The sequence below is a fragment of the Gymnodraco acuticeps genome, unplaced genomic scaffold (assembly GCF_902827175.1).
Source record: "Gymnodraco acuticeps unplaced genomic scaffold, fGymAcu1.1, whole genome shotgun sequence".
Classification (NCBI taxonomy): domain Eukaryota; kingdom Metazoa; phylum Chordata; class Actinopteri; order Perciformes; family Bathydraconidae; genus Gymnodraco; species Gymnodraco acuticeps.
Window position 1 is genome coordinate 11863 of NW_022992306.1, and position 71589 is coordinate 83451.

The 71589-nt window shown below is 40.4% G+C and overlaps 4 protein-coding genes across 5 annotated transcripts; 2 read left to right on the forward strand and 2 right to left on the reverse strand.

The window, feature by feature from the left end:
* The first annotated feature begins 1090 nt into the window (after positions 1-1090).
* Positions 1091-12708, forward strand: LOC117541043 (cytochrome P450 2G1-like). The gene is made up of 9 exons (XM_034208089.1): positions 1091-1261; positions 1412-1574; positions 1710-1859; positions 8695-8855; positions 10301-10477; positions 11672-11813; positions 11911-12095; positions 12178-12319; positions 12482-12708. The coding sequence occupies exons 1-9, from the start codon at positions 1091-1093 to the stop codon at positions 12661-12663; spliced, it is 1473 nt and encodes a 490-aa protein (XP_034063980.1). The 3' UTR covers positions 12664-12708.
* A 7330-nt stretch (positions 12709-20038) lies between these two features.
* Positions 20039-26040, reverse strand: LOC117541042 (cytochrome P450 2G1-like). The gene is made up of 9 exons (XM_034208088.1): positions 25684-26040; positions 25371-25533; positions 25086-25235; positions 23620-23780; positions 23096-23272; positions 21785-21926; positions 21503-21687; positions 21279-21420; positions 20039-21116 (listed from the first exon to the last, which is right to left on the reverse strand). The coding sequence occupies exons 1-9, from the start codon at positions 25852-25854 to the stop codon at positions 20935-20937; spliced, it is 1473 nt and encodes a 490-aa protein (XP_034063979.1). The 5' UTR covers positions 25855-26040; the 3' UTR covers positions 20039-20934.
* An 864-nt stretch (positions 26041-26904) lies between these two features.
* LOC117541041 (ADP-ribosylation factor-binding protein GGA1-like) lies at positions 26905-46344 on the reverse strand. The gene is made up of 17 exons (XM_034208087.1): positions 46272-46344; positions 44866-44951; positions 42233-42309; positions 41920-42018; positions 41677-41800; positions 40157-40257; positions 39910-39990; positions 38945-39082; positions 38539-38620; positions 37081-37194; positions 36639-36782; positions 36221-36294; positions 35902-36110; positions 32429-32658; positions 30812-30981; positions 30610-30720; positions 26905-27862 (listed from the first exon to the last, which is right to left on the reverse strand). Exons 2-17 carry the CDS (start codon positions 44900-44902, stop codon positions 27749-27751), a joined length of 1905 nt encoding a protein of 634 aa, XP_034063978.1. The 5' UTR covers positions 44903-44951; positions 46272-46344; the 3' UTR covers positions 26905-27748.
* Positions 46345-46504: 160 nt separating this feature from the next.
* LOC117541040 (MICAL-like protein 1) lies at positions 46505-57559 on the forward strand. 2 transcript variants are annotated; one of them, XM_034208085.1, is made up of 16 exons: positions 46505-47115; positions 47494-47678; positions 48095-48143; positions 48600-48741; positions 49205-49293; positions 49384-49526; positions 51573-52159; positions 52252-52276; positions 53527-54034; positions 54320-54442; positions 55163-55289; positions 55394-55484; positions 55586-55659; positions 56413-56527; positions 56996-57042; positions 57180-57559. In XM_034208085.1, exons 2-16 carry the CDS (start codon positions 47518-47520, stop codon positions 57302-57304), a joined length of 2406 nt encoding a protein of 801 aa, XP_034063976.1. In that variant the 5' UTR covers positions 46505-47115; positions 47494-47517; the 3' UTR covers positions 57305-57559. The 2 variants fall into 2 exon arrangements, with proteins under 2 accessions (XP_034063976.1, XP_034063977.1); XM_034208086.1 differs by having other exon boundaries at positions 47509-47678.
* The last annotated feature ends 14030 nt before the right edge of the window (positions 57560-71589 follow it).

Genomic DNA, 71589 nt, shown 5'->3' on the forward strand with positions numbered 1-71589 from the left:
TTTTGTGTGGTAGAGGGTCGCTTTCATTGATGCGTTTTGCACCCCGGGCCGTTGTTTTGATATTCCGCTGAAGTATACGCTGTGACGTAATAACTCGACGGAAGGGGGGAGGGGGGGGGGTCAGAGGGCCTAGGTATAAAACTCACGGCTCGCCACTGAGTTCTGGGAGTGAAAAAAACATTTTTGACCGTTGGTGCTCATCCTAATTTTCGGCCTTGATGTAACAACGTTCATAATTAAGTAAATGTAACACCCTTTTCACCCCGGTTACACGTTTCATTTGCCCTGTACGATGAAATGGGGGATGTTGGCTTATCTGGCGCCCGCAGCTCACAGCCAAAGTGCGAGTGAGCGAGGGAGAGAGGGAGGGTGCACCGGTACCGGCGCTGTTGTTATTAGAATCTGGTGCTAGCTGCGGATATAAGAAGAAGATGTTTCTACAATAATGTGGAGGGAGAGTCCTCTCCAGTCAGACTGAGAGACTGATAACTACAGCTCAGTGAGGTAAAGGACTCTGAGTGTTTAGATAGTTCACTTTAGTCTAAGTTCAAACGGTTTGGTCACAATTTATGTAAACACATATTTTCAAGGCACTCCTTTATAATTATTGGGATAAACAGGTTTGAAATCATTCCAACATACTATAGGACAGTAACCAAACATATCCTTTTAAAACTGGACTTTCGACCCAAAACCAGTTGTTGACTTGTGGATGCAAGCAGCTAATCGCAGACTCAACCAGAGAGAAAGTAGTAGGCCTACATCATCAGCTACCATGTCTGACAGAGAGGAAGACAGTGAGGAGAACAGTCAGGAGGGTAGTGATGACAGCTTGTAGGATTACTGGTCGTGCTAATGTTGTCTTGTGTTCGCCTCTGCATGTATGTTCTGTGTTCACCTCTGTGTGTTCTGTGCCGTGTGTCTGACAAATAAAGACCGGTTTATTTATTTCATTTTAAGGATGAGCACCAAGCAACATCTCCAGGTGCTCCTTTGAGAACCAGGGCAAAAAAGTTATGTGCACCCTCTGCTTATTAAACTTTTTTTTCACGGAATATTACTGCCAAAAGTCACGTGACTTAAGAGCATTATGGACTTTTCAACAACAGTGATCTTGGCAGGGCTGATCGTAGCTCTGTTGTGGCTGTTCAGTGTCAAAAACAGAAGAAAGTATCGCCTGCCTCCAGGACCCTTTGCGCTTCCTCTAGTAGGAAACCTGCCACAGCTTGACAAAAATGCACCTTTTAAAAGCTTTCTCAAGGTAAGACTAAATGTAATCGGACAAGAATAATGAGAGACGACGTCTCTGCATAACCTCAGTCAAACAGATTTGTTTTATCACAAGGAAACATTTGCTCTAAAGAAACAATAGGTAATTTGCAGCCTTTAATTGCCCTAATGTGTTTTCTAGTTCAGTGAAACCTACGGTCCTGTGATAACAGTGTACCTGGGTTGGCAGCGGACGGTTGTTCTGGTAGGATACGATGCAGTGAAAGAGGCTCTGGTGGACCATGCAGATGACTTCATTGGCAGAACTCCACTGCCGTTTCTGATGAGAGCGACCAATGGCTACGGTAACAAAAGCACAAATAATGTTTCTTTGTCAAGGGACAAGTGATTTCCTAATGGTTTTAGGTCTGCATGTCTCTGTGTTTACATGTATCTATAAGACCTCAGATCGTCACAAAACAACCATTTCCTTTTGTCAGGTTTGGGGATCAGTAACGGGGAACGATGGCGCCAACTTCGACGTTTCACACTGACAACCTTAAGAGACTTTGGAATGGGACGCAAAGGCATGGAACAGTGGATCCAAGAAGAGAGCCAACATTTGAGGGATCGCGTAAAAACATTCAAAGGTATGTTTTCAGCTGTTGTGGGAGACTGGAAGCATTGTTTTTGTTTGCATCTCTCTTGCTTGAGCTGCACTCTTTAAGACTTATCTCTTTTTGATGGCGGTTGGTTCAAAGTAAACACAGACTATGTTACACAATCGGCTAAGACAGTGAACCTTCATTTAAAGCCTTGATTTACTAAGAAAGCAAATGAAGCATTTTAAGCTTTATTTAAATCTGAACAATTGGCAAGCCACAAACTGTGAATATTTTCAAATGATATGTTGATCATTAACAGGTAATGAGTAAATTAAGCTAAGAGTTTGGTGGATATTGATATCTTCAACTAAAACCCACGCAAGGTTGAATGGCTGTTGGACTTCAATCCGTGTATCTACCGTCCATTTGTTTTTCTTTATGAAACAAGTAAACGGAAGAGCATCTGAGAGGCGTTTTTGCTTTTTGCTCTTTACCTGCTACCAGTTAGTAAGGACTAACTGGTCTAATAGAGCAACCCAGTCTCACGGCATTTCGTGTTCACCAACACGATTTTTAATCTATTGATTCGTGTTCACCAACACGATTTGCCCCTTTTTTTTCGTGTTGCACAGCACGATTTTAAAAGCAATGTATTTCTACTGCCTGCAGCACGTCTTTTTCTCCGGTCGGGTCGTGGGAGACCGGAAGCTGTGTGGTTCATAAAAACATGTTCTTACTCAATATCAAGCCACAATTATTGCTTTTATTTTAAATCGTATAATTTCGGACTTTTGTTGCCGTCTGTGAGGAAAATAAATGGGGCTCAGAGCCTCAGAATACGGAAATCTGTATTTTTAAATATTTTTTTCCTTCTAATTCGTTATTCTTTTCAAAATAACACACTGTTATTTACTCACCAATAACACACAATTATCCTTGCTTTTATTTATTGGTTTAATTCCATAATCTCGGGCTTTTTTGGCGTCCGTCAGGAACTTAATTTCAAAATAAAAATAACCGGAAACAGACGTAGGCCTATAAGGGACATTTCGAGCATCATTGCGATTGTCAACATTTCTGAGTTTAGGATGGCCGAAGACACTACACTACCCATAATCCCCAGCTATCGTTTAGGACTACAGTCCCCGTAAGGTTACGCAGAGCGTCAAACAGCTGTGTGAAATGGAACGAAACCACGCCAGACTATCCAAAACTGAAATCGAACGCCCCCCCAGAACTACACATGCTGGCTATTGTGTTTCGCAAAATGTTCTATGGGACGTCTCTACTGAACGTTTTCGTTTTTCCCACAATTAGAAGTTGTCAGTATTAAACACATTGGTGTTATCAAATGTAAAACATATAATTAATAAATGGGTGAAAATCACTTGTGTCCATAATGCGCAGCATTAATACCCACATGACAGCTCATTGTTACTTTATAATTATACTCTACAATTCAGAGGTTAACCTGGTATTTTTACTCCACTGCATTTATTTGAGTTACTTTGCAGATTCTGATTAATTATGTGAAATATAAACAACCCTTAAATCAGACTTTAGTTACACCTGAGTAAAATTCAGGTAAGGTGATTGTCAAGTGCCAACAATCAGGAGAGATATTTGATAGTTGGTGCTTGAGAAGACTAAACATGTATCTGCAATTGACATGAATGGAAACGAGTAATAAAGTATATTCATTACTCGTTATTCTCTACTAATAGTTAATTAAAGACTGTATATTATGGCTATTTTGCACATCCCTTTCAAGATTTTCAAAGGTTTATTGACATATCATACTGTATACACAACTACGGTGTAGTTATGCAATGAATGAAACACTTGGGTCACAGGTTCCTCAACAAGACATCTATCAATATGTGTGTACCTCCACCATCAAACTGTCATATTCTGCAAATTTCTTATTCTATCTACATACATAAGAGTATAATTCATATGTATAATATCAGTTAAAAATAAGTGCTTCAACATAGTTAACATTGCAGGAAAGCAATATATTAGACGTTAAGTACTTTGTCAGGCTTAATATTTATCTGTAGATAGATACCCCCAAAGTTTTTTTCTTATTTAAAAGAAGACCTTAATCTGTTATTTAATGTTTAAATAAAGGTTAATTCGTTTTTCTGTTTTGCACCTCCTCCTATTAATATCTTTGTACATTCTGCACTAAACTGTTTTATTGTAGAGATCACTTAGAGTATCTTCTTGATTTTTTACATTCTATATTTATACTTTCCCCCTATGAAAGTATGTACTCTTAATATTTTTTTAATCAAATATAACAATAATTCAATAACGTGCTAACCACTAGGAGGTGCACACAGCCATAATAACTTTGTATTATAAATGTAGGACACTTATGTTTTCGTACAACATCTGAAGATGTGTAGTTTTATGCATGCTTTCACATAATTGTACAGCATATTGCTATACTATTTCAGACTCAGTATTTACATTCTTACATTCAAAGAAAATCAGTAATATCTTTAAAAACTACAGTCCTTTTATATCAGCTGTGCACCGTTATGGTGTAAATATAACCTATCTGTGAATTAGATCAAATGTAAAAGTCAGCCGAATTAGTGTTGATACTGCAAGGAGACGTATTGTGTGAAGATGTTGTTTAATTGTTGAATATATTTATGATCCACGTCAAGTATTCAGTTTCGGCAGCATTTTCTCAGTTTTTCCAAAGGTCTTCTCATCAGGGCTCTATAAATAAAGAACTACGGCAGATCTGTAATATACAATGCAGCCGATCCGTGTATTACAATGCCGTTATGTGATGAATTTCAAAGAGAAAAGCAAGAGCGCTCGGAATTAAGTATTATTTTATTCTTTTAAAATGTTTTCTGGATTTCATATCATATAAACACCAAATCCCAGCATGCATTGCGGCTAAAACATCCGCGAGCTTAAAACCATAGCTGAGGATCTTGGGTAATCGCTCGAAATGCCTACGTCTGTTTCCGGTTATTTTTATTTTGAAATTCAGTTCCTGACGGACGCCAAAAAAGCCCGAGATTATGGAATTAAACCAATAAATAAAAGCAAGGATAATTGTGTGTTATTGGTGAATAAATAAGTGTGTTATTTTTGAAAAGAATACGAAAAAAATATTTAAAAATACAGATTTCCGTATTCTGAGGCTCTGAGCCCCATTTATTTTCCTCACAGACGGCAACAAAAGTCCGAAATTATACGATTTAAAATAAAAGCAATAACTGTGGCTTGATATTGAGTAAGAACATGTTTTTATGAACCACACAGCTTCCGGTCTCCCACGACCCGACCGGAGAAAAAGACGTGCTGCAGGCAGTAGAAATACATTGCTTTTAAAATCGTGCTGTGCAACACGAAAAAAAGGGGCAAATCGTGTTGGTGAACACGAATCAATAGATTAAAAATCGTGTTGGTGAAATACGAAATGCCGTGAGACTGGGTTGAATAGAGAGGCCAAGTCCCTCCCTTTCCGGGAGCTCCATGGGACCTTATTTCGGAAAAATTATGTATTGAAGTCAATGGCGAGAGAAAGATTATCTTTCGATCCCGTTTGAATAGTGCCACGAATTACACATATTATGCTTTTCAATTTAAAAGATAATTTTGCAAGTCAAAAAAAATAAAAATGGTCGTAAAACTGTGAAGTAACACATTTTTGTGTGTGAAACGCTCAATGGCCTCGCACCACACACCAAGACGGCCGTCACGTTGGCACATTTCACCTATTTCTTTCAGAATGAGGTGAAATGTATTAAAAGAGGTGAAAATCACTACAAGTCTGGGCATGTTGAGAGCTGTATACACACAAGGGGAGTTAGTCGGTTCCAAAAGAGCCAGCATGCAGGACCGGCTTTACAAGGTTTTGGTGAGTATTGTTAATGACATCACTTGCTGGGATTTGCAGTTTTTGGGATTTTCTAGTTGCGTATGTTATTAAGGGCTGTAAATATAATAAGCCTCTGTCTAAAATGGACAACATTGTTAGGAGATTTAAACTATACCACGATTCTGCACTGCAGCTGTCAACTCTGCCGCCTCTCGAGTTTATTTTGTATTTATCGTCTATACTGTATATGACGAGTGATACACATATTTTTTACCACAAGTTCTTAAGGAAACTGATGCTGTTGGACTCGGTACTAGTTTGACTTTTACCAGAAATAAAATGAAGTACTTTTACTGTGTACTTTGTGAGTAATCCTCTGTCAAAGTCCCCTCCATAATGCAGTTTCACTACTGAGTCCAACAGGATCAATCTCACGAAGAACTAATGGAAAAAAATAATAATTCCCTCATCAAATTTAGCAGAGGTGGCTTGATTTTGTTCTCAGCAGGGGACTTTGACAGAGTATTTCTCAAAAAATACACAGTAAAAGTACTTCAATGTATTGTAAGTAGTAGGCTAACTAATACAAAGTCAAATAGTATCAATTTGATTAAGAACTAATGGTAAAATTATATTTGTATCATTCATCAAAGATAGCAGAAACACATGCATTATGGAGGGGACTTTGACAGAGGATTACTCACAAAGTACACAGTAAAAGTACTTCATTTTATTTCTGGTAGAAGTCAAACCGAGTCCAACAGTGTCCGTTGAACCCCATCCCCCCGTCCCTGGGCGGAAAAACGCATCATCTGCAGGAAACAGCGTCTGAGGGCTTCTTAATATTTAATAAACTATGAAAGTTTTATATCTATGTAACGAGAAGAAACTCAGCTAACTGATCCATTTTTTTTATTTTTTCAAAAAAAACTACAAAGCTAGCGCTGAGCCTCTAAATTAGCCACGAGCGAAGAAATGCTAACGCATTACTGCACAGAAACTCACTCATACCACCCGTTATTACTTATCGTAGCTGCACGTGCAACCCATCGATTAGCATCGTGAGAAGACACATAATCGATCGGTACCTACATTATCACTCAATGATACGAACTCGCGACTTTATAAACAAAAACAGACATCAAAACATGTGGCGCTAGGTAGCTAAAACAGCAAAATGGCTTACCTTTGTCGTTGTCTGGTCAAAAGTGGTCTTCAATGGCATTACAACGATAAAAACGCTGCTGAAGGTTAATCCATAGGTTAATCCAATGTGTCTGTGTCCCTTTGAAATGATTTCTGATAATCCATAAGCAATAAACCGACTTTTCCATTTTCAGATGTCAGAGCGAGAGATAGGTTCGCTCTGGCCAAAACTGCATGCGCGAAGCCCCCACTTTTTTTTGTTAACGTTGGTGTGTTTCTGAAAATGCCCCTTCGATTCTATTGGCTCTAACGGTTAAAAAGAGATGTCAATCACCAAAATCGACCAATGGGTTCCAGAGAAACGGCAAAAACGCCCATTTCCACCCAAATCACCCCAGAGGTGGAGTTTATTTTTTTAAATCTCTCTAAAAAGGTCAAATGTCACTTGTTTTGCATCAATCTTGATACAGGGTACTTATATGTTGTACTTTGGATACCTAAAGCTTTTAGTCTACCATCCCATCATGCAAGGGTGGTTTTCACTATGAGTAAAAAATTGTTTTTGGACGGACACTAACATTTACAGCTTTTTTGTAAATGTTCAATCTGAATTTTTTTTTAAATAAAAAACATCTATATTGATTCTGACTTTTCTACATCCAACTCACAGGTTTATCATTACTTTGAGAAAAAAGATTATTAATGTTCCCCTTTTAGAAGTGTAGTTATGGTTATTTGTTCTGGAAATGTCATTTTCGAGCCTGAGACCTGAAAAACAGGGATGGGGTTCAACAGAACTTGTGGTAAAAAAATATTTGTATCATTCATCAAATATATCAGGAATAAAAAAACAAACTCGAGAGGCGGCTGAGTTGACTGCAGTGCAGAATCGCTGTATAGTTTAAATCTCCTAACAATGTTGTCATTTTAGACGGAGGCTTATTATATTTACAGCCCTTAATAACATCCATTTTCTGGGCTCAATATGTGTCTTGGCCGTTTTCGTTGTGATCGCTAAATTCCCCTTGTTTATAATAATCACCGTTCCTTCAGCAGGATACTGTAGTGATTCAAAGTGTGATTTTAGCAAACGAGTGCTTTTGTTTTGAAATCACTTCCGTGAGTTTCGCCCCGCCCCTCGCTCCAAGGACCATTTGACCATTTAGTAAGGTAAAAAGCAAAAACGCGCTCGGACGCTCTTCCGTTTACGTGTTTAATAAAGAAAAACAACTGGACGGTAGATACACGGATTGACTTCTTACAGTGTTGTGACAACAGATACCAACTTTTTTGTATAGTATTTCAATTAAACTAAAACGCTGGTTCTAACACATCCAAAGTGAGTTTAAACATGTTCAAACCCCAGCAAAGTTAGCAGTTGTATGGCAGATAAGATTAATTCTCAATTCAGCGATGTTGTGACCTGCCAGGCAACCAACACCACCTTTTTTCTTCTGATCAGAACGTTTGTAAGATGAGTGTAATGGCAATTTCCTTCTCCTATGTCCTAGATATTTTTGCCGTTACTTTCACAGAAGGGCTGAAGAGTGATCCAGACGCAGACACAAACAGATGATTTCCGGTCCTTTGTTGAAGTTTATAATGTTGTTTATTCAGCTTTACATACCAGGGTTAATTGTACAGTTTCTAATTGTTGTGATGAGCATCTGCCGGGCTGGTGGAATCGGTATGCTCTCTTCCTCCTGTGTCCACACCTCTCCTGTCACCTATGACCTCCTTATACACCCGGTGCTGCTAAACCCCGCCACCCAGTGTTCATAAATAATATTACACTATACATATAACAAATAAACTGACACACCAACAACACCCACAAAATAGCTCCTACAATGAGTCCAACTGTGTTTCCCTCTTCCCTTCCAGCCAAGCCATTTGACCCCTCATTCTTGTTGAGTCTCAGCATGTCCAACGTGATCTGCTTCCTGGTGTTTGGCCAGCGCTTCAAATATGAAGATGAGAAGTTCCTGTCTCTTCTGCAGATAATAACAAACACCTTGAGATTTGTTAGTAGTCCCTGGGGTCAGGTAAGAAGGGGAGACCCGAATCCTACTTAATATCATGTCTATGATTTTTCAAGTTAACTAGAAGTTGGGACAGGTAATGGTGGAAATATTCAGAGAGAATACTGTAAAGATGCATTCACATCATACTGTATGTGCCTCTGCTGACGCTTTAGCGCAATCGCTCAAAATTGTCTCCAAGCGCTGCGCTCAAAGTTTAAATTATTTAATGAAATTCACATTGCGTTTCATGTGAATGCAGCTCAGGCCCGGTTCTACGGGGGTGCATAAGGGTGCATTGCACCCTCAGTTGAGTTGTTATGCACCCTCATTTGAAAAATTAATTTAAAAAAAAAAAGTGAAAAAAATATATATATTAATTAAAAGTGAAAAATATTACATATATAATAACAATAATAATAATAGTAGTAATAATAATAATAATAAGAAGAAGAAGAAGAAGAAGAACAATAAGAAGAAGAATATAGTTGAAATAAAATAAATTGTAATTGTGGTTAAATAACATTGTCTGCTGCATTTATTTGGTCAATTTAAACGGTAAGTAACATTATTATGTCAGGTGCGCGTGACCTCTGCGCGTTCGTCATCTGCAAGGTGCTTACACAGCAGTCAATGATGGACATCAGAAAATGGTTAAAACAACCAGCCCTAATCGCCAGCAGTAACACTGCATCTACTGCAGGTAATAACAGTTCAGATCATGGGGAGATTACGTTACCCGCGGCCACTGTCGTGCACAATAACGTCCTCCCGCTCAACTCACCGGCTTTGCCCGCCTCGCCCACGGAGGCTGAGCAGCCGCAGACGTCTTCGTTGCCCCAAACACCGCCACCCCTAGGCGGCCCGCAAGTGCCAGAGGACCTCGGCAAAACAGAGCCTGCCGAGGTATATTTAAAAAAAAAAGTACCCAACTCGCCTGTACAGTGGGGTAAGGCGCTCATTTTGCAGCTCATGGTTTCACAACAGAGATTGGCTGGAATATTCCTCTAAAAAAGATGCCATCTTCTGCTATGCCTGTAGACATTTCGGTCTTGAAAGGGGAGTGATTTGTAAAATATCCATAAAGAAATAGTAAACCTGCTTACAGTTCTGTTTCATATGGGTGTTGAGATGTATCCAGATCTCTTCATGTTCAAAGTGCACCAGATTGATGCTTTTAACTTCAATATTTAAAAAAAAAATCTTCCCGGGGGAGCATGCCCCCGGACCCCCCTAGAGGAGGTGAGGACCCCTAGAGGGTGTTATGTCCACTCCCCATTTATAAAAATAGCACTTTACCACTGCACCCTCTTTAATCTCAGATGCACCTTTAGTCATTTTGTTCTGGAACCGGGCCTGATGCAGCTTAACAATAATATACAGCATTTTGCAACAATAGCCGCAACACACTGAATACAGTATGAACTCCTGTGAAACAAAGCTTGAGTGTGTCTGCCTCCCTGATACAGATGTACAACGTCTTTCCCCGCATCGTGGAGCATCTTCCCGGCAGCCATAACACTGTTTTTGCCCAGATTGAGGAGTTAAGAGGGTTTGTGTCCATGCAGATCCAAGAGCACAAAGAGACAATGGACCCAAGCTCACCGAGGGACTTTATTGACAGCTTTCTCATCCGAAGCAATCAGGTAGGACTGGACAATTTGCTTTACTTAAAGGTCCCATGTCATGCTTTTCCGGTAATTACCCGTCCCCTTGTGTTATGTAGCTTTTTCTGCATGTAAACGGTCTGCAGAGTCACAAACCCTCAAAGTATACCCTGTAGCGAGTAAAACTCTAACACAGAAAAGACCTGTCTATGCTGCCCCAGAACGCCTCGTTGGACATTTTTTTCATTTTTTTCTTCCTGAGTATAGTGACGCAAGGCAAGTTTATTTATATAGCACCTTTCAACACAAGGCAATTCAAAGTGCTTTACAAAAGTGAAAGACATTAAGAAAAAACGTAACGATACCCAGGTCCAAATGGACCAATCCGCTCCTCACACACACACACACACACACACACACACACACACACACACACACACACACACACACACACACACACACACACACACACACACACACACACACACACACACACACACTCAGCCTTATCTTTTCTCAGCCGCGGCTCCGCGGATCTCCGCACACAGCCAGGCTGTGAGTGTGTGTGTGTGCTCAGGCTGAGTTCCTCGCTGTCTTGCAGACCCCACGCAGCACCAGGAAACGACACCAGTAATACAGCTCACACTGTCCGCTCCTCGAGCCTCAAAGGGCGGAGCAGCGAGCCCCGCAACGTCCCGCCAACACAGCACCCAGACCCCACACAGCATTCTCATCTGTTTGTCATTACTGGTGTCATTTTCTGGTTGCTAACAAACGCCATTGTAACACATAAACACTGATCTTCAGCTGTAACAGTGGTTGACTAATCAGAACAGAGTGGGCTCATAGGGAGGGGGGGGGGCAAGAGCTCCAACAAGCCGTGTAGGACAGAGAGTGAATACACATACTATACAGAGATGCTGTATGAGAAACCAATGAGATTTTGGAACATTGAACAACGTAAATCTATTCTAGTAGACCTCAACAATGGAATTATGATCAGTAGAAATGGCCATGTCACGGGACCTTTAAGAAACCCGAGACCACACTGCGCAGTATAACTTTGATCCTGGAATTTCTTAAAATTCCTCTGTATCCAATTAAACATCCCTTCACATTAATTTGGATGCTAAGAAAGGTTTCCCTGATGTACTATGGCAGATGTCATCAGAAAAAAATATATTTGCTGTTTGCTGTGCATTTTGTATTATTTATACCAATATAACCTCTCAGGAAAAGGACATTCCTTCAACGGAGTTCCACCATGAAAACTTGGTCTCGACTGTGCTGAATCTCTTCCTGGCAGGAACGGAAACAACCAGCTCAACCATTAGATATGCCCTCAGTTTGTTCATAAAATACCCAGACATACAGGGTAAGTCCCCCAACAGGAAACACAGCCCTTTTTGACCAGTTCTACAAACATCTATAATCCTGTATTTACCTTTAATGTTTTGCTTGCTCCCGTACAGAGAAAATGCAGCATGAGATTGACACTGTGATTGGACAAAGTTGTCCTAGCATGGAGAACAGGAAGTCCCTCCCCTTTACTGATGCAGTCATCCATGAGGTGCAGCGCTTTCTGGACATTGTCCCATTCAGCATCCCTCACTACGCACTCCATGACATCACTTTCAGGGGTTACACAATCCCCAAGGTATTGTCCATCCCAAGATATCATATCCAATGACAGAGACAAATCCTTATTACACTAACATGTCTCTCACATGTCTTAATAGGACACTGTGATTATTCCTTTGCTTCACTCTGTGCTGAAAGAGGAAAAGCATTGGGAGACTCCCTGGACCTTCAACCCTAAGCACTTCCTGGACCAGAATGACAACTTTAAGAAAAATCCTTCTTTCATGCCTTTTTCTGCAGGTAAAATGCGGCATTCCGCCAGTTGATACATCAACCCTTAGCATGCTGAGGAATATTAATAATAGTAGTTTTCTGTGTGAGTGTGTTTGACTCATTGCCCAGTAACAATCGTAACCGCAATTGTATTTTCAATTTGAAGTTTGTGGTTTTATCTCTTCACAGGGAAGAGAGCCTGTGTTGGCGAATCTCTGGCTCGTATGAAGCTTTTTATCTTCCTAGTTTCACTGCTGCAGAATTTCACTTTTTCCTGCACTGGAGGCCCCGACACTATCAACCTCAATCCAGAGTTCAGCAGCTTCGCCAATCTGCCTCGCTCCTCCGAGATCATCGCCACGCCACGTTGAGAACAGGAAGTCCATTTAGACCAGGGGTGTCAAACTCAATTTCATCTCGGGCCACATTAGCAAAAAAAAAAAAAAAAGGGCCAGTTTTATATATAAGACTATATAAAAATACATATATAAATATTTAATATATAAAATAATGTATTATATTACATTATTGCCTCTGCATTGGATGATTATCGGATAGGGTAATAACTTCATAATTAACTACATCTGAAAGCAGAAGTCTAGGGCAAATAATTGCAAGTCTCTTCAGTGAGAATGTCACAAAATGATTTAAAAAGAAAAGCCAAATTCTGGAAAAAAAGTCAGAATGTAAAAAAAACAAGTGACATTTTGAAAAAAAAATCACAAAATGTCAGATCCAGAGAAAAAGGCAAATTCTAAGAAAAAAAGCATATTTTGAAGAAAAAAAATTCAAATTCTGAGAAAAAGTCACATTTGAGATGCATTGTAGGACATGTAGTTTATGGGCATCCTCTTGTCTTCTGCTTTGGTTGTCTTTTAACAATTCTTAGTAACTCAATTAACTATCAACATGCCGTCTTAAAAAAAAAAAAAAAGTATTTCTGAAATATGTATTTGTATACATACACATGGCAATAGATTACTTCTGTATACCTGTTGGAAAGTCTTTGTTGTGTTTGTGTATTTACTGAATTTATTCCAAGTAACATTTCATTGGAAGAAAATCTATCAAACAAGAAAAAAACACCCAACACATCAAATGTATCATCTCTTTTTAAAAGATTATAAAAATCTCTGCCTTCCATTGGCATTTCAATCAAAGTCAGATCACTGAACCTTGAAAGAGATAAGGTACATTTGAGTCCTTTTCCTTTGACCTGTAAAACGTCTTTCCAGAGGTGGAAACTTTACTTGAGTATTTCCATTTAATTGTTCTTTAAACTTCTACTCCACTACATTTATTAGTCATCTTTAGCTGCTTTTAACAAAATGCATCCCTTCAAAATAAACTAGCGGACTAACTCTTTAAGCCACATAAGAGTTTAATTATGTAAATATTTTACAGAAAGTCAAACAGAACTTTGTTTGTCTATAACAGTGAAATGCTACTTGATGCGACCGTATTATCTAGTAATGTCACATTATTAAATATAATTATATAGAGACATAAAAGCCATTTTCTGCAATATAATTACTTTAACTTTTTACACTTTAAGTACCCTCCTGCAATTCACGTAAATGTAATAATTGTTTATTTACATTTGGCCTCTTTAATTCAAGATTGTCACTTTTTCATTAAAACAAATATACTGCTACTTTTGACCATGGTGTAATTATCTGCTATTTGTTTTAGTTTTCTTCTTATTGTGCTATTAATAACGTGTTTAAATATGTAAGTCTATTCTCCTCACTTTACCTGCACTATCTGATGTTGTTTAATGTAATTTTCCCCGTTGCGGACAAATAAAGGATTTCAGTCAGACAACTCACGTGTTTCTTTAACATGTTTAGAAGCAGCATATAGTTGAGTTTGGCGTCTAGGCTCGGGCCTCATCACTCCACAGATATACATAGCACCATGAGTGATGATTAAATAACTATCCCCCGAGCCTACAGGTGGAAGCTGGGGTGGTGGTGGGGCAGGTAAGCAGCAGCAACGTGGAAGTAGCTGCAGCAATAGCAGCAGCAAGCAATGCATAGAGAGATATCTGGCAGGTTAAATAGAGCGGAGACTCTGTTTGGTTGGTTGTAGATTGTCAAGGGACGTTATGTATGAATGCAGTACTCGACTGCCTGAGCTTGCAGGCTTCGCCCTATTCGTGATTCTTATTAATTATGCTGATACTACTTTTGTACTTTTTAAGATTTTGAATGCCGGACTTTCACTTTTAATTAAGTATTTTGACAATAACGTATTGGTACTTTTACTTAAGTAAATGTTCTGAATACTTCTTCCACCTCTGACTACTTCTGAGCAAACCAGCAGCAAAATGTCAGGAGTGGGGTTGAGGTGACGTCAAAGGGCTCTGCACATACCCTTAGAACCAGAGTTATGCAGGTAACCTTTGTTTTCGTCCAGAGAAAGCTTGAAGCAGAGACAGATGTGTGTAGTTTACGGTCATCACAGGATTTAGACCTTCAGTGGAGGTTACTTCAGTGGAGAAACACCTTTCGTGGAGCCAGGGGCGGTTCTAGGGGGGCCAGTGCCCCCCTAACACTAACTTTGGACCCCCCTGTGGCCCCCCTAAAAATGAAAAAAATAAAATATTGGCTGACGGAATAAGCGGAAGTAACGATATTTGTCATTCTAGTCGGACCCATTAGAGCAGGGGTCTCCAACACGTCGATCACGAGCTACTGGTATCTCGCAAGCCCTCAAGGAGCACACAGCCTCTGTGAGCAAGCGAGACAGAGAGAGAGAGAGAGAGAGCTAGAGAGAGCACACCGTTATCTATTTAATGTGTTGTAAAAAATAAAGAAATCATTCCAATGTGTCCTATAGGACAGTAAAAAAAAAAACAGTTTGAAAGGGGAGTGATCAGTAAAATATGCTTAAATAAAAAGAAAGAACGCTAACTAGGTAACATAAGATAAGAGTAAACAAGTTTAAATGATTTGTTATTGGTTGTGATCATATTCTAAAGATGTTTTTATTATTGAAAAGTATACAGCTCTCGTTCATGAGTGTTGAGAGCTGTATCCATAAATTCATTTTGTGCTCAAAGTGCACCAGATTGATGCATTTAACTTCAACATTTAAAAAAAAATCTTCCCAGGGCTGCATGCACCCGGACCCCCCTAGAGAAGGTTAGGTCCACCCCCAAATAAAGCAGGCTCAAATAATTAAATTGCATACATTTTCTTTTAGTAAACACTGAAAACGGGTCCCACAGACCCAAACAGCTCACAAAGGTAAGCGTATAATAATGTGTAATGAAACAAATACCAATAACTGTATTGCATTGTTTTCTTAGATGTATGCGCAATTACTTCATACTGTCTTTGTCTTTTTCGTCCTGCATTTATTGCGCCCCCCTCAGAAAATAACTGGCCCCAGCCTGGCCCCCCCAGTCAAATTGGTCTAGAACCGCCACTGCGTGGAGCATTATGGAGTTGTCAGCCTCATTGATTTCAGCGGCTCTTATCATTGCTTTACTGTGGCTGCTGAGCCGGAGGAACCATAAACACGTGAGTCTACCTCCGGGACTGAGCGCGCTGCCGGTGATAGGCAACCTGCCGATGAGTTCTTCAGCATGAATGTTGCTGATGAGAGCAAACAGCAGGACGGAGAGCTCTGAGACTGCAGCCATTCTGCTTGGAGGTTTCCTCGTGAGTGTTGTGTAAACAATGACACCGCTCACACATAAGATCTGTATCAACCCTCAGCAACAGCGTCTCATTGGTGGACTGAAAACATGACATCTTTATCTCAACTTCAGTGGAAACTCTGAAGGGTTACGTCAAGGCCATGCTATTTTTGGTTAGACTTCTGATCTGAACATGTTGATATCTTGAGTTTGCTGCACAGGAAGACATTGATCAGATGGTCAGGGAGGCGTGTGGTGCAGTGGGATGTGCGTTGATGTTCGGATCAGGGGGTCACAGGTTCAAACCCCACTGCAGTCAGCATGTCGTTGTGTTCCAACGCAAGACACTTCACCCCAAATTGCTCCTGTGGGGATTGTCCACAGTATTGAGTATGTAAGTCGCTTTGGATAAAAGCGTCTAACAAATGACATGTAATAATGTAATAATGGTTAGAGTTGAGGTGGTCCAGATACCAGTTTGGGGGACTGGGGCTGTGATGTAGAGAGGTTTTCTACCAATGGACGGGTTGAGGGTTTGACCCTGATGCAAATTGGGCAAGATACTTAAGATAATGTGTGGATGTTAGTTTCTCTGAGCAGTGGGCTCCTTGTATGGCAGCCTCTCTATGAATGGCTGTAAATTGGTAAACAATGCACTAAGATGGTAAAGAGGTGGTACCCCAAGGATCAGTACTGGGTCCACTTCTCTTTTCAGTTTACATGCTCCCTCTTGACCACATCATCCGTAAACACAACATCAGTTTCCATTTTGAACTGCCTGCCTCCAGGATATCCACAAATGGATGTCTCAAAAACACAGGCTCCTCCAACAGTGCAACATGAATATATATATAGGACATAGAACAAATAGAACAGATACAATAGTGGATGAACGACATCCCTTTCTACTAGTGTCACAAAAACATGAAGCACTCTGAGGAAAAACTGTGTTAGTGTTCAGCACTGTCGTGTCAAATGTTCCTATAATCATTTAAATCATATAGATTATGTTTCAGACTCTGATTGCCTTTTACTCGGTTACATTGTAGTTTTAGTGACACCAAAAACATGAAGCACGCTGAGGAAGAACTGTGAATAAAGAGTGTTACGTGTATCAGTGGAAATGTGTATTTCCTGTTTCAAGTTTCGAGGATTTATTGTCATGTGCACATTAGCTACAGTGTAGATATGGCAATGAAAAACTTTAAAACCTTTAATATACTGAGGGGTTTCCATCTGGAGGATTAAACCTCTTTAGCTTCACATTTCAGATTCCTCATTTCATCATATTTTTTTTATTTCGTACAGGCTAAAGACACAAACATGGACATAACAATAACATATCGGAGATGACATTCCCATTTCAGACTAACACAAAAAAAACAACAACAGAAGAAATAAAGATACAGTCAGTAGGATCACTTCAACATTTCACAAACAAAAATAGGTTGACAACCAAATACCACCAAAAACACAAAATGGCAAGCATATGTATTGTTCCTTTAATCCCACTCTTCATTAGAGCTCATTATTTCCCATTTCATGGCGTGTTGAGCCTTTGATTTTTTTGTGGCAATATTTTTTTCCAAAAATAAATTGGATTTTTAATCTACTCTTCAAACAATTTAAATTAAGATTACTCCTTGATTGACTTTTAAACATATGTATTTTAGCCAGAAGAATAGTTGTATTTATTAACTGTGTGCGGTCTTCATCTAACAGCCCCAATAAAATATTAAAGGGTGTAAATGTAAATTCCATATTGAGTGTCTTCAGCCAATTTCGAATCGTAGACGACAGACTTGCAACATGTGGACAATACAAAAATAAATGCATCTGGTCTTCCTCATCACAGAATCTACATAATGGTGATGGTTCAATATTAAAGATGTTGAGTTGTTTGTTTGTAGCGGTAATCTTGTAAAAAATCTTCAGTTGAAAGATTCTTGACTACGAATCAATTGTTGTTTTGTTGTTTTTGTTTTTGTACCTGTTAAGCCCGAGAGCCCCCGAAACTCGTGTCTCAGGGCTTCTTAACATTTAAAAACGTATTAATGAATGTCTCCTGGATGCAACTCTGCAAGGGCTTTGTGTAGCAGTTAAAGTCACATGCTTACAAAAGAGCTTTGTTTGCTGCACCATACATTACTTATTTAGTGAGTTAAGGGCAAGCCTTAACACAGGGTTCTTACGGTCATTAAAAACCTGGAAAAGTCATGGAAATTCAAAAAGCTAATTCCAGACCCTGGAAAAGTTATGGAAAACAATATTGTTCCCAAAGTTTTGGAAATGTAACTAAAGTTGCATCAAATATAATTTATATTTTAGCTAATCGCCGAAATAGTAATACTATAATGATAATAAATACTGTATCGTATAGTAATTGAAACGTAAAATGGCATTTAACTCGAGGTATTTTGCTGGTGAGAGATTTTACTTGCTTTAGCGTGTAGAAGCTAGTAAGCCTACTATTTGATTTGTTTTAGAGAGGCACAACATGTTTCAGATGCAGACCTTATTTTCCTGTTCCATGTTAAAATAAACCATTTCAGTGGTACCGCTGAGAGAGTACGTTTTTTGGTCATGGAAAAGTCATTGGTGAAAAAGTGTATGAACCCTGTTGAAACGGATGGACCCTGAATCTAACTAGAGCTGTCGTCCATAGGAAAGAATGTGCGCCAGGGAACCTACGTTCCTAAAAAGAAGGGCTTCTAGATGTCCCTGAACAGCGACACAATTAAACAGTATGAAGTGATTTGTAAATAGAAATACAGATTTGACTTAATGTTTTCATAAATATATTTTTCTCCCAGTGAAATTGGCATGGGACTTATTTTTACCCTCTCAAAGAACCGGAATCGAGAACCGAAAAGAACCGGAATCAGAACCGGAATCGTTAAAATCCAAACGATAACCAACCCTATATAAAGTTCATTAGTTGGTTTTAGGGTTCTTATTTAGAAAATAGACATAAATCTTTTACCAACAGCAGCTGCTACTGTACTTAAACTAAACATGTATTCCAAAGTGCTTTAAAGGTCCCATGTCATGGCCATTTCTACTGATCATAATTCCATTGTTGAGGTCTACTAGAATACATTTAAATTGTGCAATTTTCCAAACTCACATTGGTTTCTCAAACAGCATCTCTGTATAGTATGTGTATTCACTCTCTGTCCTAAACGGCTTGTTGGAGCTCCTGCCCCCCGGAGGAATATAGAGGAATATTTTTGAAGTTTTTAATACTCTTATCAACATATGAGTGGACAAATATGCTTTATGCTAATGTTTATTATCATTTGAACAATGACAAATATTCTCATGAATATTAAACACAACAACTTCTGAACATTACAAATATTCGCCTCAATTCAACCTGGAACCTAATACAATAAAAATGGTGTGTGTGTGTGTGTGTGTGTGTGTGTGTGTGTGTGTGTGTGTGTGTGTGTGTGTGTGTGTGTGTGTGTGTGTGTGTGTGTGTGTGTGTGTGTGTGTGTGAGAGATGGATCGTTGGAGCTATGTGCAACTCAAGGCATATGCTCGAACGGGAGCTGCCTGGACGCTGCAATCATGTTGCACTATCCGTGCTGAGTGTGCTGACTTCACGTACAATGTCCCACTGTCTGACTTCCTGCATAAAGTCAAGTGCTCGGCGCAGTTGTCGGCGAAATGTCGCTCCTCTGTTTTCATTTAAACAGCTCCTTATATCTGTTAGCGCAGCTAGCTAGCACCAGATGCTAACAACAACAATGCACGTAAGGTCTCTCGCTCGCTCGAGCCACACATGCACACACCCTCCCGGTCATCCCAATAGCCAGTCGGTGCCTGCCGGTGAGCGTGGAAGTGTGGTCTGCCACAAGCGGGCGGCAGGAGCGGGGCTGTCAGCATCAGCTTGTAGATGGTATTTTAAACTCGATGCGCTCGGGGCGGCCGAGGACAAAAATACACATGCGTTAATCGTGTTAAAATAATTAGTGGCGTTAATTTTTTTTTGCGTTGACAGCCCTAGTACCAATACATTATTGTCAAAATACTTAATTACAAGTGAAAGTCCTGCATTCAAAATCTTAAGAAAAAGTACAAAAGTAGTATCAGCATAATTGATAAGAATCACACATCCTTTATTTGTCCGCAACGGGGACAATTACATTTAACAACATCAGATAGTGCAGGTAAAGTGAGGAGAATAGACTTACATATTTAAAAAGCATTTTACTGTTGTAGACAAACAAAGTTCTGTTTGACTTTCTGTAAAATATTTACATAATTAAACTCTTATGTGGCTTAAAGAGTTAGTCCGCTAGTTTATTTTGTAGAGATGCATTTTGTTAAAAGCAGCTAAAGATGACTAATAAATGTAGTGGAGTAGAAGTTTAAAGAACAATTAAATGGAAATACTCAAGTAAAGTTTCCACCTCTGGAAAGACGTTTTACAGGTCAAAGGAAAAGGACTCAAATGTACCTTATCTCTTTCAAGGTTCAGTGATCTGACTTTGATTGAAATGCCAATGGAAGGCAGAGATTTTTATAATCTTTTAAAAAGAGATGATACATTTGATGTGTTGGGTGTTTTTTTCTTGTTTGATAGATTTTCTTCCAATGAAATGTTACTTGGAATAAATTCAGTAAATACACAAACACAACAAAGACTTTCCAACAGGTATACAGAAGTAATCTATTGCCATGTGTATGTATACAAATCCATATTTCAGAAATACTTTTTTTTGGTTTTGTTTAAGACGGCATGTTGATAGTTAATTGAGTAACTAAGAATTACTAAAAGACAACCAAAGCAGAAGACAAGAGGATGCATAATCATTCCGGCTGTTCCCTTATGTTGTATCTTTACAGTATGTGTCCGCCAGGTAACAGCAAACATCATCTTTACAGCAAACAGTGCAAAATCACAAAAAATCAATATATGTTATCGAGTTGTCCTCGACTCAGAATGCTTCAATCAATGATAGGCTCAGTCTAAATGGACTTCCTGTTGTCAACGCGGCGTGGCGATGATCTCGGAGGAGCGAGGCAGATTGGCGAAGCTGCTGAACTCTGGATTGAGGTTGATAGTGTCGGGGCCTCCAGTGCAGGAAAAAGTGAAATTCTGCAGCAGTGACACTAGGAAGATAAAAAGCTCCATACGAGCCAGAGATTCGCCAACACAGGCTCTCTTCCCTGTGAAGAGATAAAACCACAAACTTCAAAATGAAAATACAATTGCGGTTACGATTGTTACTGGGCAATGAGTCAAACACACTCACACAGAAAACTACTATTATTAATATTCCTCAGCATGCTAAGGGTTGATGTATCAACTGGCGGAATGCCGCATTTTACCTGCAGAAAAAGGCATGAAAGAAGGATTTTTCTTAAAGTTGCCATTCTGGTCCAGGAAGTGCTTAGGGTTGAAGGTCCAGGGAGTCTCCCAATGCTTTTCCTCTTTCAGCACAGAGTGAAGCAAAGGAATAATCACAGTGTCCTATTAAGACATGTGAGAGACATGTTAGTGTAATAAGCATTTGTCTCTGTCATTGGATATGATATCTTGGGATGGACAATACCTTGGGGATTGTGTAACCCCTGAAAGAGATGTCATGGAGTGCGTAGTGAGGGATGCTGAATGGGACAATGTCCAGAAAGCGCTGCACCTCATGGATGACTGCATCAGTAAAGGGGAGGGACTTCCTGTTCTCCATGCTAGGACAACTTTGTCCAATCACAGTGTCAATCTCATGCTGCATTTTCTCTGTACAGGAGCAAGCAAAACATTAAAGGTAAATACAGGATTATAGATGTTTGTAGAACTGGTCAAAAAGGGCTGTGTTTCCTGTTGGGGGACTTACCCTGTATGTCTGGGTATTTTATGAACAAACTGAGGGCATATCTAATGGTTGAGCTGGTTGTTTCCGTTCCTGCCAGGAAGAGATTCAGCACAGTCGAGACCAAGTTTTCATGGTGGAACTCCGTTGAAGGAATGTCCTTTTCCTGAGATGTTATATTGGTATAAATAATACAAAATGCACAGCAAACAGCAAATATATTTTTTTCTGATGACATCTGCCATAGTACATCAGGGAAACCTTTCTTAGCATCCAAATTAATGTGACGGGATGTTTAATTGGATACAGAGGAATTTTAAGAAATTCCAGGATCAAAGTTATACTGCGCAGTGTGGTCTCGGGTTTCTTAAAGGTCCCGTGACATGGCCATTTCTACTGATCATAATTCCATTGTTGAGGTCTACTAGAATAGATTTACGTTGTTCAATGTTCCAAAATCTCATTGGTTTCTCAAACAGCATCTCTGTATAGTATGTGTATTCACTCTCTGTCCTACACGGCTTGTTGGAGCTCCTGCCCCCCCCTCCCTATGAGCCCACTCTGTTCTGATTAGTCAACCACTGTTACAGCTGAAGATCAGTGTTTATGTGTTACAATGGCGTTTGTTAGCAACCAGAAAATGACACCAGTAATGACAAACAGATGAGAATGCTGTGTGGGGTCTGGGTGCTGTGTTGGCGGGACGTTGCGGGGCTCGCTGCTCCGCCCTTTGAGGCTCGAGGAGCGGACAGTGTGAGCTGTATTACTGGTGTCGTTTCCTGGTGCTGCGTGGGGTCTGCAAGACAGCGAGGAACTCAGCCTGAGCACACACACACACTCACATCCTGGCTGTGTGCGGAGATCCGCGGAGCCGCGGCTGAGAAAAGATAAGGCTGAGTGTGTGTGTGTGTGTGTGTGTGTGTGTGTGTGTGTGTGTGTGTGTATGTGTATGTGTGTGTGTGTGTATGTGTGTGTGAGGAGCTCCGCAGATTGGTCCATTTGGACCTGGGTATCGTTACGTTTTTTCTTAATGTCTTTCACTTTTGTAAAGCACTTTGAATTGCCTTGTGTTGAAAGGTGCTATATAAATAAACTTGCCTTGCGTCACTATACTCAGGAAGAAAAAAATGAAAAAAATGTCCAACGAGGCGTTCTGGGGCAGCATAGACAGGTCTTTTCTGTGTTAGAGTTTTACTCGCTACAGGGTGTACTTTGAGGGTTTGTGACTCTGCAGACCGTTTACATGCAGACAAAGCTACATAACACAAGGGGACGGGTAATAACCGGAAAAGCATGACATGGGACCCTTAAACAAAGCAAATTGTCCAGTCCTACCTGATTGCTTCGGATGAGAAAGCTGTCAATAAAGTCCCTCGGTGAGCTTGGGTCCATTGTCTCTTTGTGCTCTTGGATCTGCATGGACACAAACCCTCTTATCTCCTCAATCCGGGCAAAAGCAGTGTTATGGCTGCCGGGAAGATGCTCCACGATGCGGGGAAAGACGTTGTACATCTGTATCAGGGAGGCAGACACACTCAAGCTTCGTTTCACAGGAGTTCATAATGTATTCAGTGTGTTGCGGCTATCGTTGCAAAATGCTGTATATTATCGTTAAGCTGCATTCACATGAAACGCAATGTGAATTTCATTAAATAATTTAAACTTTGAGCGCAGCGCTTGGAGACAATTTTGAGCGATTGCGCTAAAGCGTCAGCAGAGGCACATGTATACAGTATGATGTGAATGCATCTTTACAGTATTCTCTCTGAATATTTCCACCATTACCTGTCCCAACTTCTAGTTAACTTAAAAAAATCATAGACATGATATTAAGTAGGATTCGGGCCTCCCCTTCTTACCTGACCCCAGGGACTACTAGCAAATCTCAAGGTGTTTGTTATTATCTGCAGAAGAGACAGGAACTTCTCATCTTCATATTTGAAGCGCTGGCCAAACACCAGGCAGCAGATCACGTTGGACACGCTGAGACTCAACAAGAATGAAGGGTCAAATGGCTTGGCTGGAAGGGAAGAGGGAAACACAGTTGGACTCATCTTACAAAAGGTGTTGTTGGCAGGTCACAACATCCATTGAGAATTCATCTTACCTGCCATACAACTATTTTTCAAATGCTAAAAACGACTAACTTTGCTGGGGTTTGAACATGTTTAAGCTCACTTTGGATGTGTTAGAAGAACCATGGTTAGAACCAGCCTTTTTGTTTAATTGAAATACTATATAAAAAAGGTGGTATATGTTAATGTCACAACACTGTAAGAAGTCAATCAATAGTAGGCTAACTAATACAAAGTCAAACAGTATCAATTTCATTAAGAACTAATGGTAAAATTATATTTTTACCATTAGTATTTCAAGGATAGCAGAAAAACATGCATTATGGAGGGGAATCTGACAGAGGATTACTCACAAAGTACACAGTAAAAGTACTTCATTTTATTTCTGGTAGAAGTCAAACTAGTACCGAGTCCAACAGTGTCAGTTTCCTTAAGAACTTGTGGTAAAACATATTTGTATCACTCGTCAAATATAGCAGGAATAATGAAGAGCAGCTGATTTGAAAAAACAAACTCGAGAGGCGGCGGAGTTGACCGCAGTGCAGAACCGCTGTATAGTTTAAATCTCCTAACAATGTTGTCCATTTTAGACATAGGCTTATTATATTTACAGCCCTTAATAACATCAATTTTCTGGGCTCAATATGTGTCCTGGCCGTTTTCGTTGTGATCGCTAAATTGTAAATTCCGCTTGTTTATAATAATCACCGTTCCTTCAGCAGGATACTGCAGTGATTCAAAGTGTGATTTTAGCAAACGAGTGCTTTTGTTTTGAAATCACTTCCGGGAGTTTCGCCCGCCCCAAAAAAGCAAAAACGCCTCTCAGACGCTCTTCCGTTTACTAACTTTACTTGTTTATAAAGAAAAACAAAGGGACGGTAGATACACGGATTGAAGTCCAACTGCCATTCAACCTTGCGTGGGTTTTAGTTGAGGATATCCACCAAACTCTTGCTAGCTTAAGCCTTAATGTAGGTCATTACCTGTTAATGATCAACATATCATTTAAAATATTCAGTTTGTGGCTTGCCAATTGTTCAGATTTAAATAAAGCTTAAAATGCTTTCTTAGTAAATCAAGGCTTTAAATGAAGGTTCACTGTTTAAGCCGATTGTGTAACATAGTAGGCTATGTTTACTTTGAACCAACCACCATCAAAAAGAGATAAGTCTTAAAGAGTGCAGCTCAATCTAGAGAGATGCAAACATCCGAACAATGCTTCCAGTCTCCCACAACAGCTGAAAACACACCTTTGAACGTTTTTACGCGATCCCTCAAATGTTGGCTCTCTTCTTGGATCCACTGTTCCATGCCTTTGCGTCCCATCCCAAAGTCTCGTAAGGTTGTCAGTGTGAAACGTCGAAGTTGGCGCCATCGTTCCCCGTTACTGATCCCCAAACCTGACAAAAGGAAATGGTTGTTTTGTGACGATCTGAGGTCTTATAGATACATGTAAACACAGAGACATGCAGACCTAAAACCATTAGGAAATCACTTGTCCCTTGACAAAGAAACATTATTTGTGCTTTTGTTACCGTAGCCATTGGTCACTTTCATCAGAAACGGCAGTGGACCTCTGCCAATGAAGTCATCTGCATGGTCCACCAGAGCCTCTTTCACTGCATCGTATCCTACCAGAACAACCGCCCGCTGCCAACCCAGGTACACTGTTATCACAGGACCGTAGGTTTCACTGAACTAGAAAACACATTAGGGCAATTAAAGGCTGCAAATTACCTATTGTTTCTTTAGAGCAAATGTTTCCTTGTGATCAAAAACATCTGTTTGACTGAGGTTATGCAGAGACGTCGTCTCTCATTATTCTTGTCCGATTACATTTAGTCTTACCTTGAGAAAGGTTTTAAAAGGTGCATTTTTGTCAAGCTGTGGCAGGTTTCCTACTAGAGGAAGCGCATAGGGTCCTGGAGGCAGGCGATACTTTCTTCTGTTTTTGACACTGAACAGCCACAACAGAGCTACGATCAGCCCTGCCAAGATCACTGTTGTTGAAAAGTCCATAATGCTCTTAACACTTGGTCCTCTTGAATCTCTGCTGCTCAACAGATCTCTAAATGCTTGAATCCTTTCATTGGAGCTTATATTTAAATGGGTGTTTATCTTTTACAGCATGTTGACAGGAGCGCTGCATTAGGACACAGGTCAGCCATGTGACACTCCTTGCTAATTTCCTGCCATAACTCCACAAACAAACTAAACAAGTTTTACAAATGCCCAGGGCCGTCCCTCCCTACAGGCCGATCATGCAGGCTGCATTTTTGGATGGGTGATGCATTTTTTAATGAGTAGCCTATGGGGGGGATGAGTAACATTTAACTCAACATTCCTGTTTTCGTTCTTCAATGAAACAAATAATTGTTCAATAAAATAATAAAAACTTGTTCCGTTCTACTTCATTTTTTAAAATCTGTTGAAATGTCATGTTTTGTGTTTAATTTTGCATCGAATATTTCCAAAATCCCCAGCTTAACTTCCCATGGAAACTTTCTGGAAATGTTCCGCCCCTTTGCAACCCTATTCCTAGCAAACAGTAAATCCCTTTTTTTACAGTTTAAAGGTGGGGTAGGTAAGTTTGAGAAACCGGCTCGAGATACACTTTTTGTTATATTCCATGGAATTCTCTTAACATCCCGATAACAATAAATAAATTAAATGCTTTGACAATAAATACATTAAAATATGTCATCTCTGGAAGCCGTAGTGCTGTAAAAAGCACGACCAATCATCTGAGCCGGCCCGGCTAAAGTAACTGGATGGCCTACCTGCCTGTCAGCCTTCCATCTGTGCACACACTTATCTCGTGCCCTCATTGGTCATGAGCGCGTTCGTGTGTGTTGGAGGAGGGGCTCTGTAAGGAAGTGGCAGATTTCTTCCGGCTGTGTATTTTCAAATTCTAGCGCACTCGAGCTGGTTTCTCCAAAAGTACCTACCCCATCTTTAATACACGTCTTCAATGTTTTACTGCGTGGTCTTTAAATCCTTGACGCTAAATGTCGCTTACGGTATTTTATCAGGAAGTTTCCATGTGGCCAACAAACACGAAAGAACAGGTTTTCAGGTCACCAAGAAAAAAAACTTTATTACCCATTTTGAATATTTACCAGTGTTATGCTCTTTGCACGAGTCAAATGTACAGAACAGGACCGCCATCTTTGGTATTTACAGAGCGGTCGTATTATGAGGAGTGCGGAGGAATGTGATGAGGAGGAAGAGGAAGAGTTCATGCATCACAGTCTGTAGAAACATCATCTCACCTTCAATGATCTTCACTAGATAAATGCTGAAATAATAAATGCTTAAATTACAAGCTAAAGAAACTATTAAATGCAACTACTAAAATTTGTTTTGGAATATATTAAGAATTTAAGGTTATATGGATCTGATGAGAAACTAAACGCAATAAAAGTTAAAATGTTAGAAGGAAAAAATAGGCACGAATGGCAGACAGTAAATGATCGTTAAAGAAAAGACAGGAAACGGTACAATCAAAAATCATTCTGTGCAAATCAAAGAGTACTCAGTCAAAGTAATAATCCTCACAAAACACACACTTCACAAAGTACATGTCGCAAACTAAGATGAGCTGCGTCTCTCTCTCTTGGTGTGCTGGATGTTACATGCAGAGGTGATTTAAACTGACTTAGTGGAAAACACAAGTGCACAAGTTTGATGTTTTCTTCATCCTTCGTAGCACCGTCTTTAAAGAAAGAAATGAGACAAGACTGCAGGACTTTGTTTTAAAGCACAGCAGACTAGACACAGAGCAAAGCAAACACACGCTGCACTGACTGAGCGTGAGGAAGATAATCAAAGAGTGTTTTTAGCAAAGGAGCGTATGAAGAGTTGGAAGGAGGCGGAGTCTGAAAGTCTGTCAGGTGGTGTTTGAGTCTGAGTGCTATAGGCTCCCCCACGTCTCTGCAGGAGGAAACTGTTCTACAGCGCCGGCCTCACTGTGCTGCTGCTGCCCCCCCATGGTGAAGGTCAGGGTGTACTGCAGCTGCACTTTGTCCTGAAACACACAGGAAGAGAGAGAGAGAGAGGGAGGGGGGGTTACTACCAAGTCTTTGGGACTTCTATTGTTAATTTGACCAGAGACATTCAATTAACTTAAGTGCCATTTTTGTATTAAACATGTATATGTAATTGAACTTCTGCTTAGCAGTGTCATTGTTATAGAATCAACCCTATAGTTAAATCGGAATAAATTGAAAGCATCAGAAAAGACAGTATAAGTGAATTTCAGACGTATTATACAAAAATGATATTCCAATGAAGGGGGGGGGGGGTTATTTATCTAGAAAAAAACTCTGAGATCTACGTTTTTAAATCTAAGAGAAAAATACGATTGTGTCAGATTATTAAAATAGCTATTTGTAAGAAAGAATATCAGAAAATGTGCATACAAGTAAAACGTTGAGGTGACCGTCTTGTTTGTACAATAAAGGTCCAGTGGAGGGTCTTTCATCAGGTAGTATCTTTAAAGGTCACCTATTACACTGTTTTTCATCAATATATCATAGGTCTCAGATACAGAACATCTCTCTGAAGTGTTTGGCTCCAAACACCAAACAGATAATTACAGCATCCCATGGGGGGGGGGGGGTTACCTTGGTTGCTGATTGGCTAATGGTTACACAAGCCAAAACATCGTTATGACATCATAAAGTGGCCAAAATCTGATCAGCTCATTTTCAGACAGGTTTTTATAGAAATGGATCAAAAAGAGAGAGAATCTTTGTTCCTGAAACTTTCAGAGTCTCTTTACACAGAGGGGACACATGTTGATGTAGAAGAGACATGAAGAAGAGGGGACACATGTTGATGTAGAAGAGACATGAAGAAGAGGGGACACATGTTGATGTAGAAGAGACATGAAGAAGAGGGGACACATGTTGATGTAGAAGAGACATGAAGAAGAGGGGACACATGTTGATGTAGAAGAAACATGAAGAAGAGGGGACACATGTTGATGTAGAGGAGACATGAAGAAGAGGGGACACATGTTGATGTAGAAGAAACATGAAGAAGAGGGGACACATGTTGATGTAGAAGAGACATGAAGAAGAGGGGACACATGTTGATGTAGAAGAGACATGAAGAAGAGGGGACCACATGTTGATGTAGAAGAGACATGAAGAAGAGGGGGACACATGTTGATGTAGAAGAGACATGAAGAAGAGGGGACACATGTTGATGTAGAAGAGACATGAAGAAGAGGGGACACATGTTGATGTAGAAGAGACATGAAGAAGAGGGGACACATGTTGATGTAGAAGAGACGTGGAGAAGAGAGGACACATGTTGATGTAGAGGAGTCATGAAGAAGAGGGGACACATGTTGATGTAGAAGAGACATGAAGAAGAGGGGACACATGTTGATGTAGAAGAGACATGAAGAAGAGGGGACACATGTTGATGTAGAAGACACATGAAGAAGAGGGGACACATGTTGATGTAGAAGAGACATGAAGAAGAGGGGACACATGTTGATGTAGGAGAGACATGAAGAAGAGGGGACACATGTTGATGTAGAAGAGACATGAAGAAGAGGGGACACATGTTGATGTAGAGGAGTCATGAAGAAGAGGGGACACATGTTGATGTAGAAGAGACATGAAGAAGAGGGGACACATGTTGATGTAGAAGACACATGAAGAAGAGGGGACACATGTTGATGTAGAAGAGACATGAAGAAGAGGGGACACATGTTGATGTAGGAGAGACATGAAGAAGAGGGGACACATGTTGATGTAGAAGAGACATGAAGAAGAGGGGACACATGTTGATGTAGAGGAGACATGAAGAAGAGGGGACACATGTTGATGTAGAAGAGACATGAAGAAGAGGGGACACATGTTGATGTAGAGGAGACATGAAGAAGAGGGGACACATGTTGATGTAGAGGAGTCATGAAGAAGAGGGGACACATGTTGATGTAGAAGAGACATGAAGAAGAGGGGACACATGTTGATGTAGAAGACACATGAAGAAGAGGGGACACATGTTGATGTAGAAGAGACATGAAGAAGAGGGGACACATGTTGATGTACGAGAGACATGAAGAAGAGGGGACACATGTTGATGTAGAAGAAGAAGACACATGAAGAAGAGGGGACACATGTTGATGTAGAAGAGACATGAAGAAGAGGGGACACATGTTGATGTAGAAGAGACATGAAGAAGAGGGGACACATGTTGATGTAGAAGAGACATGAAGAAGAGGGGACACATGTTGATGTAGAAGAGACATGAAGAAGAGGGGACACATGTTGATGTAGAAGAGACATGAAGAAGAGGGGACACATGTTGATGTAGAAGAGACATGAAGAAAGAGGGGACACATGTTGATGTAGAAGAGACATGAAGAAGAGGGGACACATGTTGATGTAGAAGAGACATGAAGAAGAGGGGACACATGTTGATGTAGAAGAGACATGGAGAAGAGGGGACACATGTTGATGTAGAAGAGACATGAAGAAGAGGGGATACATGTTGATGTAGAAGAGACATGAAGAAGAGAGGACACATGTTGATGTAGAAGAGACATGAAGAAGAGGGGACACATGTTGATGTAGAAGAGACGTGAAGAAGAGGGGACACATGTTGATGTAGAAGAGACATGAAGAAGAGGGGACACATGTTGATGTAGAAGAGACATGAAGAAGAGGGGACACATGTTGATGTAGAAGAGACATGAAGAAGTGGATTCTGCATAATAGGTGACCTTCAGAGGAAGCCCCCTGTTGTCCCCCTCACCTTGTTTGGGTTGGCCAGCAGCAGGATCTGTGTGACGGCAGCAGGAGGGAGGACGGGGTTGAAAGCCGGGAGCTCTGTTCCTGACGGAGGCTGCAGCTTCACCGCCATGCACTACAGGAGGAACAGGAAAACAAGATCAACTTCCTTACGTCGCTGAGACACGTCTTTACAAGATGAGCCTCTGAGCTCTCTCAGCGCTGACCTTTGGAGCCGCAGTCTGGAAGTTAATGTTGGAGACGGGGAGCGGGGCGGAGGACAGCATGGAGATGATCACCACCAGCACGTCGGGGCGGGAGGGGGGCGAGTCCCGAGCGAAGTGGAAGAGAACCCGCAGACTGTGTCCGTCAAACACCGTCACCGGTAACAGACTGCCTGCAAGGAGAGGGGGGGGGATGTATAGTTTATATTGTTGCAATGACTCAGTTGTCTCGTGTCTTATCTGTCAGAGAGAAACCGTTCTTTTTATTATCATACATTTTACCCACTTGTGTTTATGAACCTGATCAAATGTTATATTTTGCTGCATGTACTTTTAAAGTTCTTAACAAATAATCTGAGGGGAATTTCTTGTTGTTTGTTTTTAACTTGTGATGTGTCATTTTGTAAAGCACTTGTTGTATGAAATGTGCTTTATTATTATTATTATCTAATACAGGGGCGCCGGGAGGATGTGTTTTTGTAGGCCGACCTGGAAGTTAGCAAAACAAGGAATCCTTCAACAGAAAGCCAATGGGATATGTTTCATTTGATTTTGGAATATTGCAGAAAATAATCTCTGTGGCAAACACACGTTTATAGGGATGGGTACCGAGCCCCGGTATTAAACAGGCCCGGGGCTGAATTATTAAAGACCGTGGTACCGTTAAGCTCCGACGTTACCGGTATTTTTATCGGTACTGGAGACATGTAAAAATATATGTCATATGTATTATTGCTACACCAACATTATATTGCAGTTTTAGTGTCGCCAACTCCGTTTCTAATACGCAAAAAGACTGAAAAATTCCACGTCAGGTGTTATGTATGCTAGCAGCGACACACAGAGTTAACTCAATGATACAAACATGGGTTAATGATTAGAGGCAAGTTATTTATTTTGTTAAAGTTTCAGCTATTCTGTCATCAGATTATTTAATACGATTTGTTAAAACATTGTTGTATCTTTTGATGTGAAATATTATGTATTTATTTATATTTAAATAAAAAGCAATGTTAGTTTTGTTCACAATTCGTTTAGTTAGTTTATCTTATTTAAAAAGAACCGATAAGAGTACCGTTAAAAGACCGGACCGATAAGCGGTATCGATAAAAGTAGTAGTACCGTTAAAACCTTAACGATACCCATCCCTACACGTTTATGATACGTACATGTTTTGTTCAGCAGGATAATGTCCACATATTAACTCCACTTTGTGATTGTTCAAATGTAATTCGCCAGAAGTGAAAAGCTAACGTTAGGCTATAAAGGAACGACATCACGGTCACATGACTTCAGGTCACCACCGCTAAGCTAAAGGCGGCTAATGTTCATCGTGATGACATTTAGTCGTCTCATTTAGACACTTTGTTAGCAACCGCTGTTTTTAAGACACAGAAGCTTCAGACATTCACCAGTGGGGTGTTTACTGACACGTGAATATCTCGTAAACTTGTGTTTACCACAGACCTTATTTCAGGCTTTTAATCGAAAAACATTAACTTTGAGAAGAAAGAGCCTGGAAATGCGATCTCATTTCAGGGTTTTACAACTCAACCCTGCACTGATCGATAAATCTGTTCTCCCTTAACGCAGAGGCATAAAGCTATCAAGTTGACTTACTGGGCTTAATGGATTCTAGCGGTACAAAAACATCCGTCAGTGAGACTTCTGCTGCAGGAGCCTCGGTGTGAGTCGGGGACATTTCCAGCAACGAGGCTGCGAGGCTGGGCTGAGAGCTGAGGAGGGGAGCGGGGGCGTCGGATACGAAGGTGGGGATGGGGATGGGGGTGATGGTGCACCCAGACTTGCTCTGCAGATCTCTCAGAGTGGGTTTGCACAGCTGCTTGTCCCTGGAAAAAGAGAAATGAACTTAATTCATTAGTGTGTGCTTTTACCCTCTCACACAATGGCAACAGCTTGAATGCACGAAGCATTAATTCTTATAAATTGTGAGGGAAACTTCTGAAGCAATTGGAGTCAGGACTCAGAGAGACACGAGGAGAGCTGGAGCTTTGATGGCAAACACTGACGGTTTATTTGGAGCTTCGGCCGGAGAATTCACAAGACATGTCACGGGCCACGAGTTGACCACAGGGTAGAGATGCCACAATCAATTCTGAAGAACTCTTCTGCAGCTCCAGGTTTTAACTAGTTCGGAGTGTAATAATCAACATTCTTTATCAGTGAGACTAAACAATTATGGATCCTGAATCTAACTAGAGCTCTCGTCCATAGAAAAGAATGTGTGCCAGGGAACCTTCGTCCCTGAACAGTAAACTACCTCATGGCGGCTTGTGCTCTGTCATAGACTGGCAACAACAATGCGCCCAAGCTGCTCCTCCTTAAGAGAGATTGCAGCAATACCCAAGGCCGTAGAGCAGTGCTTCTCAAAGTGTGGTCCGCGGACCACTGGTGGTCCGTGAGTATATTGGTAACATTTCACATTTGAAATAAATAAATACATTTAAGTTTTCCGCACTCTCGCGGGAATATTTCCGCAATGGAACGAGCTTAAGTTTCACTTTCTATTGCATGATAAAGCCCAGGGCAACACCTTCGTCACACATGTTGCCACTTGTTTGTATAATTTCCAGGCGATTTATAATCTGTGTTTTGGGATATTTGTGGAGTTAGGTGGTCCGCGAGTATTTTTTTATTGGTTAAGTGGTCCTTGGTATGAAAAAGTTTGAGAAACACTGCCGTAGAGCTATGCCATGGGAAAGGAGACAGTGAGAGGAGAACATGATGAACTGTGTCAAAGCTTGAATACCTAAGCAAATGATTCCCCAACAGAAATGTGAGGAAAAAAATAGTCAAAGCATAAAGCTGTTGTGTGCTGTAACGGAGGTGATCTCTGGGGCCGTAGATCTCGGTCTCCGTTACGTAGGATATAGTTTCATTATTGGCGATTCATTTGTTCCACGCTAAAACATTGCACAGGAAGCATGTGAATATATGTCATTTATGCATCTATTTCTCACGATCTGTCTATGTTTTAGTTTGTCCGTTTCTGTTTCCTGTTTGAGTTTGAAAGTGTTCCCCCTCCCGTCTTGTCTGTTGCTGGTGTTCACCTGGTGCCCTGTGTTTTCTCTTCCCTCCTCACCTGTGTCTTGTTTGTTTGATTAGTCCTGAGTGTATTTAGGTTCCGTTTCCTGTTAGTCTGTGTGTGGGAGATCCTTGTTGCTGGTGACTGTGTTCACATGAGACAGTAATATTGAGGCTGTGTCATGTACCAGAATGAGTAATAAATGCCCACACCGGGTTGTATTTGGGACGTTCTGCCTCCTTGCTTGGTCGGGCCGCTCAATGGTCAGCGTCACATGTACCGTATCAACAATGCAGAGATTATTTTTATTTAATTGTATTCAATAACCGCAAATTAAACAGTATGAAGTGATTTGTAAATAGGAATACAGATTTGACTTAATGTTTTCATAAATATATTTTTCTCCCAGTGAAATTGGCATGGGACTTATTTTTACCCTCTCAAAGAACCGGAATCGAGAACAGAAAAGAACCGGAATCGTTAAAATCCAAACGATACCCAACCCTAGTATAAAGTTCATTGGTTGGTTTTAGGGTTCTTATTTAGAAAATAGTAGGGATGCTCCGATCGATCGGTCACCGATCGATATCGGCCGATACTCACTCTCTACCGATCGATCGGTGTTCTCTAAACATGCCGATCGCGAGAGCCGATCGCATGACGTAAAATACATGACACTTTTCTCTGTGTGCGGCAAACCAAGCTCGCCAAAATGGCTTCACCGGTCTGGCATTATTTTAAGGTGTCCGAAAAAGACGGTAAAATAGCGGTATGCAACGTGTGTGAAGCAGAAATCCTGCAGCTCCGCCCGCCGGACCGGTAAGCGGGACGAAACACACAAGAGTTAGACCTAACACACTTAGCTATTTTATCTACCTCTGGAACAAGCTAAACTAGTTATTATAAATATATTTATTCTTCACTGTCGGGTCACTCATTACTAGATCAGTGAGCTGCATGAGATACTGACAGGCTGTCAGGAGAGAGAGAGAGAGGGGGGGGGAGGGAGAGAGGAAAAGAGGAAAAGAGAGCGCTTCCGCTCATTTCTCCCGTGTTATTCTCCAAAGTGAATGTAAACTTGAATAATGTACATCATTTGAATGTAATAATTAAGTTGATTGTTGTTTGTGGAAGCTCCAGTGAATGAGCCCCATTAACTGAGTTTAAACATCACTTTAAATGGAAGATTTAAAGTGATGTTTAAATCTTCCATTTAGGCCACTTGGTCGGATCGGCGATCGGTATCGGCCGATACTGATTCCGGCCCCGAAATTGGCGATCGGAGCATCCCTAGAAAATAGACAGAAATCTTTTACCAACAGCAGCTGCTACTGTACTTACTCAGTAAGTGCTTTAAAGGTCCCATGTCATGGCCATTTCTACTGATCATAATTCCATTGTTGAGGTCTACATTCACATTGGTTTCTCATACAGCATCTCTGTATAGTATGTGTATTCACTCTCCGTCCTAAACGGCTTGTTGGAGCTCCTGCCCCCCCTCCCCGTGAGCCCAGTGGCCGTCTGCGAGACAGCGAAAACCAGCCTGAAACACACACACACACCCGCAGTCTGGCTGGGAGTTTGTGTGTGCTCAGGCTGAGTTCCGCGGTGTCTCGCCGATCCCACACCAGTGAGCCAGCTCAGTGTCCCGCTCCTCACAGCAGTGAGCCTCGCAACGTCCCGCCGAGTGTGTGTGTGTGAGGAAATCCGCGGATTGGTTCAAACGTAACGGCTCGGCAGATTTGTCCATTTGGACCAATCTGCCGAGCCGTTACGTTACGTCACTATACCCGAAATACGTCACTATACCCAAGAAGTAAACAATGGAAAAAGAGAAATCTCCAACGAGGCGTTCTGGGGCAGGATAGACAGGTCTTTTCTGTGTTAGAGTTTTACTCACTACAGGGTGTACTTTGAGGGTTTGTGACTCTGCAGACCGTTTACATGCAGAAAAAGCTACATAACACACAAGGAGACGGGTAATAACCAGAAAAGCATGACATGGGACCTTTAAGTGCTCACAGTAGAACAGAGTTTTTTAAATTACCATTTGACCTGCTGGTCCTCTGGAGGCAGGGACTGCTGCATCAGCGTCTTCCCCAGCAGGTCCAGCTCGTCCAGGGCGGAGTTACCGGGGGTGGAGCCGGAGGAGAGGGGGAAAGAGAGGGAGGAGAGGGGGAGAGAGAGGGAGGGGGGGTCCGGAGTCAGGAGGAGGCTCGGGGCTGCTGGGATGTCTGCGTCTATACTGTCAGAGGACTGAAGAAGAGAGAGCGTGAGAAGATGGATGTCTCGCTGATTATACTGGAGCCTTTTAACGTGACTGTTTAAGGGGGTTTGAGAGCGTAAAGAATCTTCCCTTTGCTCACCTGGAAGGAGTCCCAGGCTGTGGAGTCTTCAGGTTGTGAGGGGGGGTTGGAGGTGTGTGTTCCTTCACTTAGACCTGTGGGATGCACAAAGAGTTACACAACTATGTAGGACTATGGTTCAACTCGTAACATGCCAACACACTGACACAAACAATCCCTCAAAACTCACCCTTTCACTCTTGCCTTCAACTCCTAATCCACTAACCCCTTGCCCTTATTCCACCTAGCTTAGCGCTTTTTACTTTTGTTGTTATTTTTCTTCTTTACTTGCTTGTAAAGCGTTTCAAGCACCAGGAAAAGTGCTATATAAATCAAATATATTATTATTATAAAGAAGTCCACACAATCAAAGTCCTGCATAGGGCTCGGCAGTACGGCCTATGAATAATAACTCAATATTTTCAGGCGATGCTGTTACCGAGTGACATGAGCTCGTCGTCCAGGAGACTGATCCCCATCTCCTGCGAGGGGGCGTTGTCTGTGGGAGTGGGGAACTCTGGGAAAGATGGCGGCGACTGAGGCGATGTGTCCAACCCCGACAGATCCAGCAGGGCCGTCCCTCCTGAGAGGTATCAATAAAGTTATTGTAGGTTATTGTATATAAATAATCTTCTGCATTTAACATCTCTTGTCCGGCAGTGCTCAGTCAGTAGGGTCGCTGGTTCAAGTCCCCGAACAGACTTAAAATATGGAGTGTGGACTGCTACTTGGAGAGGCCCCATTTCACTGTGTATGATTACACCACTATTACACAGAACACTCATTAGGCTGTGTGCATGAACATGTGTGACCATTAAAGAGGGGTTCATCCATCTATCTTCTCTACACATTCATGTGTTTCTGCGCTCAGCTCTTCCCACCTGTTTGCTTGTGTGTGTTTAACGTGTTGTTGCCGTTGACGATCTCCCCCTTCACCTGCTGCTTGTACTGGTTGATGACCTGAGTCAGGGTGTCGTTGGCCTGCAGGATCTCAGCTGGGGACAGGAGGAGGGAAGCAGGGGTTATTATCGAGGCTGATGGATAAGGGTGGGGGGGTCAAAAGAGATTCAAGGTCAAGAAGAATTTAGATTTTCATCTTCGAATATTCTGAATTCACAACTTCTAAAATTCAAGCAATTATATAACAAGTATTTTACGAAGGAATCTACTAGGGATGCTCCGATCGGGAATTTTGGGGCCGATCGCCGGAATCAGTATCGGCTGATACCGATCACCGATCCGATCGAGTGGGCGGGGCCTATGGGGATCTTCCATTTAAAGTGATGTGTAAAACTCAGTTAATGGGGCTCATTCACTGGAGCTTCCACAAACAACAACCAACATAATTATTACATTCAAATGAAGTACATTATTCAAGTTTACATTAACTTTGGAGAATAACACGGGAGAAATGAGCAGAAGCGCTCTCTCTCTCCCTCTCTCTCTCTCTCCTGACAGCCTGTCAGTATCTCATGCAGCTCACTGATCCAGTAATGAGTGACCCGACAGTGAAGAATACACATATTTATAACTAGTTTAGTTCCAGAGGTAGACAAAATAGCTAAGTGTGTTAGGTCTAACTCTTAGTGTGTGCTTCGCTCCATCTCACCGGTCCGTCACAGCAGTCCGTCTCAGCAGGTGGAGCTGCAGGATTTCTGCTTCACACACGTTGCATATCGCTATTTTACTGTCTTTTTCGGACACCTTAAAATACTGCCAGACCGGTGAAGCCATTTTGATGAGCTTGTTTTGCCGCGCACAGAGAAAAGTGTCATGTATTTTACGTCATGTGATCGGCTCTCCCGGTCGGCCTTTATAGAGAGCACTGATCGATCGGCAGAGAGTGAGTATCGGCCGATCGATCGGAGCATCCCTAGAATCTACCAACTCAATGTACAGTTCAGCATTTCTGTGCGATTTTTAAAGGATGTTAAATTGTGTAAATACAATACATTTTTTAAAAAAAAGCAAAGATTCACACCATTATTATTTGGTTTTTTGTATGTCCATTCCCGTTTCAACGTTTTCAATGTGAAATTAATTCCAAATATGCATAAATAATTAAAGAAAATTGCAGTCCCAGATATAAAAGACAGTAAAGACACAGTGTGTATGTGGAGATCATTGATTATCTCCTATGTTTCTACAATGACATGGTGGGCGTGTCTCTGGCGCTCTTATCAGGCTCAACTTTGTGAGAGCAAGAAGATAATAAAACACCTGGACAGTTAAACTTTGTGTCTTTGGCTCTGCCTGATGAGGAATAGAAACATTTCTGCAGCGGTTGTCACTCTTTTATTTCAGGATTTTAACGGCAGATAAATAAAAACATGGCTCACCCAGAGCCTCGTCGTTGTCCTCTGTGTCGCTCGCCAGTCTGAACAGTGTAGGTCTCATTTTCTCACAGCGCTGGTACAGGTCCTGATCAAACACAGTATATTAAACACCTGAGATAAACGCTGCAGTGTAACCTCTCTATTCTTTATTAGGATCTCCATTAGCACTAGCATGAGCATTGGCTATTCTTCCTGGGGTCCTCACACACACAAAACATACATAAAACAAAACAGCTCATCATTTCATGCTATTTACAATACTGTATGAAGTGAAAACTAAAATGGTCATCCAATTTTAGCCGTCATAAGGCCAAACAAAAGAAAATATGAATAATTGTACTTAATAATACACACAGCCACAGCCACAGTTCAGTTATGCTTTATAACAGTGAGATACTGAAAGTTTCACCTGCAGCAGCTCTGCGTTGCTCTGATTGTCGGCGGTGGGCTCGTGGTCCTGCAGGAGCTGAGTCAGCAGAGAGACGCTCTCGTTCACCTCCTGGATGGCGTTCACGCGCTTCGAAACCTTCTCCGCTCGCTTCTGATCCTGAAACAGAGAGGAGACACGTTCACAAAGTGCACACAGAGCAGACACACAGGGACATGATCTTTTATGAAGCAAGCTGCAAAGAATAGGATTTGTGTTATCGTAATATTGTAACATTTTAACTTTCTACTACTTCACAATGGAACTAATAGAAATAGTCCACTGTTTGTATTATATTATACATGTTATATATATTGTAGTACAATGTGCACATTTGAACTTAACTGTACATTTCCCCTCAGTGGGACTAATAAAGGTATTCTGATTCTTATTAGGTTTGTATAAATATTTGAATTCTATTTTTATTTTAGTTGGACATTATATTTGAAATCCTTTTTTTATGACATTTTCTTCTATTTTATCTTTTTTTACACTTTGTCTTTTTGTTTATATCAATATTTATTTACTTTTTTATTTATGTAACCCTTCGGTATCATTCGATTGGACTACGCAAATTACTCATTCGGGACAAAAAGGTCCACAGTGATACCGCAGGGTTAATACATTCTAAAATGAAACCACTGTCACAAAACACCCCAAAATCAATAAAGTATTCTGATTCGGAAAATAAATACAAAATAAACTAATTTGAAGAATAGCAGTAAAAAAATTAGAATAATAAAAGGCTTTTTCTGTGAATTCCTGCTGACCCACTCTGCCAGTGACACAAAGCCTCCCTGAAGCAACCAACCCACTTCCTCATTCCTGCTCTCAAGTGCAGCTCTCTGGTGTGTCACTCATCTTCTTAAAAAACACACTCCGACTACTATCTTCAGCACTAAAAGTGAACATGTGGATAATGTGTGTGTGATTTTTAAAAGAAGTACCTCTTGGACCATTTCCTTGATGAGTTTGTTGGCAGCTTTTAGGTCATCGGGGTGCGAGCTGTTCAACAGGCGAGACAGCATCTGATGAAAGACGCCGAAAACAATAAGTGAACAAGTTTCATAAATCACAAAAGAGACACGACAGCATGTACCGTGGGAAAGAAACTGGGTTAGGTCACATTATTCTCAAGCTAGTGAGCATCTGTTCAAATAACTGATGATTTCTTTATTTATTTATTTCACTTACTTTTGACTTCTCCTCGTCCTCAAAAATCGCATTCTTGGGTCTGGGAGGAGGAAGGTTCAGGAGTTTGTCAGGCGGCAGCTCGGGGTCTTGTTTAATAATACCTGACAAACAAAAAGGTGTTACAGGGCTCGACATTAACGACTGCCCGATGGCCCGGGGCCATCTAGTATTTCGCTCGGGCAATGAAGCCTCACCTGCTGGTTGCCCGATCGGGCAATCTATTATGCCAGTATCATGCAGCTCGCGGATCAGTAATGAGTGACCCGACAGTAAAACTAAACATATCTATAACTAGTTACGGTAGTTTGAGAGGTGATTAAAATAGCTACGTGTGATATTCTAACCTGAAGTGTGTGTTTTGTCCGCTCACCGCTGCATGTGATCATGCAGAGCTGCGTGTCGACTCGTCAGCAGCAGCTGATCTCTCTCTCCCGTCAAATTAGACTTCACTCGCGTTTATGTCCATATCGATCAGATCCAGCTAGTTCTAGCTAATGATAGGACTACCTGCTTATTAAAAGACACCTAAACAATAAGTGTCGCTATGCAACTGGGTGAGGCCACAAAGTATAGCGCAGCATTATGCATTTGTTTACATGCCCACCGGAACCCCGAGGCATTACCAACAGATTAACGCACAATCAACCCATACAGGACATCTCTTTCTCCACATTAAGTGTTAGACATTAGAATGGACTATTCATGTCTGTCACATACTCTTCTTGTCTGTCACATAAGTGGCGCAACTGAAGCGGTATTGCGCTAAAGGGAAATTATTTTGACCGAAGAGATTTAGATTTGCCGGCTAACGGGAACTCTGACGTCCCATTTTGTGTGCTTCGCGGATGCGCCCGGCTCCTCTCGACTGCTGCTCGGGTCTGCTCGGTCAGCTTCTGGATGAGGAGGCATTCATTCGACCAACTTACAGTAGATAACATTACAAACATTTTTAACAGAGGCCATACTAGTGTAAATAATGTTTGTTTTGGCAGTTATAACTGAATGTAATGTTTTCTACTTTTTTACATCTGGGAAGGCATTTGCCTTCATCAGATGGAAAGTGTCTTGACCAACAACTTAAGTGTTTCTTATAGCAGGGCATGCAAGTGAGCAAACACAAACAAGAACAAACAAGTGAAATGAAGAATAAAATTGAAATTGTACAATATAATATTGTGGTGGTTCATCTTATAATTCAGTCTAGAGAATGCACCAGACAGCATCTAAGACCTGCACACATCTAAATGTTCTAGGGGGAGCCCCCCAAACCCTGCGTGCGTCATTTCGTCCGCACGCATTTTTCAGGGCAATCTCTATTGGGCTCAGGGCCATCTGTACATTAGCTTAGATGGCCCACAGGGCCATCTCCCAAAATCCTTAATGTCATGCACTGTTGATATAAGTAGATTAAGCCATATGTGAAGAATTGTCTCGAAGCTACTCTTAAAAAGGTACTTTTTAGCTGCAACCTTTAGTTCCTTCTCACTGTGTATCAATAAGGACTTCTGACGGCCGCTCACCTTGTTTCTTCAGCATCTGATAAGCGTCTGTGATCTTGGCCTCATCAGGTAAACCCAGAGTCCAGCTGAAGATCAACTCCAGAACCTTATTTTTTACCGGCTCAGGTGACCGCGAGCCCAGGTACTGAGGGGGGGGGGGGGGGGGGGGGGGGGGGGTAGAGGAGAACAAAGAAGTTATTTACAAACCAAAAAAGGGGTCTGAAAAACCTAGAAATAATAAAAGAGACACTTGTAGAATCGTACCTTTGGAGAAACTACTTTGATGAGTTCATTGAGGAAACGGAATTTGCCCACTTCACTGTGAAACCTTTTCCCACAGTCCTTCATACAGTTCTCCAGAACCTAGAGAAGAATACAATACAAAATGCTAAAACTAAATCCAATCTGATAACAACAATGTCATACTCTAAAGAGATGCCACTCCATATATTGAATACATATTTAGACAAAAAGGTATGGCTAAATGTAGGTTTAGTTGTGTCTATTCCTGGCAACAAAAATCATGTTGAACTATTAAATATTACAAAACAGTGATCCTGGATCAGATTGGACTCACCAGCAGCGCCTGCATGGCCTCCCACTCCTGAGGAGACTGGATCTTATGAGCCAGCAGTCTGGTGGCCAGCTGGGGTCTGAAACACAAGACACAAAACAAACGATTGTCAATAGTGTGCTGCAGTCCCTTTTGGACGTAATCATGTTGTGGGATGGTAGCAGGAGACTATTCTCCAGTTAAAACACTGAGTAAGTGCATTGAACAAATCAATGACTGGATGTGTCAGAACTTTCTCCAATTAAACAAAGATAAAACTGAGGTAATGGTTTTTGGAGCCAAGGCAGAACGTATAAAAGTTAGCGCTGAGCTTCAGTCTGCAATGTTCAAAACAACAGATAAAGCCAGAAATCTAGGTGTAGTCATGGACTCTGACCTGAGTTTCAACAGTCACATTAAAACAGTTACTAAATCAGCCTACTATCACCTAAAGAATATATCTAGGATTAAAAGACTAATGTCACAGCAGGATTTGGAAAAACTTGTCCATGCTTTTATCTTCAGTATACTGGACTACTGCAATGGTGTCTTCACAGGTCTCACTAAAAAATCTTGGTTGCTGATTGGCTAATGGTTACACAAGCCGAAACATCGTTATGACATCATAAAGTGGCCAAAATCTGATCAGCTCATTTTCAGACAGGTTTTTATAGAAATGGATCAGGACAAAAAGAGAGAGAATCTTTGTTCCTGAAACTTTCAGAGTCTCTTTCCACAGAGGGGACACATGTTGATGTAGAAGAGACATGAAGAAGAGGGGACACATGTTGATGTAGAAGAGACATGAAGAAGAGGGGACACATGTTGATGTAGAAGAGACGTGAAGAAGAGGGGACACATGTTGATGTTAGAAGAGACCTAAGAAGAGGGGACACTGTTGATGTAGAAAAGACATAAGAAGAGGGGACACATGTTGATGTAGAAGAGACATGAAGAGAAGGGGACACATGTTGATGTAGAATGAGACATGAAGAAGAGGGGGACACATGTTGATGTAGAAGAGACATGAAGAAGAGGGGACACATGTTGATGTAGAAAGAGACATGAAGAAGAGGGGACACATGTTGATGTAGAAGAGACTGAAGAAGAGGGGACACTGTTTGATTAGAGAGACATGAAGAAGAGGGGACACATGTTGATGTAGAAGAGACATGAAGAAGAGGGGACACATGTTGATGTAGAAGAGACATGAAGAAGAGGGGACACATGTTGATGTAGAAGAGACATGAAGAAGAGGGGACACATGTTGATGTCGAAGAGACCTGAAGAAGAGGGGACACATGTTGATGTAGAAGAGACATGAAGAAGAGGGGACACATGTTGATGTAGAAGAGACATGAAGAAGAGGGGACACAATGTTGATGTAGAAGAGACATGAAGAAGAGGGGACCATGTTGATGTAGAAGAGACATGAAGAAGAGGGGACACATGTTGATGTAGAAGAGACATGAAGAAGAGGGGACACATGTTGATGTAAGAGACATGAAGAAGAGGGGACACATGTGTGATGTAGAAGGGACATGAAGAAGAGGGGGACACATGTTGATGTAGAAGAGACATGAAGAAAGAGGGGACACATGGGTGATGTAGGAAGAGAACATTAAAGAAGAGGGGACACATGTTGACATGGATAAGAGACATGAAAGAAGGGGAACACATGTTGATGTAGAAGATACCATGAAGAAAGAGGGGGACACATGTTGATGTAGAAGAGACTGAAGGAAGAGGGGAGCACATGTTGATGTAAGAGAGACATGAAGAAAGAGGGGACACATGTTGATGTAGAAGAGACACGAAGAAATGAGGGGGGACACATGTTGATGTAGAAGAGACATGAAGAAGAGGGACAACATGTTGAAGTAGAGAGACATGAAGAAGAGGGGACACATGTTGATGTAGCAAGAGACATGAAGAAGAGGGGACACATGTTGATGTAGAAGAGACACGAAGAGAGGGGACACATGTTTTGATGTAGAAGAGACATGAAGAAGAGGGCGAGACATGTTGATGTAGAAGAGACATGAAGAAAGAGGGACACATGTTGATGTAGAAGAGACACGAAGAAGAGGGGACACATGTTGATGTAGAAGAGACATGAAGAAGAGGGGAAATGTTGATGTAGAAGAGACATGAAGAAGAGGGGACACATGTTTGATGTAGAAGAGACACGAAAGAAGAGGGGACACATGTTGATGTAGGAGAAACATAAAGAAGAGGGGACACATGTTTGATGTAGAAGAGACATGAAGAAGAGGGGAACACATGTTGATGTAGAAGGAGACATGAAAAGAAGAGGGGACACATGTTGATGTAGAAGAGACATGAAGAAGAGGGGACACATGTTGATGTAGAAGAGACACGAAGAAGAGGGGACACATGTTGATGTAGAAGAGACATGAAGAAGAGGGGACACATGTTGATGTAGAAGAGACATGAAGAAGAGGTGACACATGTTGATGTAGAAGAAACATGAAGAAGAGGGGACACATGTTGATGTAGAAGAGACATGAAGAAGAGGGGACACATGTTGATGTAGAAGAGACATGAAGAAGTGGATTTAGCATAATAGGTGAGCTTTAAAACACTTGACTCCATCCAAACCCCTAATAAATATATGAAGCAACATGTCCTCTCACCCTCCAGGTCATTGTTTGAGCTGGTCACAGAAGGCATGGATGCTGCTCCAGTCGGTGTCTCTGTTCAGAGGGTTTGGTGGCTCTGTCTGGAAATTAAGAAAATGGCATGTCAGTCCCGAGAGGAAACAGATGTCCCCTTAACTTTACAGTATTATATCAACATGGTAATTCTATTAGATGACATATATCTCCGACATGTTGGTTACAGTTGTTGTTATTGTGTTATATATATATATATATATATATATATATATATATCTTTATATATATATATATATCTTTATAATTATTTATCTTTCTAAAAATGACTTTCAATCTGTATGAAATGTACAGTTTAACTCAGTTATTATTTCTAAACACTTGTTTTGTACCAATAATAACAGAATGTGTGACACCTCTAAATACTAGCAGTTCAACAGAACTACAACAAAAACAAAACCAAACTATTATTTGGTCTATTGTTTACATTATATTAGCTAGCATGAATTTTAATTAATTAATGCTGTCACATAGATTAAACATTGAATGACAGCCTCACCATTTTCACTCCGAAAACATCTTCTTCACATTTAGCAATACTTTATTTTTGTACAGCATTTCATTTTACACTTTATTTGTTCCTCCTCTTAGTCTATTTTACATGGATGCAGTTAACTTCTCCTGCATGACTTGCACAATGGTCAGTTGCATCATTCTCTTGCACAACTTTAATGATATTCTGTTTTGTTCTTTTGCACTATTTTTGTTGTTTAATTGTATTATATATATGTTGCATTGTTGAAGGAGCCTGGGACTTAAGATTGTCATTGCAATAACTACTGCTACTATGCATATGACAATAAGACCTTTGAATCTTGAATTATATTTACATACGTGGAGTCAAAATGTTAAGGCTTTATGTCATACACAAAAAACTTTAGCCAAGTCCCTAATAAAATGCTGAGAAGGCCTCCATGCTTTGCTAGTGACTGCATGATTTAAAATGTATCAAGTCACTGCCACATCACCCAGCCTGCCACCGAGCAGAGAAATACACAGGGAAGGTGCTAACAGCTGCGAGCTCACTGCCACTGTCACATCTAGAACTTTCTCACCAAGGCCATAGCTTGTACTCAATCATAATTCAATGTATGGGTCTTTAAAATGGGAGCCCTGTGAAAGTGTCTCCCATTCCCTAACCTCAGGTGAGCTACCGAGCCGAGAAGCTAAAGCTAAGCCTGGCTGTGTTGTGTGTTGACAACTAGCTTAGCTTTAGCATCCTGGATGTGACGGAAAGGTTCCAAGTCCCAACTGCCGGGACTCGGGTGGGCTGTCATGTAATCCGAAACAACTCACGGGTAATAATGTGCGAGTGTCCGAGTTTGCAGGCAACACATGCTCGGTAGAATTAGTTTAAAATGACTCACTGATACGAGACTCCAAACTCTCCGTGTCGGGCGGCGCAGCCATCACTGCGAGATTTATGTGCTGCGTTGGTCTCGCGAGATCAGCAAGGGGAACGTAGCGGCAGACGAGACACAGAACTAGAGTGCATAGATAGAACACATGGACATGATTCATACAGGTAATGATAGTTTGCTGTATAATCCTTTATATATACAGTCTAATGTAATAATCACATGTTTACTGAAAGTAAGAACTATTATTGGTGTACAATAACTGATATTAATGTAATAAAAGCATTGTTCTCTTATTCATCTAATTATTTTGTAAGGGCACCATGCCAAATGAACGCCGATGTCCATGACTACACTATGCATTTCAGGCGAAAATAATGTAATAACATAAATACATACAGAGTCTATTGTATAATAATCATAATCATAATAATCGTAATAATAATAATAATTCTCATTCTAGTAAATACATTTCTATGATGTACGTCACGCAAACAAACGGAACCAGAACCGGATACCAAATCCTTCAAAAATAAAACCACGCCAAACGGTTTGTGTGGCAACAAGAATGTAACTCTTTAGACCTTGTACGCTAACTTTAGTTTTATACCTACGCATGTAACGTTTTGCGTGTTATTTTTTGCAAGACTCGACAGGTTCACTTTGCAATACTTTTCAACAAAATAAGATACTGTAATTAGAAACCTCCCCTTCCTAATTATAGAGAAGCTGTGTCTCCCTCTAGAGGCAGCTATTGTGCACACCAGTGAGTAGATGGAGCACAACAAGAAGGACTACAGAGAGTAACGGGATTTGATGTAAAGTGCGATCTCCTTTATGGAAATATATCTGAGTGAGTCATTTGATTATTTCACATCTTTGTATTGGACGATATGCACACATATCCCACATGCACAAGTCTGGTAAATAAAAAGATGCCATTGTGTTACCGCTGTAGTGAGCGTGAGGGAAACCGTTAGTTGTGGATGGAAAGCAGGTTGAAGTGGCTTTAAAGCACGGATACTTTGGTTTGATCTATGTTTTGTATATGACAACGAAACAGGGGAAACTATCTTCCTTCCTACCTGCTGCTTCACCAACTCGATGCGCAACTGTGGCCTCAAGTTTTCTGCACAGAAAAAGTTGCTGCATGGGTACTAGGTGCTCATTTCCTGTTTCCTCCTGAGAGCCAAACCTGTCCGGATGATTTGATCTCCTCTCATTTATAAAGTGCCATGTTCTTCAGCAAGCCGACATGTCAAATCGCACAGAAATGGCATCACCGAAGACTTTACGAGAGTGGTGCCGCTGCACATGCGCCAACTACCCCGATGTGGACATTAGGAACATGTCAACTTCATTCAGAGATGGACTTGCTTTCTGTGCCATCATCCACAAACACCGACCTGACTTGATGTAAGTAGACCTGTTTGTAGCTTCATAGAGCTGTGATGGCTGATGGTATAATGTGCATGGTTTCTTTATAACATTGTAAACACATTGATTTTGGGGTCCTTTCCTGAGAGTCATGTGTTTTCTTGTCTGTGGTTGCACCAGATTCATAATGAAGTCTAATCTGGACCTCCCACTGTGTCTAATCTGCTCTCCTGTGCTTAATCTCTCCCTGTCTCTCTGCTCAACCTTTTCTTGTCCAGTTTAATGGGATTAAGTTGGTTTGTTTTTAACCTTTTTACGTACAACGTCTGAGCTGGATTCATTTAATTTGATCTGTGATTTTTCCTGCATGTTGCTTTATGTCTGATCTTTCACCAAAAGGCAACTGTTGTGTCTTTTCGTCATCAGTTAATCAATGTCTCTACTTGCTTCACCAGAGATGTCAGCTCCCTCTCCAAAGATAATGTCTATCAAAACAACAAACTGGTGAGTCATTTCTGTTTGCGCACAAGCAACAATGTGTTCAATTCCCGTCTACTGTGCATGTGTAGTCCTCCCAGTTTGAGTCTTTATAAAGCATATGGTCATCACCCAAATCTCAGATACAACTCTGTAGCTTTTACAGGTTTTTTTGTAATGGGATTTATGGTCAATAGAACTAATCTTCACAAAAAAGGCAAACATTTTTGAATGATATACAAAAAAGAAGACCACAGATTCTATTGATTTTGATTAAAAAAAGGCAATAATTCAGAGTAGTGATCATTATTTTTTCAGCAATTTCATAAAATAGACATAAAAACATCTGAAAATGGCCCAAATGTGACACAAGGACAACAGTTAACACATTTTTGGACCATTACTAACTTAAAAAAATGTTTGTTATACAACTTCCTTTTTTTAATCCGCATATTTCATCCACTGTTTGTCTTTTTCCCGCAGGCCTTTGAGACTGCGGAGAGGAAGCTGGGCCTCCCTGCGCTGCTGGACCCGAAGGACCTGGTGTCCAACAAGGTGCCCGACTCTCTGAGCGTCATCACCTACATCTCCCAGTACTACCACTTCTTCAACAGGAAGTCTTATGGCGAGTACAATGTCTGTTTTCTGTTTATAGCTCTTTGTCAGATACTTTTGTTCACACATACTCGCAGAAATTATAAATCTAAGTTTTATTATCTTAAGTGAAAAACAATAACAAGTACCTAGGATTATACATGTGATGTAGAAAAGTCATGCCCCAAATTTCGCATTTTTTTCCTGAAAACAACTGACCTTTGTTATATTTTTAGATGAGCTGTGTACTAACATTATCACAATTGTTTCCAACTACTTTAAAGCCCAAAGAAATGTGTTTTTAATCACAGGGTGCGTTTCCTTTGTTCGCCTGATTACTCTGACACCTCTCCATGACAGAAAAACCCATCTGCTTGTACATGTATTCAGAACTAATGTGTATAGGTGCTGTCCTGTGCATGTGTGTGTATTGCACTGTGTATAATAACAACTGAGTTTGTGCTCCATTTGTATGTTTTCTCTTGACTTTGCAGCCGGTCTTCCCAGTCTGAAATCACCCCACGTCACTTTCCTGAACAACCTCACAAAGAGTAAAACCCCCGATGGTCTGAAGCCCCTGAAGGTAATCTGAACGCACGTTATATTCCCAATCTGATCGCTTCTGTTTCCTGTTTCCATATCCTTATTCGCTGGATTTCTCTTCTCTTTTCAGAACCCGACTGATCTTGAAACCGGTAGAGAAGTTCGTCTGTCCAACACGAGGCCGTGCACAGTGTGTAGTTTGTGTTTTAAGCCTGTCCACCTCATACAGAGGCATTTGATGGACGGAAAGGTCTTCCATCGCAGCTGTTTCAGGTAACAGTTCACAAGGTAACAAATCATAGGCTTCTGTTATATCTGGATCCGGTTTATCCACACTGTGCGTACATGTGGTGGAAAGAGGCTGCAGTTCACACATCACAATGTGTTTCAAATGTGTTTCTTGTGACCACAGTGAACATATTAGACGCTCCCCCACTCATATGCTTATAGCTGAAGGGATCTATGTGTGAAAGGTCGTACAGCGTGAGGAGAGAACTGGGTTTGTTGTTTTTTAATCGTCAAAGGATTTTCTTCAGTGCATTTGGATTATAGTTCATGTGAGCCATTTAGACCAGTGGTTCCCAACCTGGGGGGCGCCAAAGATCGCAGGGGGGCGCCAGGCCTCAGATGATTTGAGGCCAAATATCATATTTAGACTTTTTTTTTTTACATATAATTGTAAAGCAATACATGATTGTCACTAAAAGCCTTGTCTCTACAGTACAATAAAATATAAAAAATAATTGATTAATTAATTTTAATAACAATTCAAGTTAGTATTAAAGGCATAAAAAGACAGAAATGTATAATTCTTTCTTTAATAGAAATGTTTCTTCTGCGCGTTAAGTGTCCAATCCGGGCTTTTCTGGATAAGCGCATTTTTAAAACACAGTCATTGTCCATGCCGGTTTCAATTGGATTATTTGTCACAGTTGCTCCGATCAGATCGGTCTCCTCCATGTAGATTATTTACGACTTTTGAATCCACATAAACACATCGGCAAAATCCGGCTTACTTTGAGCATGTGTTTTAAACAGTTTAATCCCTTTGTGAATTGTTTCCACTTCCGCGCCGTCCTTTAATTTCTTCATACAGCGGGAATCCATATAAATTAATCCTGAGTCCAATAACCATCAAAGTCGCTCCAATAGTGCTCCTTAATTACGCTTTCATCCTCCTTTAACACAATACTTCACATTCATCTAGTTTGTGACAGTAGTTGTAGCATTTTTTAGACTTTTAAACTTTAATTACCGCTGTTGCGCCCCCCCCCCCCCCCCCCCCGCTTGTGTGTGTGTGTGTGTGTGTGTGTGCGCGTGTGTGTGGGGGGGGGGGGGCAACTTCCAACAGGAGTCATTTGGGGGGGCTCTTGGGAAAAAAGGTTGGGAACCCCTGATTTAGACGGGCAGGTGGAGGTCAATTATGGGTTTACATTTTCCCTCTGTGGATAAGCGGATACACATAAAGGAAGTACGGGAGCCCTGAGAGGGAAATAAGAAAAGGAGAATGTGGAAATGTTTCTTAATTTGATCTGAAAGGTTTTCTCTCCTGTGCTTATAAGTTAAAAACAAGGTGGCAAAAGTATTTTCAGGATAATTTATCTACTTAACTTTTTTATTAATCCTGTGTGATATGAAAACATGTGATTTAAAAAGTTGTGTGAGGTGTTTGTTGTTGTAATACTAATATACTAACACTAAATGTGTCTTAAAACATTGTTCTTGCTTAAACACAATACATGTTTCTGGTGTTTAGGGTGCATGGAGAATATAAATCTCACCTAGAAAACTGGAATGTGTTTCGTCTTATTAAGGCACCTTGTTGCAGAATTGACGATTAAAACAAACTACATATTATTTCCTTCCTCACTTAATACTTATTTTCCCAACTGCTTTCAAAATAAAGCAACAATGGAGGCGTGTGGCGCAGTGGGTTAGTGTGGCGCAGTGCCTTGTGCATTGGTGTTGGGATCAGGGGAGCACAGGTTCAAACCCCACTGCAGTCAGCATGTCGTTGTGTCCCTGAGACCCTTCACCCCAAATTGCTCCTGTGGGGATTACCCACAGTATTGAGTATGGAAGTCGCTTTGGATAAAAGCGTCTAACAAGTGACATGTAATGTAATGTATGGGAAATTATCCGTTAAAACCTTTTTCAATGTTTTACAAATTATGTTTTTTAAGGAATAAGGAAAGATGTTTTTTGCTTCACCAGTTCTTAAGTTTTAAACACAGGAGAGAAAATAGACTTAGAAAATCAACCACTATTTATTTTCCTCCGTTGCCCCTCACAGAAACACATGCTGCTTCTGTTTTCCAGGTGCAAAGTGTGCCACAGCACTCTCTTACCCGGGTCGTACACACAGAGGAGTGAGGATGGCTCCTTGGTCTGCTCTCACCACATAACAGACCGTCCGAGTGTGGAACTAAATCAGCAAGTTACACCTCCTGAGATCCTGCCAAAATGTAAGTTTGAGGAAGGTTATGTTTCTCTGGGGGGATTGGCCGTCACCTCCGTCCCTTATTACGGCAACAAAACCGAGTCAGCCGTCAGACTGGTTTTAAAAACACCAGCGATGGAGGGGAAGGAACAGCAAGAGAGGAGCAGCCGAGATGATTCAGCTGATGGAGTAAAGAGTGTGGAAAAGAAACCAGCGCCTCTTCTTCTTCCTCCACCTATTGTTAAAGACGGGACTGTTGAAGGAGGTGGAGCGGCACCCATTCTGGCAGAAGATGAGAGACAACAGGAGGCGACTCACTCCTCTGAGCTTTCTACACCCTGCATACGAGTCACAGAGGAAGGAAGCAGCCGTCCGGTTCCTGCTCCCCGACGGATGCTGGATTCCGTCCCTGTTCCTGCTCCCAGGATCAAAACGGCACCGACGACTAAAAGTGCCTCTGCTGCAGGTATTGTTTCACTGAAGCTGCTCAAGTTTTATTATAATTATAATCTAAGTGAAGGAAGACATTTTCCTTTCCCCCTCTTTTTCTCTTTGCAGGAAATTCACCCAACTCATCTCACATGTGAGTTCACAACATCTCCTATATCAGACAGTTATTGGTGTTCTTTTATACTTCTTTAACATACAGCTTTTAATGTATTCAGTATTGATGAGATCAGAACTATTTATGCTGCATTATTGTATGCAATGAAAGGCAAGTCAAACAAATATTTAGTTACCTAATTTCCTGTGAGACAATTTTGTTTTCGATGTTGAAATTACTTATTTTTGCAACATGAGGCCGATGTGCACCACTTCCTCAAGGTCCAAGGAGGAGTACAATTATTCATATGTTCTTCCAGCTTTTTTTTTTATTACACGTGGCACCTTAAACACAAGGAACACATGCAGGGCTTGGTAGTCAATTGTCTTATCTCATTTTCGTGTCTATAGCAATTTATTCTAGTCTGCACAAAAATTCAAGGCTTTTTTCAAGGCGAGATTATCATCATCAAAAACAGTTTTTTAATTCATACACACTGGAGCAAATACTTTTGAGACCAGACTTTCAAAAATAACCAAAATAATGTATCTAATTTGCTTCTCAGAGCTGCCGTAATGGGAAAGGGAATACAAATGAAGAAAAAGGGAAAAAAGTTTACAAATTGAGCTAAATTAAATAACATGAAATCTAAATGTTGTTCAAATATCTTTACACAGGGGGTCCGCGGGGTCTTAAAAAGTATTAAAAGTTGATAAATCAATGTAGGGAAAATTAAGGCTATTAAAAATTATTAAACGGCATTTCCCAAGGTATTACATTGTGTAGCTTGTTTTCAATAAGTATATAAATTGTCCAAAGAGGTTGTATTCTACAGTCTGCCTAAATGTAATCATTGCGTAGGTGTGTAGTGTGATTCTGTGTAGTTTATTGATGGCATCCCGTTGGATGTGACGTCATCTGAACAGGACATCGCACGCTCACTGCTTGATAGCGCGAGAAGGTCCGTTTACGCCGGTTGTTAAACAACATCGTTATGGGGAAAAGCAAGTCTGCGTCCAAATGGTTGGAAGATAAGGAGGAAGGACAATCAATACTGTATATAGTCAATGTGAGGTAAAGTGTGTCGCCAAGGTAACCGGTTAAAACTCCAAGTGGCGATGAGGTCTTAAAATGTATGGAAAGGGTCTTAAAAAAGGTCTTAAAAGGGATTACATTTGACTTCAGGATTCCTGCATACACCCTGATATAAGATACAGTATGTGATTGTCCATAATAAGTGAGTTCTTCCTCGCTGAAAGCCATGTCATGTCTTGTTTTTCACCTCGTAGCAGCAGCCCGAGCAGAGGAAACCCTGAAGTACAGTCCAACCATCCCTGGATCACCATCGTCCACCCGGGGCCCTGGACCCAGCTACCCCCCGCTCCTCCTCCGGTCCCCACCCCTCGATCCAAATCTGGCTTTAACCAGAGGAGAACATGGTACAAACCCCAAGTGCCCGCTCCCAATCCGTTTGGAGAGGAGGGGGAGGAGGAGGGGGAGGAGGGGGGGGAGGACCCCAAGGAGGAAGAGGGTGCTAAACCTGAGGCTGTAGAACAAGCTGGAGCTACTAGTCAACTCGGTTTATCAGATTTGGATGAAACTGGAAAGACGGGAGGTTCACCCCTGGATGTGAGTGAAGCAGAAGCAGGGACAAATGCCATTTCAGATGAAAAACACATTTTACCCAGAAGTCTCTCTGTGCCGGCCATCACATCTGCTCGCTCTCAAAGTTCCCTTTCCAGTTTGGACTTGACGGAGGAAACTGAATCTGATCAGGTCATGTCAAGTTCAAGTAAGGTATGGAAAGACATGCAACTTATATATATCAATATTCCAACTACTTGTATATAGACTATTCTGCACAATTTCTATTATATTCTATTTTATGTTATTTACTTGCACTATTATCTGGTTTATTGTGTTGCACTGTTGGAGGAACCTGTGACCTAAGAATGCACACATGACAATAAAAGCCTTGAATCTTGAACCTTGAGATGATGAGAGCTAATGTGAGCATTTTCTTCAAAGACATGACATAAGTTTAACGTGCCCAACCATACCAAATGTTCTTTCTATTTCTAGGTGGCCTGCAAAGAGAATCCCTTTGATCGGAAACCTGGAATACCCAAATCTAAAACCTTTCAGACCCTGCAGTCTGCGAGGGCCCCGGCCCCCGGACATGGCTTCCCGCTCATCAAGAGGAAGGTACAGTAACAGTAACAGTAATAACAATATATGCAGAAGTTCGGCATTAAAAACGTCACCCAAGTAATATTTTGTAAGCAGTATCAGTCAAATGTACCTTTAGTAAAGAAAAAGGTAAATGTATTAATTTCGCAGTAAATTGTTCCTTGGTCCTTTTTTATATATGGTGTTTTGGGATTGATATTGCTTCTGCATTAATGTTTATGTTGCATTAACTAGTATAAATTATGTTTTAGGTTGTGCTATTTGATTATTTTTATCTAAATCAACTGTACACGTGTGTATTATATTCTGTAAAAAATACATTCAAATGTACACTATGGGTGTTTCTCAATGTCGAGGATGCTTGCTTGGTAGCACATGTCTTCCGAGCGTCTAGCTTCAGAAGCGAGGCAAGAATACTTCCTGGCCTCGGAAAACGAAGAGTGGAACAGGCGAGCAAGTGTGCAGGTGTGCGTCATATGAGAGGCCCCGCCTTACATTTTCCGCCACAGATTTCGGGAAATTGGTCCGTGCGCAAAGCATTGTGGGGATTTTAAGACCGCGGAGTCGACACATGTTCAGCCTCAAAATGTCTCCAAACGAAGTACGCCATTCCAAGTATGCTGGACATTGGAACAGTCCTTTGGCGGTACTCGATGACGTAGTTTGCTTGAAATAGTGGCTCTGGAGCAGCTTTACTCGACATTGAGAAACACCCCGAATGTATGTTTGTGACAGGTGCAGACGGACCAGAATGCGTCCTCAGTAGATCTGCAGCTGGAGATGAGTGAGCTGGATAAACATCTGGAGGATCTGGAACAAAGAGGGGTCGAGCTGGAGAGGAATCTGAGAGACGACAAGAACGGTTCGACTAATAATTACTACTGCTTACAGACAGAATCTTACACTTGTTATGTGAATACTAAATATGTTAAAGAAATGTTTAAATGTTTATTTGTTTTGTTACAGATAAAGAGGAGGATCAGATGCTGATGGAGTGGTTCTCTCTGAACCATGAGAGACATGTTCTGGTGCACAGAGGAACAGAGCTGTTTTATCTGTGAGTTCACTAAACCACCGTGCCATTACTTTTCATTAGTTCTTCAACATTTATTGAGTGTTGTGACGAGAGGTTTTACCTTTTAAAAATGTCTGTCCCAGGACGAAGCAGCAGGAGTTGGAGGAGAGGCAGGCAGATGTGGAGTACGAGCTCAGATGTCTCCTTAACAAACCAGGTCAGTGTTACTTTATTCATCACTTTGTCACCTTCTTTATACAACATATAGGACAATAATAGCATCGTTATTTATCTCAACAAGCATCCGCATCACTCGGGGAAACTCTGGAGTGGTTCATGTATTCATAACCCATATGTAATCATAATGTGTACTGTTGTACCAGCTTGTAAAAAGTGCTTTGGTAATACTTAGCTCTATATTTGCTCCTTTGTATGCACCATCATACACCAAAGCAAATTCCTTGTGTGTGTGAATGGCAAAAAACTTGATTCGGACAGTTTCCTGAATGTGTTTAATTTCATTTGTATTTGTTCTGTTCATGGTGTGCACAACTTAATGTATAACAATTATTTGCATAACATGTCTCTGACTATATCACACAATACCCGAAAAGGAGCAAGGAGAAGAAAATAATCTTATATGACCTGCCCCTTTAAAAAAAAGAAAATAGATGTTTGTGCTTCATATTCTCTTATTCACAGCCAATCATAACAGTATCGTAGGAAAGTAAGAGAAACACAAAACGTACCAAAAAAATGTAGTTCCCACTTGACAGTTAACGGAAAGAAACAAAACAAAAAAACAACAACATAACCACAATACCAAAACATCACATGTACAAGGACAAGTTCAACCCCCTCATCTGAGTCCTACTGGAGTAGAAGGGGGGAAAGGCGTTCAATGCGAAAAGAAGTGATTTGTGGTGCTTTTTATTTTGTTAAACTTACACTCTGTCCTCTTCTCATTCAGAGAGTGACTGGAGTGAGGAGGATCGGGGGCTGGAGCGGCAGCTGATGGACGAGCTGGTCGCCGTCATCGAGCAGAGGAACCAGATCGTGGGCAGCTTGGATCAGGACAGGCAGAGGTGTGAAGAAACAATTATTAATAAATACATTTCTTTCCCAGTTTTCTGATTTGAGGTTTGTTATTTCGTTTTTTTAAAAATATTTGTATTGAAGACACACAATACATTTGGTACATTGATAGGTTAGATTGAACAGTTCAAAGCTACTAGTGTTCAGCTTAGTCTCTACTATTGTACATCAATTGACAAGCCATACATATATGATCTTCACTTGAAGGCGTACATTATTTAAACCACAATTATAACCAAAACAGACCATGTAGCCAAAATGTAGGAGAGTGTTGTACAGACTGTTATTTCGTTTTTAATGTATTTTAGATTTGAACTGTTTCTCATGTTGTTGTGTTTGCCCTGTAACCCTATTCATTCTTAAAATGCTAATCAACAAAAATACACTGGCTTTCACATTCATAGGTTTTATGTTGAGAAGCATACATTCAACTTTGTTGTTGTTGTTGTTTTGCATAGGGAAAGTGAAGAAGATATGCATTTGGAAGCCATGAGGAAGAACAAAGGTGAGAATATGTGTCTTATATCTGGAAGTCCCTCCTTTTTCATTCTCTCAGTATGTGTTTGGATCTTCTGAAACACAAGTATGCTCTAGTCTATAACATACTTTTTTCTGCACCTAACTGCAAATATCTCTCCCCAGATTTCCAGAAAGAAGGACCGAAGGAGCTAAAGAAGTCAAAAGGAAGGTTCAAGCCGGCGAAGATCTTTAAGATGCTGAATCACAAAGCAGAGAGCAACAAAGACTCTGTGGACAAAAAGAGCTGAAGTATTATCACAAGTGCTGACAACAACTCGTACTCTGAGAGGATACAAGTGGAATCTGATAACATGAAAAACCTTTTTTATTTTACTTTGAAGAGCAGCTCGGTAACATAGACATGTTATTCTCTGATATTAATGTTTTAGTTTTATCGGTGTACATATTCTCTATGCTGTCCCTATCTCCCGTATGTAATATATTTATGTTTTATTTGATTGCATTTGTTATAGTATGCAATAAATATGTATATGGAAAATGTGCATGTTGTGTCTATGTGAAAACAGAAAAAAGTTCACTTTGCTTTGAGATGCACGATGGAAAGGAACAATACTGGAGAACAGAACTACAAATAATAATAATAATAATAATGATATGGCTTCAAGTACCAGTGTAGCAATACTATGTTACAAGTAAAACACATATGATTTATTATTAATAATTTTTGTTTTTTTGTTGAATATACAAATATTACCATGAATGTGGATAAATACTGTATTATAACAATACAGTATTCTGTTTTTCATATTTGTTATTTTTTAATCTGTTCGAAATAAAGACTGAAAGAAAGAAAGAAAGTCCTGCATTCAAAATGTTACTCAGTATTAGCATCAACATATACTTAAAGTACCAAAAGTAAAAGTACTCATTCTGCAGATTGGTCCATTTCAGAATAATTTTTATATAATAATAGTACAGCTCCACAGAGGTGGAGGGGGAATTACTTTTAATTTACATTAATTTGTTTAATGCTGGAGCAATGTTTTTGTTTTGTAATGTTCTATTAAAGGTTTACTAACTCCAAATTACATTTCTTTGTACTTTTCAGAACAATTATTAACGCCTATGAATGTGGCATTAAATGGAAATACTCAAAACTATAAGTACCTCAAAATTGAACTTAAGCACAGTACTTGAGTAAATGTACTTAGTTACTTCCCAACTCTGATAAGGTTTATCTAAAATCTTGGTTTCTTTTTTATTAAAATGCTACTGAACAACAGTCTTGATCAACTAAAATGTGCCGTTTCTAACAAAAAAAATTAGTAAAACGTGGTAGTAAAGTAAGGCAATAAGCTACCCAATCATGTTCTCAACTATAAAACACCACTAATACAATTTTATCCGCACGAAAATCGCCTTATTTTATTACATTTTACCAAGTAATGCTAGCTTGGAGATCATTTAACGGCTGTCGAAGCGGAACGAAAAGGTTCCTCCAGAGCACACCGAAGGGAGGGGCCGATAGATGAAGAGTGGAATGGCGTCTTTGAGTCCTGGAGAAGAGGATATGGAAAGTGCATCTGAAGGAGAAGGAGGATGGAATGAAGTAAGGAAAAAGACTTCAAGAAAGAAGATAGACATGTCAAGTGACAGTCTTAGTGAATCTGATTCACGGAATGAGTTGAAGAGAGTAAAGAAAAAGATTGGAAAGTGATTGTGGAGTTTGGTGAGCAAACCGCAGCTAAGCTACATCCAGTGGCCCTGACTAAAGCAATTCACAAAGAAATTGGATCGATAAAGCAAGCAAGATTCCTGAGCAAAGGACGGATGTTGATTGAATTGATGAATGCAAAACAACAGGAAAAGTTACAGAAAATGAAGACCCTGAATGAAGTTCGAATTAAATGTCATGTTCCTGGAGCAAATCGGAAAATACTTGGAGTTATCAGTGGAGTTCCCATAGAAATCGGCATAGAAGAGCTCAAGAAAGAAATTAAAGGGGGGAAAGTGTCTGTAGTTAAGCGTCTTCCTACTAGGTATCAGGGTAAGATAGTGGATAGTTTGTCTGTTCTTCTTCAGTTTGAAGAAACAATTCAACAGAAGATAATGATCGGTTGCATGAGCTTTCCAGTAAGAGAATTCATCCCTAAACCTCTGCGGTGCTTTAAATGCCAAAGGTTTGGGCATGTGGCAGACAAGTGCAAAGCAACTAAGCCCAGGTGTCCAACATGTGCGGGGGAACATGAATATGGTAGTTGTGCTGCAGGTGCTAAGGTGAAATGTTGTAACTGTGGTGGGGAACATAGTGCTGCGTATCAGGGCTGCGAAGTGCAGAAAAAAGGCCAAGGAGGTGCAGAGATTCAAAGTGCAAAATAAAGTCTCATATGCTGAAGCAACAGAAAAGGTTCCCTAAACATAGCTAGGAAATCCCAAGTAGCAACAAGTATATTCTCTTCAAAAGATTTTCCCAAACTCACACAGGCAAAGGAAAGCTCCACAAAGTGTTCACATAAATGTGTGATAGGAGAGGATGCATTGATTGTTAATAAGTACACATTTGTGGCCTTTATTGGGAAAGTGGTGAATGTTGCTTTGCAACAAACAAAAAAGAGGTCAAGACTGAAAACAATAGTGGAAGCAGCAGGTGCATTTTTGGGGATAAAGGATATAACCGTTGAAATGATGCATGATATGCTAGCCCCCAATAATGATGATTCACAGATTAGTGAGTAGATGAATGGTTTTTCTCATTCTGCAGTGGAATGCTAGAAGCCTTATTGCAAATGGACAAGAATTCAAGACTTATATATATCAGTTAAAAGAAAAACCAGATGTTATTTGTATTCAAGAAACATGGCTGAAGACTCATTTGGACTTCATAATTGGGGGATATACTGCTATAAGACAAGATAGAAATGATGGCCATCAGGGAGGGGGATGTGCAATCTTTATCAGAGAAGTAATGTCTTATAGTAGGCTAACATTTAAGAACAGTCATGATTTAGAAATAGTGGGTGTAGAAGTTTGGATTAATAAAAGGAAAATTAGTGTCCTGAATTTTTATAATCCATGTAATAAACTCAAAATAGAGGAATTAGACAGTCTTTGCCAAGGAAATGAAATAATATGGTGTGGTGATTTTAATGCACATAATACAATGTGGGGAGGGAGATCAACAGATTACAACGGACAGGTGGTGGAAGACTTAATGGAGGAAAAGGAATTTGTTTGTTTAAATAATGGGTAAGGTACAAGACTCAATTTTAGAGATGGAACAGAGTCTGCGATCGACCTAACTCTTGTAACAAGTGAATTAGCTTCGGGTAGCAGTTGGGAAGTATTGGCAAATAACAGTATTGGGAGTGATCATCTTCCGATTATAATCAAGTTTGATATAAGTAATGTGGTTGAGCTAGATGGTATCATGAGATGGACCTTTTCTAAAGCAAATTGGGAGATGTTTGCTAAATTGTGTGATAATGAATTTGATCAGATTGATATGGCAGGAAGTATTGATGAACAATTTACTTCAAATATAATTAAAAGCGCTAATCAAACTATTGGGAATAAAACTGGTAAACTTAGTAAATGTGTTAAGATGGTACCGTGGTGGAACAAAGAATGTAATGATGCAATTCGAAACAAAATCAGGCTGTTTGGAAAGCTAAGAAAGACACATTCATTACACAATTTATTAGAATATAAAAAGGCACAGGCCTCAGGTAAGGAAACATTGTTAAAGAGCAAAAAGGGAGTGTTGGAGAGGATTCTGTTCAAGTATTGGGAGAACTACACCATTAGATAAAGTATGGGGAATGGTTAAGAAGATGAGGGGAATAAGACAGCAGAGTAACCTGCCAGTGTTAGAGAATGGAGGGGAAATTGCCACCGGTGCTATGGATGGAGAAGGCAGAAATTCTAGCTAAGAATTTTGTCAAAGTTCATTCTTCGGAAAATTTGACAGAAGAAGGTAAGATCAGGAGGCAGGAAGTGTTAGATGAACATCCTAATGTATATGAAGATAGACATTCGTCGCAGAGTGTTGTAAATATACCTTTTTCTATTCAAGAGGTGAGAAGAGCATTAAGTAAGTGTAAAATGACTGCTCCTGGGAAAGATAATGTATGCTATATGAAAGCTTTAGCGCAAGTTCAATAAGGAAGACCTAACTCGAGTCACTCACACGTCACTCTATGGCTCCCTTCCCCCCTCATTAAATATGAGGGCGTCACGCCTCAGCAGCCAATCGCTGCACATGCTAAATGCCTTAAATACCTGCTCTTCCTCTCTGTCAGTTGTCATTGCAGATGACCACACGCAACCCGCCTCCACCCCTCTCGCCTCCCGTCTCCTTCAGGACAAAGCTAAACCTTCCTCCTTCAGACCGGTCTCACCTACTCATCACCACCACCAGTGTCTAGACCCCGGGGATTTCATCGGAGCGGTGCTTTCCCTCCTGAATGATTATCCTGCAAACCGGGGGCCTAATCGCCAAACACCATTACATTCTCCTGTTGTATTATCATGGCAATCATTTCATTCATATGACGTGTAAACAATAAATATGTAATTCTTACATCACGTCTCTCCGGTTTGAAATAATGTTGACCAAATTAAGTGATTTTGCATTAGAAAAGCTGCTGGAGATGTACAATAAGATTTGGGAGAAAGGGAAGCTGCCAATAATATGGAAAGAGTCTGTCATTATTCCTATTAGAAAACCTGGGAAGGATCCAACCAGTCCAGGCAGTTATAGACCTATAGCTCTGACATCGCACTTGTGTAAAGTTATGGAAAGAATTATAACAGAAAGGCTGAAATACTACATTGAGAAAAATGAACTAATGACTCCTTATCAGAGTGGGTTTAGAAGAGGGCGGAGTACTTTAGATCCATTGCTGTGCCTGGAGTCTGAAGTCAGGAAAGCACAAGCGAATAAGGAGTGTGTTGTAGCTGTATTCTTTGATGTGGAAAAAGCTTACGATATGATGTGGAAGGAAGGATTATTAATAAAACTGGACATTATGGGTCTGGGAGGTAATGTATATAATTGGATTATGGATTTTTTGTTTGGCCGTGCCATCAGAGTCCGAGTTGGCAATTCATATTCTCGAAGGCATGACGTTGAAAATGGAACCCCTGCAGGGGAGTGTAATTAGTCCTCTTTTGTTTTCTATCATGATAAATGATATATACACACAAGTAGGATCTGATATTGGTAAGTCACTTTTTGCAGATGATGGAGCTATTTGGAAAAGGGGCAGAAATGTAAAATATATTGTAGCTAAGATTCAGGAAGCCATTACGGAAATTGAAAGCTGGTCTCTGACATGGGGGTTTAGATTGTCGGTGGAAAAAACTGAAACTTATTTTTTACGAGGAAAAGGATAAGTGAGGAGGTTAGGTTAAAACTTTATGGACAAGATCTAAAGAAAGTGAAGACATTTACATTTCTGGGAATATGGTTGGACGAGAGAGTCACATGGAGTACGCACATTAGTAGTTATACACATACCACTTCAATCTCATTAGTATGCATAGAAAGTGACAGGTCACACCTCTAAGCCCCGCCCCCTTCCACCGGAAGTCCCGCCTCCATAAGCCCCGCCCACTTCCGCCGGAAGTCCCGCCCCTTCCGCCGGAAGTCCCGCCCCCACTTCCGGGTTTTCAAAAATAAAATAAAAAAAATATTTTAAAAATGATAAAAATAAAAATGCTGCCCCTACCGGTCGCCCCCACTTCCGGTTTTTCAAAATAAAATTAAAAAATAATTTTAAAATGATAAAAATAAAAATGCTGCCCCTACCGGTCGCCCCCGCTTCCAGTTTTCAAAATAAAATAACATGACATTTAACAACCATGAGAAAAATAAAATGCTGCCCCTGCCGGTTTTCAAAATAAAATTTGAAAATAATTTGAAAATGATAAAAAAAAAAAATGCTGCCCCTACCGGTCGCCCCCGCTTCCGGCAAAATAACATGAAATGTAACAACCAGGAGAAAATAAAATGCTGCCCCCTACGGTTTTACAAAATAATAATTTTATAATGAATCACATATGCATAGGATCAATGTCCCTGCCACCTAGTCACTTCCTGTGCGCCTGTATACAGCAGTATTGACTGCAACTTACAAATACTTGCAAATAACATGAAATATACAACCATATATTTTAAAAGTAATGTCTCAGCTCTAAAGAGCAAGGTCCCGCCACCTAACCACTTCCTGTGCCCCCTGTATACAGCAGTATTGACTGTAACTTACAAATACTTGCAAATAACAAGAAATATACAACCATATATTTTTAAAAGTACTGTCAATCTCACTAACTCTCTCTCTCTGCTATTCTCTGCCGTGAAAAGTTTGGTGAACAGTCAAGACAGGTGTGGGGACCATAAAACCCCCGACATCCTCTGCAGGCAAATGGTGGGAACACACACACACACACCCACACACACACACACAACACACACACACACACACACACACACACACACACACACATACACATATCCCCCACCACTCACCCCTCATCCGTTAGGGTTAGATAAATAAGAGCCATTCGTCTTTCTCACTCTTCAATATTTTCTCAAGTCGAGAGAAATGGCCAAGAGACGTCTTGATATGGGTGTAATCTGCGAGACACCGCCACCTAGTCACTTCCTGTGCGCCTGTATACAGCAGTATTGACTGCAACTTACAAATACTTGCAAATAACATGAAATATACAACCATATATTTTAAAAGTAATGTCTCAGCTCTAAAGAGCAAGGTCCCGCCACCTAACCACTTCCTGTGCCCCTGTATACAGCAGTATTGACTGTAACTTACAAATACTTGCAAATAACAAGGGGAAAATAAAATGCTGCCCCCTACGGTTTTACAAAATAATAATTTTATAATGAATCACATATGCATAGGATCAATGTCCCTGCCACCTAGTCACTTCCTGTGCGCCTGTATACAGCAGTATTGACTGCAACTTACAAATACTTGCAAATAACATGAAATATACAACCATATATTTTAAAAGTAATGTCTCAGCTCTAAAGAGCAAGGTCTCGCCACCTAACCACTTCCTGTGCCCCTGTATACAGCAGTATTGACTGTAACTTACAAATACTTGCAATAACAAGAAATATAACAACCATATATTTTTAAAAGTACTGTCAATCTCACTAACTCTCTCTCTCCTCTGCTATTCTCTGCCGTGAAAGTTTGGTGAAACAGTCTGAAGACAAGCTAGGACACGTCATAAAACCCCCCCGACATCCTCTGCAGGCAAATGGTAGGGCGATGGGGAGGGGGGAACACACACACACACACATTTAAATTCAGAGGATGAAAAAGCAGAAAACATAACTTGTTTTGTAAAACGGTCAGCACGTCAGTTTCAAGAAAGACGTTTGCATACATAAAAAGTGTATCTTACAGTTCCTTTTGTGAGAGAATTACACACAAATCTGCAGAGTGTCACTAAAAAGTTGTAACACAGGGACTGACATTCTGTATGGGGTTTCACACGGACACAAAGTCTACTTCATTATCTACTTGTCAGCTTTTATACACAAAAGTGTATCTTTCAGTAACTTTCTCAGAGAATTTAAGCATACATCTGTCAAAGATTCTTAACGAAATCTACTTCATTATCTACTTTTCAGCTTTTATACACAAAAGTGTATCCTTCAGTAACTTTCTCAGAGAATTTAAGCACGTCAGTTTCAAGAAAGACGACAATAATTAGTAGTTAGACATTTTGGAGAAATGTTCTCTGTCGTTCTTAATGCAAAAACAAATCATCTCTACTCCCTTTGGGTGAAGTCCAGGAATGTTCTCGGGGGGAGTGGACACTTGCTGTTACATGGCATAAAGCTTCTGCAGTGTGCCAATAAATGTATAGTTTCCCTAAAGCTCCATACATTTACACATATTGACTAATGACATGAGGGGTAAATACAAAACAAATCTAAATATCACCAATTATTCCAGAATGTGACTAGAATAGAGTCTAGAGAATGGACCCAGGCTTTGTCTTCAGCCATCAACTAAATAGGGGCGTGCTTTTTTTTTTTTGAATCACCAGTATGTTACTCACCATTGAAGACAGTGTTGAGGGGGCAAGCAAAGTGTACTCAGCGGCAGATTGCATGGAAGCAGAAAGGCCTGGCTCAGACACCATGTCTCCAAAGGTTGACGGGGAACTTCCAACCAGTTCCATCACCTGTTTAGCTTGAGGGAATTTAAACACCATTAAAAAATATGGATTACAGAAAAACAATATATGTAGTAAATCGGGTAATCATTAATAAGGGGAAAATGTGCAAGTCTAACCTGAGTCTGGCATGAGCACTTGATCAATAAGGTGGATGACAATGTCCTTCTTGAGCACCATCTTGATGCCATTGACTGTTAAACTCTCGCCATCACAGCCTTGAAATCAAAGTAACGCTTCTAAAAACATATATTTTAGAAAAGTAATGTTAGTCATGTCAAGTTATCAAGACTGCTGTGTTTCATCGAAACAGTGTACAGAGCAGAAAGGGGAACATTTGTCGCCACATTAACATACCGACTCCTCTATCAGTTTTTGCATACATAAAAAGTGTATCTTACAGTTCCTTTTGTGAGAGAATTACACACAAATCTGCAGAGTGTCACTAAAAAGTTTTACACAGGGACTGACATTCTGTATGAGGGTTTCACACCTGAGCTGCTGGGGGAGGGCGTTGAAAAGGGGGTGAGTATGTTTTGGCTCTCTGGTGTGTTAAGAGTCACAGTCTTAAAAGAAAAATCTGGTCAGAAAAAGTACTTAACTTTCTACCAGTTGTAAATTGTCATACATATAAAAAAAGTAAGAGAATTACACATAAATCTGCAGAGTGTCTGTAAAAACTCTCAAAATCACAAACTGCAGACGCCTCAAGGAGAGACTTGAAAAGATCCATGCCGAGTGGGGGGAGAAGAAGAAGACTAATAACCAGCAGTTGACTGAAGCCAGGGACTTTTTTCTTTAAAGTAAAATAAAAATGGGAAACTACTATGCAAAACGCTCTGTATATATTGATCAGAATGTAGTCAATACCCTTTTAATAAGTGTGGTGATGAGGACGATTGAAAACAGAACGAGTAGTGACCCCTGTGTAAACAGAATGGCTGAAGTTTGTAAACTAGAAGACATTTTGGCTATCGTGCGTTCTGGCAGTACTATTTCTGGTCATTGGGAAACGATTGTAAACGAAACATTTAAAGTGGTCCTGGAATCTTCATTTTCCGAAACATTCTGTAACATTATCTCAGAAATGAAACAAACATCAAAAGTGTATCATGTGCTCTCAGTGTATGCTCTGTTTGTAGATGTAATGCATCTCTGTGCAGAAAGCAGCATACACATGAATATTCTGACTGAAGTGAAAAAACTCCATCACGATATCTCCAGTCATATGGGGAACTCTAAGCTGGAGACGGTCCTGCGGATGTTGCAATCAGTATAACTATTTGATTTTTGGGTGTGAAAAATAAAAAAGTGTTTTTACATTTAAAAACTGTTTGTCTTCATTATAGCAAGGGGGGAGCGTGTCTCATACATGTGTATTACAGTCCTTCTTTTTGTGTTTTTCAGTGTTTTTCTGTGTGTCTGTGTGACAAAGCACAAATCATTTCAAACAAACCCTGAATCAAATTTAGAGAGGACCATTAAGAGTCAGATTCTTAACAAAATCTACGGACACAAAGTACTTCATTATCTACTTTTCAGCTTTTATACATAAAAGTGTATCTTTCAGTATATTTTTGAGAGAATTTAAGCATAAATCTGCCAAATGTTTCAAAAACAGCCTTGTTTCACTGAAATAGCCTCAAAATCACAAACTGCCATTAAGAGTCAGATGCTTTTACGGAATCTAATAAAACAGAGTATTTTCTACAGATGACTCCTCCCACTCAACGCAATAAGTCCCATCCCATTCAGCAAATCATATAAAACTAAGGACCCCCACTAAGACGACCGTTGAAAGTAGCCATGAATCTGAGAAAAAACCAAGTCTGATATAGCCTCCCCTTATTATCACCAGGATAACGGATATGGGCTTAATGACTGGATGTTACAAAGTAAGGGGGAGGATGTTCCCGAAGAAGAGCCCCTCCTCTATATCATATCCATGTAAGGTCTTTAGGACAAAAGAGGACCACGATAACATGACATATGAAGAATATCTTTCTTTACAAGAGGGTATTATAGATAACCTTGATAGAAAACAGTATATCTCATACCACTCGCCAAGATCGCAAACGACAATTAGCAGAAAAGAAAAGAAAAAGTAAAGAAAAAACGAAGAAAAATGAAAAGTAGAAGAAAAATGAAAAGCAAACGCAGAATGCGAATGAAAAGAAAAGGACGGAAAACCAAAAAGACAAAACGAAGGAAGGTGAAAAGAAAAAGGAACAAAGTGAAGAAATGTAATGGTGTTGTTGAGTCATTACCCGGATCATAATAATCTTATAGATCATCTACCCGCTAACCGACTCGCTGCGAATGTGTTGAACAAATACCAAAAGCAATGGCAGAGGCTTTGCTTCAATATAATGAGAGAAAAAGCACGATACTGTGGAATGCCCAAATTGGTGACAGTGCCAGAACATGCATTAAAAGAATGTTGGAGGATTTCTATCTAGTATCGGTTGTCATTACATCGAAGGATATGCCAAAAAACGTGTGACGACATAGACAAAGCTTTGAAGACAATTATATGCTATCTGTCCTTACAGCTAAACAATCCTACGCCAGGTATTCAACAGACCACAAGAAGCACAAGAAGCCCCAGAAAGGATTACATTCAGAGCTAATAACGATGAAACCGAAGAAGAAGCAAAGCAGATTATAATCGTTGCGGGTGAAAGGATAGAGAATTTGCATGTGATGTTAATGCATTTATCTGATATAAAAAATGCATTTGTTTACTTCCAAGGAGACCCCTAAACATCTACTGGGGCAATTGTGAATTGAACGATAAACCGATCACTGTCAATGAAACGCGGAGAGAAGCAGCAGTGCAAATCGTTAAGTCTATTACCTTGTATGCACTACGGCATTAACTTGGTAAAATGTAATGTGTTTTTATGAAAGTGTGTTGAATGTTGTGTTTTCAATTAAACAACCATTACAAAATGAAAATGTGTTTTTTTTTGCTCTCATATATAGTAATAGTATTGTGAACGAAACATTTATAATAAATCTTCGACAGGCTGCCACACAGCCTGCAGTCCGTCACCCCGACCCTCAGTATGTGCACTAAAGAATGGGCAAAGATTACGGCTTTTTTCGGTTTTCTAACCACCATTAGGCGTCTAAAAAAGAGTTGGTTTTACTGAGGCAACCATTTTTTGCACGTAATGGATGTCCTGTGGTGCTGGTCAGTCAGAATAGTTCCTGCGTCAGGGGTTCACACCAAAGCCATAAAGGAGTCTTTTGTCATTGATGAGCGAGGTCATCTCTCTCCTCCACTGGCCAATAAACTTTCACATTCTCCACTTTTTTATGATTTTGTTTAGCTCACGGACCCCAAACAAAGTGCAAAGAATTGAATTAATCACAGGGAAATGAATAAAGGATTAATTTGCATTGATTTTTGCTCCACCCACAAATGGAGTCATTTTCTTGACCATAAGGACCTGAGATGTGCACCAACCTGGTGACCAAATACAAGAAGCATCTGACCTCTGTGCTGTCCAACAAGGGTTTCTCCACCAAGTACTACGGACATGTTTTGCAAGGGGATCAAATACTTATTTCCTCCACTATATTTGACTCTTCACTTGCTGTAACAAATATGCATTTCCTCTCTGTGGGACGAATAAGGGTATTCTGTAATTCCTCATACATACTCCTTTAAACCATTTTTTTAAAAGTTAAGACATTCAATGGTAACCGTGTTAACAGAAGTGGCAATAACAGAGTGATTTATTTATTATGCACTTTTTTTTCCTGCAGGTGTGGCTTGAGGAAGGAACACAACGGCGGAGGAAATGCCACAATGTCAATGGGGGTACATGAGCCAACCACCTTAGGTATAAAGGCAGGGTTGGGCTTCAGCAACACTCTCGTTTGCCCCGGGGCAAACTGAGTGCACGAAGGATGTACAGGCAATAAGGCTGTAAAACTCCTGAGCTCTGTGAAGTGTTTTCACTTATCTTTTTTATGTCTTGAGTATATTGTATGTTGCATTATTGGAGAAGCTTAGGACGCCAGGGTTAGGTTTAGGGTTTTCATTGCCTAAACAACGCTGTTGTGCATACAGTATGTCAATACAACTTGGTATGTTGAATTGAAACTTGTGTCCAACAGTATAATCAACCAGTGCTGCTATAAGCTGCCATCACGTCTCCCCCTGCCACGGAGCTTATAGCAGCACAAAAGTTTATTGGCCAGTGGAGGAGAGAGATGACCTCGCTCATCAATGACAAAAGACTCCTTTATGGCTTTGGTGTGAACCCCTGACGCAGGCCTATTCAACTCTGACTGACCAGCACCACAGGACATCCATTACTTGCAAAAAAATGTGTGCCTCAGTAAAACCAACTCTTTTTAGACGCCTAATGGTGGTTAGAAAACCGAAAAAAGCCGTAATCTTTGCCCATTCTTAGTGCACATTACTGAGGGTGGGGTGACGGATTGCAGGCTGTGTGGCAGCCTGTCGAAGATTTATTATAAATGTTTCGTTTACAATACTATTACTATATATGAGAGCAAAAAATAAATAAACATATTTTCATTTTGTAATGGTTGTTTAATTGAAAACACAACATTCAACACACTTTCATAAAAACACATTACATTTTACCAAGTTAATGCCGTAGTGCATACAAGGTAATAGACTTAACGATTTGCACTGCTGCTTCTCTCCGCGTTTCATTGACAGTGATCGGTTTATCGTTCAATTCACATTGCCCAAGTAGATGTTTAGGGGTCTCTTGGAAGTAAACAAATGCATTTTTTATATCAGATAAATGCATTAAAATCACATGCAAATTCTCTATCCTTTCACCCGCAACGATTATAATCTGCTTTGCTTCTTCTTCGGTTTCACCGTTAATAGCTCTGAATGTAATCCTTTCTGGGGCTTCTTGTGCTTCTTGTGGTCTGTTGAATACCTGGCGTAGGATTTGTTTAGCTGTAAGGACAGGTACCATATAATTGTCTTCAAAAGCTTGTCTATGTCGTCACACGTTTTGGCATATCCTTCGATGTTGGACAACCGATACTAGAATAGAAATCCTCCAACATTCTTTAATGCATGTTCTGGCACTGTCACCAATTTGGGCAATTCCACAGTATCGTGCTTTTTCTCTCATTATACTGAAGCAAAGCTCTGCCATTGCTTTTGGTATTTGTTCAACACATTCGCAGCAGTCGGTTAGCGGTAGATGATATAAGATTATTATGATCCGGTAATGACTCAACAACACCATTACATTTCTTCACTTTGTTCCTTTTTTTTCACCTTCCTTCGTTTGTCTTTTTGGTTCCGTCCTTTTCTTTTCATTCGCATTCTGCGTTTGCTTTTCATTTTTCTTCTCCTTTTCATTTTTCTTCGTTTTTCTTTACTTTTTCTTTTCTTTTCTGCTAATTGTCGTTTGCGATCTTGGCGAGTGGTGTGAGATATACTGTTTCTATCAAGGTTATCTATAATACCCTCTTTTAAAGAAAGATATTCTTCATATGTCATGTTATCGTGGTCCTCTTTTGTCCTAAAGACCTTACATGGATATGATATAGAGGAGGGCTCTTCTTCGGGAACATCCTCCCCCTTACTTTGTAACATCCAGTCATTAAGCCCATATCCGTTATCCTGGTGATAATAAGGGGAGGCTATATCAGACTTGGTTTTTCTCAGATTCATGGCTACTTTCAACGGTCGTCTTAGTGGGGGTCCTTAGTTTTATATGATTTGCTGAATGGATGGTACTTATTGCGTTGAGTGGGAGGAGTCATCTGTAGAAAATACTCTGTTTTATTAGATTCCGTTAAAAGCATCTGACTCTTAATGGCAGTTTGTGATTTTGAGGCTATTTCAGTGAAACAAGGCTGTTTTTGAAACATTTGGCAGATTTATGCTTAAATTCTCTCAAAAATATACTGAAAGATACACTTTTGTGTATAAAAGCTGAAAAGTAGATAATGAAGTACTTTGTGTCCGTAGATTTTTAAGAATCTGACTCTTAATGGTCCTCTCTAAATTTGATTCAGGGTTTGTTTGAAATGATTTGTGCTTGTCCACAGACACACAGAAAAACACTGAAAAACACAAAAAGAAGGACTGTAATACACATGTATGAGACACGCTCCCCCTGCTATAATGAAGACAACAGTTTTTAAATGTAAAAAACACTTTTTTATTTTTCACACCCAAAATCAAATAGTTATACTGATTGCAACATCCGCAGGACCGTCTCCAGCTTAGAGTTCCCCATATACTGGAGATATCGTGATGGAGTTTTTTCACTTCAGTCAGAATATTCATGTGTATGCTGCTTCTGCACATAGATGCATTACATCTACAAACAGAGCATACACT

Bases quoted from the DNA above. Each gene is read 5' to 3' on its own strand.
- LOC117541040 (XM_034208085.1), top strand. From the start codon at position 47,518: ATGTCAAATCGCACAGAAATGGCATCACCGAAGACTTTACGAGAGTGG. The intron at 54,035-54,319 runs GTATGGAAAGAC...TTCTATTTCTAG, and splicing joins TCATGTCAAGTTCAAGTAAG to GTGGCCTGCAAAGAGAATCC. The intron at 55,660-56,412 runs GTCAGTGTTACT...CTTCTCATTCAG, and splicing joins ATGTCTCCTTAACAAACCAG to AGAGTGACTGGAGTGAGGAG.
- LOC117541041 (XM_034208087.1), bottom strand. From the start codon at position 44,902: ATGCCTTCTGTGACCAGCTCAAACAATGACCTGGAGG. The intron at 42,310-44,865 runs GTGAGAGGACAT...TCTTGTGTTTCA, and splicing joins CTCAAACAATGACCTGGAGG to GACCCCAGCTGGCCACCAGA. The intron at 39,083-39,909 runs GTACTTCTTTTA...TCTCTGTTTCAG, and splicing joins TCAAGGAAATGGTCCAAGAG to GATCAGAAGCGAGCGGAGAA.
- LOC117541042 (XM_034208088.1), bottom strand. From the start codon at position 25,854: ATGGACTTTTCAACAACAGTGATCTTGGCAGGGCTGATCGTAGCTCTG. The intron at 21,421-21,502 runs GTATTGTCCATC...ATGTCTTAATAG, and splicing joins GGGGTTACACAATCCCCAAG to GACACTGTGATTATTCCTTT. The intron at 21,117-21,278 runs GTAAAATGCGGC...ATCTCTTCACAG, and splicing joins TTTCATGCCTTTTTCTGCAG to GGAAGAGAGCCTGTGTTGGC.
- LOC117541043 (XM_034208089.1), top strand. From the start codon at position 1,091: ATGGACTTTTCAACAACAGTGATCTTGGCAGGGCTGATCGTAGCTCTG. The intron at 12,096-12,177 runs GTATTGTCCATC...ATGTCTTAATAG, and splicing joins GGGGTTACACAATCCCCAAG to GACACTGTGATTATTCCTTT. The intron at 12,320-12,481 runs GTAAAATGCGGC...ATCTCTTCACAG, and splicing joins TTTCATGCCTTTTTCTGCAG to GGAAGAGAGCCTGTGTTGGC.